Below are 62,855 nucleotides of genomic sequence, written 5' to 3' on the forward strand. Positions count from 1 at the left end.
ATATTGTACACGGAGGCGGATCAACCCCGTGGTCATGGTGGATGAGGCGGATTGGCACACGGTTGAAGTGGCTGACAAGAACAACATCGAAGGCACAATGATGGTGCCGACAACAATTCTGGACCCTCCGGAAGCAGGGGGAGTCAAAGTGGAGCCGGAAACCGGCAAGACAAGACCGTAGCATAGGGTTCCATTCCCCAACGAGAAGAATTGGAGCCGGAATCTTCTTGATCTCATCCACTCGGATGTGTGAGGACCGGCACAAAACGTGAGCATCGGTGGGAGTCGGTATTTCATGTCCTTCATCGATGATTTCACCCGACACACTTGGATCTATCTAATCGAGAAGAAAAGTGAAGTCTTCTCGTGTTTTTGGGATTTGAAGAACCTTGTGGAACGTGAGACTAGAAAAAGATCAAGTGTTTGAGATCGGATGGTGGAAAAGAATACTTTTCCGGCCAGTTCACGAGCTATTTGTAGACGAAGGGAATGTGACGGGAATTCTCTTGCCGATATACACCGGAGCAGAACGACGCGGCCGAGCGTCGTAACAGGACGCTCGTAGAAGCGGCAAGGGTGATGCTTGAGGAGAAAAGTATGCCCAAATTTTATTAGGCCGAAGCAATTCGGACAACCGTCTACATCCAGAATTGGATATCGGCCTCAAGGACAAAGGTGTCGCCGCACGAGTTGTACTTTGAGCGAAAGCCGAATTTGGCACACCTTCAGGTGTTCGGTAGCCTTGCATATGTGCATGTACCAATAGAGAAATGGAAGAAGTTAAACGCGAAGGCCGAAAAGTGCATTCTCGTCGGCTACTCGGATGAACAGAAGGGTTATAAGTGTTCGAACCCCCGATCGAAAGCAGTCCAAGTTAGCCGAGATGTGGATTTTGATGAATCAACATCTTGGTACTTCTCTCCACCCGAGCTGATTGTTGTTGATGATCCAGTGGAATCCAGAACAAAGAGAAGTGTCGTGGAATCCGAATAGCTGGATAGTCCGACTTCTCTTTGGATGAGTGGACCGAATCCGGACTGGTTGAGGCAGAGTGGTCAACCGGATGACGAGCCGACCAATAGTGGAGACTCCGTCGCACTCTCCCCGCATAAGGAACCAAGGAGATGGTTCACGCGCAAAGAGAAGGGTAAGAAGAAGATGCTGGAGTACGACACCAACAGAGCTGAGTTGGATCGGAGCAGTTCTGACTCCGGCTCGATTGACACGGAACCTCTGAGGAAGAGGTCGAAGTTGGTTGAGAAGGCCGCAAAATCGGCGAATTGGAAATTGTGTCGATCCACCCACCAGAAGAACCCCGTGAAGAGGTACGAGTATAATGAGTGTATGGCACATCATTATGTGTACATGACGAAAGTGGCGGTAGTGCGTGACTTGGAGAGCTACCGAGAAGCGGCTAAGGATCTGAACTGGCAGAAAGCCATAGAGGAAGAGATGCATGCACTCACGAGAAACGAGATGTGGGATTTAGTGGACGTACCGAAAGGAGTAAAGTCGATCGGTTGCTGGTGGGGATACAAAGTCAAATACAACACCGATAGCTCCATCAACCGGTACAAGGCCTGATTAGGGGTAAAGGTCTACGTGCAGTAGCACGTCGACTACGATGAGACATTCGCGTTGGTCGCAAAGATGACGACCATCCGTGTCTTGCTTGCGGTGGTAGTGGCGAAGGGGAGGCATCTACCTCAAATGGATGTAAAAAACGCGTTCCTGCAAGATGATCTTGAGGAACACGTGTTTATGGTTCAGCACCCCGGATTTCAGTCTGGAGTGAACACATCGGTTGTATGTCGATTGAAGAAGTCCCTCTACAGACTCAAGTAAGCCCCGCACACCTGGAATACGAAGATCACGGAGCGAATGCGTCAGATGGGATTTGCTCCGTCGAAATCAGACTCTTCGCTTTTCATCCGTGTCAAAGATTATGTGCGGAAGCGTCAGACAAAGCGGCCTTGCCAGATAGCAACAGAGAGAGAGAGAGAGAGAGAGAGAGAGAGATTAACACACATAGTGTACATAGGAGAGACAGAGAGAGAGCAGAACGTTTTAATCTATTACAAAACAATAATAGTTCTCTGTACATAAAACGTGCTCAGCAGCACCATTTATACAAGTCCTAAGAGGACTGACATAAGTACTATGTACTTCAATGCTCACACGAGCGTATGTGACTAACTACAAGACTATTAACTACCTAGTAGTCTAGGCTACTACTAGGCTTCGAGTTACTATTTGATTCAGCTAACCGGCTCCCCAGCTCACCGGCTCACTTGCTCACCGTCTCACCGATCCGGCTCATCTTTCTGGATGCTGATCCGGATCCGGTTGATCTTGCCACTCAACACTCCCCCTCAAGCTCAACTTGAGGTCGGATCGTAGTGTCAGTCTCCATGGCAACCGGTCCTTCCACCTGGCTCCTTCTGGCGTCACTCCGCCTCGCTCGCGCTCCTCGTCTGGTTCGGTCCTGTTTGTCGCGACCCTTCTGTTCATGCACACCTCGACCTCCTCGGTCAGCTTATCTACTCAATAGGCCCAATTCGGCTCCATCGTTGCTATGACTTTGGCGCTTGCCGATTCGCCGATTCCTTCGTGTTGGCGTCAACTTTCACTGCCTTCTCGTCCTCTTGGCCTTGAATTGATCCGGTTCTTCCGAATCTGTCTGTTGAACCGAATCGGTTGTCTCTGATTCGTTCTAGCTCTTGTCTGAATCGGTCACTCCCGATTCGTCTTCCGTTTCCAAGCCCTTCACTACATCGGGCCATTTCCAGGTCTTGGCCTTCTTCTTCCAGTCAGCTCTGTCCTTCTTGACTCTACTGCCGCTACCGCTGTCGTAGTGTAGGTTGCACACTATGTGGAAATTATATTTTTGTCCCTCCGGATAGAGAATGGAGTGCTCGGTGAGAACCGGAAGAAAACGGCATACCGGCAAGGAAGAGCCGGATAAAGAGACATAAATGTAAAAGAAAAGAAATACTCACTACTACGCAGGGCGTGATTCGAACTCTGCACCTCCACGTTGACAAACCCCAACCTTACCATTACATTAACTTATCTTAAGTGTTTTAAATATAGATTTAATACGTATAAGACCTTTATTTATGCATACCTTTATTAAAAGGTAAATCGTGTATTTTTTTAATATATGAAAAAGAAAACACGAGACACTAAAAATAACTCATGCACATCTAGCGTGCATGAGCCCTATACTTAGGAAATAAAAAAGCATCACATGCACATTTAGTGGACATGAACACTTTTTGTATAAAAAAAAAAGCATGAAGCCATGCTTAGCTCTTCCTTCCTTATATAAGGAGGAGAGAAATATATAAAGGGTTGTTGATTATTTGGATTATGTATTAATCAATACAAAAATTATTCGTGGGATTCACGATTTATACATCTACTTCTCTCTTAACACCCTAAGTACCAATTAATATAGTATACTCGTGTGATTCACGAGTTTCTTATCTTTCTCTTTGCTATTTACTCATAATTAATCTCTATCTCACGAACTTCTTTCTCCTAGTCCAAGACCTCTGTGGTTCCCACCCGACTCATGCAACGATCCGGAGCCGAAAGGCACGACACAGTTGGTGAACCCGACGTGAAGACGGGTGGCAAGGAGATGGAGGCTCAACAAGCTAACAATATGATGGCGATGTTCGAACGGATGCTTCAAGAACAACGCACGATGTCGGAGATTTCGGCATCAGTAGAGTGGCTCGTGCAACGCAACGGGCAATTTAATGGTAAGGATGTGTCGCGATATTTGCAGGACTACAAGGCGGAGATGCTCCGGTGTCGGGCTTCGGAAGGACTGCAAGTGACATCCTTTAACCGGGTGGCGACCGACGGGCTTCAAGGGAGTATCCACGGGTTGCAACAACAAAATCCGACGTGGGAAGCATTCGAAGAGGCGTTAAAGACCACGTTTGCCATCGAGGACTCCTCCAAGGCAACGCGGAGGGGATTCGAGGATTGGGTGGAAACGTCAGGTAAGGGGCTGAAGGTCCTCGAAGTGTTTTCGACATTCGAAAGTCGGTTCGGGAGGTTGTCCGCGAGAGATCAAACTATTCTTGCACCGGACAAAGTCATCATGTTTTTGCGAGCTGTGGATGTCCGGGACCGGAGAGATCTCGGAGTGCTTCTTGAGGACACGACCACCGAAAGCGGCCTCACCGAAACATGGGAAAGCGTGCGGGATATCGTCGCGCGGTACACGAAGAGGGGGCAATGGCTTGCCAACGAAGAAAAGAGGGTTTCGGAACCGATTCCGAAACCGAGAACGGGACTGGAAGACCATCAACCGAGGGCTCGGGAGATTACGGCCGAGAAGGGAGTCGACGCGTCTACGGTGGAGCAGCTGCTGAAGGAGATGGAGAATCTAAAGATCGCGATGGTGAAGAAGTCGGATGACCGCCCCACAAGCTCCAAATATACGGATCGACGGTGCATATGGTGCGATAGCGCCGAACACGATCGGAGGGATTGCGACGACCATAAGGAGGCGCTACGACGGGATCTCATCTACTACGAGGGAAACCGGATTCATTCGATGGACTCTCGGAAGCCACTCCGACCGAACTTCTGGAAAGGCGGCATGAAGAAGGTGCTCGAGGAGGAGTTAGCGGCAAGAAGCAACTATGCGACAACCGCGGGAATATGTGTCGGGGAGTCAACGGGAGCGAAGGCGTCTTTCTGGCCGGAGGTGCTAGGAAACACCGAGAAAACCGACTCCAACAATATCCGAAACACCGGGGAAGGCGTCCGGGAAGCTACGGGATGGGAGTGCCCTGTCGACAAGAATAGCATATACGCCCTGTGTCAATTACATGAGGTGTATGTGGACGAGAAACGACGGCGCACGGAGGATGCGGCCGGACCATCGAAGATACCGGAAAGCTGGAACTCCGGAGGTAAGGGAAAAGAAAAGGCGACTCCGGCATTCAAGCTCGCCTCGGACATAGAACAACAAACCGACTTGAAAAGAGTGTTCGAGGAAAGAATCTTGGATAGCCGGGTAGATTTTTCGCTGCGGGAACTACTCGGAATAGCGAAGAAGGAGTTTCACGATCTTCTCGTGGATCTCGTGAAAAGGAAGAGACAAAGTACGGAGGAAAATGCTCCAAGGGTGAATGCAAATACCGTTTCAATGAACGACACCGAAGTGGAAGGCGAAATTCCGAACTCCCACTATACAAGGCCACACTGGGCACGTGCGACTACGGAGACTCCGGTCCGAATCGGCAATATCAAAGAACCCGTGCTAGCATTGATTGATCACGGATCGGAGATCAACTTGATGTCCAAGGAGTTCTACCGAAAGGGGAAGTGGCCTATAAACACCAACCATGGATGGAAGATTCGGGCAGCCACGAAAACGACAGAAGACCTATTTGCGGCTTGTCCGGATGTGACGGTAAAGATCGGGGATGTCGAAATTGACCAAAATTTCTTTGTGCAGGATGAGGTTTCACATTCTGTCATCCTCGGCCAACCCTTTATCACGGCTTCACGGATGGAGACGAAGGTGCTCGATAGTGGTGCGGCTTTTGCGCGAATTCGGAGCCAAAACGGAGGGAAATCCGTCCAATTCCTAACTGTGCCGGCAAATCACGAAAGGAACAAGAGGGAACTCTTGTCCCAAGTGAGAATGGATTTTTAAAGCGGACTATTGCGGAGTGGGGAAGTGATAGTCCAAGAAACCCTGATACCCCACACAGGAAGAAAACTCTCGGAGCAAAACAAGTACGAATCGGCCCGGATGGGGCATCTACGTACACGGCCGTAACCGGAGGAATGAAGAAACAATACCGACAAGTGGAGGATAAGTTACGGTCGGCATCAATAATAAAAGAAGACGAAGAAATCGTGGGAGTGATCGAGGAAGTGTTCTATGGGAATACACTACAACGGCTTGAAGAGCTTGCGGAAGATAAAAGCCAAGGGAACCGGGTAGTCCCGGTGGAATCGGTCGAGATGTACGAGATCGTTGCGAAAATGGGGCCGGATGCGCTCCGCAAAGAAGAAGCAATGGTAAGTACGAAATACAAGACCGTGGAGAAGAAGGTGAAACCGGCCGCGGGACCACTACCCGCCGATAGCGAACAAAAGAAGAAAGAAGTCTCGGGAGATCCGACACTTCGGAAGTCCGTGGATATCGGACATGCCTTCACAGATGAGACCCGGAAGAAACTTCGGATCGGTGGAGGTGGGTTCCTCTTACAAGAAGAAGAAAAACGGTTTCGAGAGATGTTGGAGCAACATGGCAAAGCATTCGCGTTCACATCGAGGGAGATCGGATGCATTGATCCAAAGATAGTGGAGCCGATGGTGATTTTCACGATTGATCATGTACCGTGGAACCTGAAGCCGATTCCGGTGCCACGGGCGCATATTCCGAAAGTCATCGACTTGCTCAAGGAGAAGGTGGCGATGGGGATTCTAGAGCCATCAAATGCTCCGTACTCAAATCGATGGTTTACGGTTCCGAAGAAGAATGGGTCACTCCGATTCATCCAAGACTTGCAACCGGTGAACAAGGTCACGATCCGGAACTCGGGAGTCGGTCCGATAGTGGACGAATTCGCGGAAGCTTTTGCCGGACGTGCGATATACTCCATCGGGGACCTACACTCGGGGTATGACCAATTCCAACTAGCCGTGGAGAGCCGAGACATCACTACCATGCGGACACCGATAGGACTAGTTCGAATGTGCACACTACCACAAGGAGCGACAAACTCGGTTGCACATATGATGAACGCGATGAACAAGGTGCTTCGAGATTGCATCCCGGAGATAACGATGCCGTTTCTAGATGACATTCCGATGAAAGGATGCGCGGTGGAAGAAAAAGATGAGACTATGGATGATCGGGGATGCCGAAAGTTCGTGGCCGACCATATTCATGATTGCGAGAAAGTGTTGCGAAAGCTAGAAGATGTGCACCTAACACTTTCCGGGGAGAAATCAGCATTCGGGCAAGAAGAAATATTGGTGGTCGGACATCTATATGGACCCTACGGCCGAAGACCGTCACCAACAAAGATCGATGCGATTCAAGCTATGAAGGAAGTATGTGAGTCAACATCGGAAGTCCGAAGGTTTCTGGGTGCGTGTGCATTCTATCACATATGGATTCCGCACTATGCACATATAGCGGACCCGCTCTATCACTTGTTGCGGAAAGGTAAGAAATTCGAGTGGAAACCGGAACACACTAAAGCCATGAGGAAGCTCAAGAAGACACTATGGAGGGCGGAATCACTTAAGAAGCCAAGCTACGAGCGGCCAATCATAGTAACGGTTGATACAAGTCCAACCGGTATCGGGTGGGTCATCAATCAAGCCGACTCGGATGGTTCGCGGTATCCGATCCGATTTGGAGCAAAGGTCCTCAACGAAAGGCAACGCGGATATGCACAAGTCAAAAGAGAATTGTGGGGAGTCGTGTCGGCGATAAAATCGGATCGGGATTATTTGATCGGAGCTGAAGTGGTGATCGAGACGGATTGTCTTCCGATACTCGGGATGATGCGGTGTTGTACGATACCGGATGTGGCTATGCTAAGGTGGATTGCATATGTCAAGTCACTTAATCCGGAGGTTCGACACATCTCGGGGAAGGACAACGCGGTAGCGGACATGTTATCGAGGGCGCAGTTTGAAGACGACATAACCGAATCAGATAATGAAGAAGTTTCCGAAGACTACTTCACGTCAGAACACATATGCCGAGTGAACGTGATCCGAGAATTCCGGGAAGAAGAATACGAGGGGGAAACCTTGATGATCGGGAAGATGCTACAAGAGGTCGAGGATTCAACCAATGATAAAGAAAGGAGAGCCGAGATCCGAAGGAAGAAGAGGCAAGTCCAAAAGTTCTTCTTGGAAAACGGTTTAATATGGAGGACGCCGAAAAGACCGGATGGGATACCACTTCGAGTAGTCGGGACAAAAGATCAACGAAACCGGATAATGTCCGAGTTCCACGAATCCGATTGGGCTGGACATCGAGGAACATGGGCAACTTTTGTGAAAATCAAGCAAAGATATTGGTGGAAGAACATGTATAAAGATGTCGCGGAGTTCACAGAAAGCTGCGAGAAATGTCAAGTCTACTCCGGGGTCCGACACCGAGATGAGCTGCATCCGACATTCTCACCGACAATCAACTTCAAGTGGATGGTCGACATTGTAGCTATGCCGATCGGGATTGGACAAAAGAAATACTTGGTGTTAGCTCGAGAAGATCTCACAAACCAAGTTGAAGGTCGAGCGCTTCGGAGGAAAACGTGTGCCGCGGTGTGCCAATTTCTTTTGGAAGAAGTGTTTTGTAGGTACGGCTGCGTAGGACAAGTGATTGCGGACCGGGGAGAACTCGACTCGGACAAAGCTAGGGGATTCTTCGCCAAACATGGAGTTCGGTTAACGTTGACAACGGCCTACAATCCGGAGGCCAACGGGAAGATCGAACGAGGACATAGTCCGATCGTGAAAGCACTTGCGAAGGCATGCGACGGAAGGGTGAAGGATTGGCCACAAATGCTTCCGTATGCACTATGGGCGGATCGGACGACGCATAGCTCCGTGACCGGTTACATGCCGGCAGAACTCATGACCGGACAAGCACCGGTAATGCCAACGGAAACCGCAATCGCGACATGGACAATACTACCGTGGAAGGAAGAGATGAGCCGGGAAGAACTACTAGCGGTCCGGATACGACAACTGGAGGGAAGACCAAAAGATGTAGCGGAAGCGTCACGCTGACAACAAGAAGCACGGTTCCGGAACAAAAGCCGGTTCGACACAAAGCACCGACTACGACCGAGGAGGATTGAAGAAGGAGATTGGGTGATCGTCTATGATAGTAGCTTGGACCATCAACATACAACGATGCGGAAATTCGCGAAAAGGTGGTTCGGGCCGTACGAGGTTCGGAAGGTCTTCGACAACGGGACGTACCGACTGTCCGAGTTGGATGGAACAATACTACGAGTGCATATAGCTGGGAAGCGGGTGAAGATTTTCAAGAAGCGGACCGACGACAAACCTTATGTGATCCAAGTCGAGGCCGACAACGAGGAGCAATTGGACGAAGACCACAATGATGCGGGAAGCGAAGAAAGTGGATTACAACTCATAGTCGACATAAGGGGAGAATCGGAGGAAGCTTCGGATGAAGACGGATACGAAGAATCAAGAACTTCGGCACATACCGGAGGATGTGCGGGTTTGGGGGGGGCGAGTGTCGTAGTGTAGGTTGCACACTATGTGGAAATTATATTTTTGTCCCTCCGGATAGAGAATGGAGTGCTCGGTGAGAACCGGAAGAAAACGGCATACCGGCAAGGAAGAGCCGGATAAAGAGACATAAATGTAAAAGAAAGGAAATACTCACTACTACGCAAGGCGTGATTCGAACTCTACACCTCCACGTTGACAAACCCCAACCTTACCATTACATTAACTTATCTTAAGTGTTTTAAATATAGATTTAATACGTATAAGACCTTTATTTATGCATACCTTTATTAAAAGGTAAATCGTGTATTTTTTTAATATATGAAAAAGAAAACACGAGACACTAAAAATAACTCATGCACATCTAGCATGCATGAGCCCTATACTTAGGAAATAAAAAAGCATCACATGCACATTTAGTGGACATGAACACTTTTTGTATAAAAAAAAAAGCATGAAGCCATGCTTAGCTCTTCCTTCCTTATATAAGGAGGAGAGAAATATATAAAGGGTTGTTGATTATTTGGATTATGTATTAATCAATACAAAAATTATTCGTGGGATTCACGATTTATACATCTACTTCTCTCTTAACACCCTAAGTACCAATTAATATAGTATACTCGTGTGATTCACGAGTTTCTTATCTTTCTCTTTGCTATTTACTCATAATTAATCTCTATCTCACGAACTTCTTTCTCCTAGTCCAAGACCTCTGTGGTTCCCACCCGACTCACGCAACGATCCGGAGCCGAAAGGCACGACACCGCTTGTTCCGACTTGTTCGATGTGTCAACTTCCTTTGTCGACTCGGCTCCTTTATTCTTCTTGTTTCTCCCATTGTCAGTTCTTCCCTCACCGGCACAATCGACAGTTTCTTTGCCTTTGCCTGTTTCGGTGTCTTTGCCTGTTCTCCCCCTCAAGTGTGGCACGTTGTCGTGAAGAATGTGCTTCACGATATAAAAATGAGCTTAAATGTTGTATTTAATAATATTTGAGAGACTTGAACCCACATCCTTATATACGATGTACAATGTACATACCACTAGGCTAGGCTATTTATTTGTAAAAGTGTGTAATAAATGTGCTTCATGATATAAGAATGAAGCTATATATTGTATTAAGTAAAATTGAGGGACTTGAACCCTCAACCTTGTATACCAAGCACCAAGCATACACCACTAAGCAAGGTTAGTTATTTTAGAATGCATTTTCATCATTATAATTATCTCATATCTATTTTCATACATAGCCATCATTCATCACATGCAATGCATGTGCGCCAAATGGCGATCATGCATTACATGTAACTCATGCATTGCATGCATGCCATGCTCCCATACATTACCATATGCATGGCAACACTTATATAAAGAGGGGAAAGGGAAAACAAGGAGGAAAATCAAGAGAAAGTTAGAGAAATAAGATAATCAAAAAAACAAACAAGTTAGCTTGTTGGTGAAGAGGCTCGTGTTTCCAAGTTGGAGTCAAGAGTTCAAATCAAGGGTCGGTAGAGAAAGGGTTCATCTTGCTACCAAACATTGTAAAGTTGGTAAAATCTTGTATTCGTAATACACATCATGTTCATATCATATACTTTTTTGTCTTAAATCATACTTTGTCTCTATCTTGCGTCTTGAATCATACATTGCCTCTATCTTTTATCTATACTAGTCTCTCTCTCACACATATTACTTTAAACTATTATTCTTCATATCCTTTATCTTCCTAACATTTGAGCGCAAGCCTTATAAAAGTTCCTTGAACTCCCCTTAACCTTAGTCCCTGCGACTTCGCCGCACAAACCACAACTACCCCGACAACGTCGAGATGCTGAACACCAAGCATTTCAGTGAAGTGCTACAACTTGTCCGATTTGAGCGGTTTGGTGAAGATGTCGGCAACTTGCCAATCCGTATGAACATACCGAAGTTCAACTTCACTACTCAAGACACGCTCACGCACGAAGTGGTAGTGCACTTCTATGTGCTTTGTGCGAGCATGGAATACAAGGTTCTTGGTGAGCTGCATGCTGCTTATGTTGTCTTAGTAGATCAGGATCGGGGTCAACACCTCGATCCGCAGGTCTTGCGGTAGTCACCGAAGCCAAATGGCTTCAAAGGTGGCAACGGTAGCGCCCCGGTATTCAGCCTCAGTGCTCAAAAGGGCCACTGTTGGCTGCTTTTTGCTGCTCCACGCAACAGTCACGCTACCTAGGGAAAATATATAGCCGGAGGTGGGTCGGCGATCCGATGCATCGCCGGCCCAGTAGGCATCGGTGTAGCCGACTAGCTCTTCGGTTATACCATGCCGGTATAACAGTCCCTATTCCTTTGTGCCACTCACATATCGCAAAATTCGATGCGCGCATAGAAGGTGCTCCATGGTTGGCTTCTACATATATTGGCTGATCACGCCGGATAACTCATGTCGGGTCGGGTGACAATTTGTCGGAACCACTTCTCATCATAGGCCAGTCCGGAGTCAGGACAGAGCTTCTGGTTCTGGTTCAGGGGTGTGGAGATTGGTCGGCATTCTGTCATGCCGAACTTGTACAACATATTCAACATATAGGGTCTTTGTGAGAGCAATATGCCGTCGGGGGTTCGGATCACCTCGATCCCAAGGAAATAGTGAAGGTCCCCCAGGTCCTTCATCTCAAATGCGTCCAACAGCTGGGACTTGACTTGGTTGATTTCATCGAGTCCGGGTTCGGTGATGACTAGGTCATCAACATACATCAAGATGCAAACCGAACCATCCGGACCTTGCCGGATGAACAACGAAGAGTCGGACTTGGAGACCACAAATCCCATCTTACACAACCGGTGCGTGATCTTTGCATTCCAAGATCGGGGGGCTTGCTTCAGGCCATAAAGTGACTTCTTCAGGCGGCATACCGCCGACTTGTTCATCTCTGACTGGAAACCAGGGGGTTGGGTCATAAAGACCTCTTCTTCAAGATTACCTTGAAGAAATGCATTCTTCATGTCCATCTGGTGAAGATGCCACCCCCTTACCGCAGCAACCGCGAGCACCACACGAACCATCGTCATCTTTGCTACTGGAGCGAAGGTCTCGTTGTAGTCGATCCCGTGGGTCTGCCCATATCCCTTCGCCACTAACCGGGCCTTGTACCAGTTAACCGGGCCTTTACCTTGTACACCCACTTACATCCGATTGGTTTACAGTGTCGGGGAGGGTCAACTAGGTCCCGTGTGTCGTTGGCATCAAGTGCCCGCATTTCTTCCTCCATAGCGGCACACCAATTTGCGTCCTTTGCCGCTTTTGCGTAACGCTCCGGCTCACGCACTTCTGCCACCTTGGTCATGTACGCATAGTGATGCGCCATGTACTCATTGTACCCATACCACTTTACAGGGTTCTTCTGACGGGAAGACCGGCGTAACTTATCGTTACCCGGTTTGAGGCCCTTCTTGGCCGGTGCGGTCTTTGTTGTCGAAGATCCGCCTTCATCCTTTCCGGAGTCGGAGTCGCCTCGATCCGACTCAACGTTGCTGGTTTCGTATTCCAACATCTTCTTCTTCCCCTTCTCTTTGTGCGTGAACTGTCTCCTTGGTTCCTTGCGCGGGGAGAGCACGACAGAGTCTCCATTACTCGCTGGTTCCTCATCTGACTGGTCATCCCGATTCAGCCACTCATTCGGTCCACTTAACCAAAATGAGATCGGACTCTCGTCTAGAGTGCCGAGGTCTTCATCTTCTATCTCGACCGGTTCAGGCTCACTAGCCTCATCAAGTCGGAGCCGGTAAGGCATACCATGATGCCGTCTCATCAAACTCAACATCTTGGCTAACTCGGACCTGCTTCGTCCGGGAGTTATAACACTTATACCCTTTTTGCTCATGTGAGTAACCGACTAGGATGCATTTCTCCGACTTTGCATCCAACTTCCTCCGCTTCGCATCTGACACATGCACATATGCAATGCTACCGAATATCCGAAGGTGTCGCAAATTCGGCTTGTGCCTGAAATATAGCTCATGCGCGGACACCTTGTCACCGATCCGGTTTTGGATGTAGACGGTCGTCCGGACCACCTCCGCCCAGTAGAAATGGGGCATGCTCTTCTCATCCAACATTGCCCTTGTGGCGTCGATAAGCGACCGGTTCTTCCTTTTGGCCACACCGTTTTGCTCTGGTGTGTATCTGCGACTGAACTCTCTCCGAATTCCTTTTTGTTGCAGATAACTGTTGAATTGGCCGGATAAACATTCTTTTCAGCCATCCGACCGCAGGCACTTGATCTTCCTCTCTGTTTCCTGTTCAACCAGGCTTTGCAGGTTCCGAAAACACTTGAAGACTTCACTCTTCCGCTCAATGAGGTAGATCCATGTCTACCAGTTGTAGTCGTTGATGAAGGAGACGAAATACCGACTCCTGCCAAGACTAATGTTCTGTGTCGGTCCCCATACATCCGAATGAATAAGGTCGAGCTTGGTACGGCTACGATTTCTTTCAGTGGGGAATGGAAGCCGGTGTTGCTTCCCAAGTTGGCAGGCTTCACATATTTGGGCCTTTCGGTCACTGAACTTCGGCAAACCGAAAACAACTTGTTTCGTTTGCAGGTCTTTAAGCCTCTGGTAATTGACGTGGCCGATCCGCTTGTGTTAGAGATCGATGTCCTATTCAATCTTCTGTCCTTTGGCGAACAAGGCAGTGCCGACGTCATTGGTGTCGAGGATGAACATCCTCCCGTCTCTGTGCCTTTGCGCAATAATCTGGCCCTCTTCCTCGATGAAGCACCCAAGGTGCGTAAACCACACCTGCATTCCTTGGTCAACAATCTGACCGATTAACACCAGGTTCTTTGTGATAGTCGGAACGTGTAATACGTTCATCAGCTTCCCCCTCTATCCGATGTGGCTCAAAGGGACTTCTCTGACATGCACGATTGGGTGAGGAGTGTCGTCTCCGGTTTCGACGACTCTTGGTTGTTCTGGTTGTTCCAAGAAGGAGAACCACTCTTTGTGGCTCGTCATGTGATTCGACACACCGGAATCAACGTACCACACTTCCTCCGATTTGGAAGTGGTCTTCTTCATCGAGTTAGCCTCGTGTTTCATCACCAAGGTTGGCCTTTTACCGGCTTTTCCGGTTTTGGATCCTCCCGATCCTTCTGCGTAGTGCGAGTATTGCCAGTTCCCTCTGCCGGCCTTGCCGGATTCGGATCTATCCGAATCAACGTGCTTCTTCTTGCACTCGCTTTCTCTGTGGCCCTTTTTACCACAGTACTAGCATTCCGTGTTGGCCTTTGCTTGTCGGTCTCCGGCGCCGGCTTGACTCCCCTTGCTTGTGGAGGGTCCGGAACTGCTGTCGGCACTTTCTCTGTGCCTTCGGTCGTGCTCTTGCCGGCCGCTACCATTGCGAGCTGACCCGCCTCGTCCACCACGCCCACGGGGCCGATCTGCCTCCGTATACAACATCCGGTTGTCAGTGGCTGCACTTGTTGACGCACCAGTGTGGTTCTCCTCTACAAGGAGCATCGATTGTAAATCGAAAAATGACAGGCGTATTCTCCCTCGTACAGACCGCCGTTCGGAAACGTTCCGAACTTAGACACTAACCCGCCAAGACAAACCTACACCATCTTGTCCTCCTCGACATTCACGTTGACAGAGGCGAGTGAGTCGCAGATTTCTTTAATCTTGCTAGTGTAGTCAGCCACCGACATATCTCGTTGTCATACATTGCTCAACTCTTGCCTGAGTTGAAGCTCCCTAGTTGTAGTGCTTGCGACGAAGACCTTTTTCAGATTTCCCCAAGCTTCTTTGGGCGTCTTGGCGTCTCTAATATGGCTTAGCAGCTGGTCTCCGACATTGGACGCAAAGCAGTACATCACTCTGTTTGCCGCTTGTTCCCACACAGGGAAGTCCTTGTGTATCGCATTAGGTCTTGTGTCGTTAGCTCCATCAACATAGCTCCAGTAACCATGCCCAAGCAGGTACTGGTGCATCTTTTATGACCAAGATGCGTAGTTGCATCTGTCGAGTTTCTCCACCGGGAGCGAGCTAACCATTCGTCTGTCCATTACTTCTCTTTCTGTTCTTAGGGTTTGTCTTCAGATGTTGATGTCGGCTGTAGAGGTTCTCAACCCTCGCGCTCTGATACCATGTCAAAGATTATGTGCAGAAGCGTCAAACAAAGCGGCCTTGCCAGATAGCAACAGAGAGAGAGAGAGATTAACACACAGAGTGTATGCAGGAGAGACAGAGAGAGAGCAGAACATTTAAATCTATTACAAAACAATAATAGTTCTCTGTACATAAAACGTGCTCAACAACACCATTTATACAAGTCCTAAGAGGACTAACAGAAGTACTATGTACTTCAATGCTCATACGAGCGTCTATCACTAACTACAAGACTATTAACTACCTAGTAGTCTAGTCTACTACTAGGCTTCTGGTTACTGTTTGATTCAGCTAACCGGCTCCCCAGCTCACTGGCTCACTTGCTCACTGTCTCACCGATCCGGCTCAGGCTTATTCAACTGATCCGGATCCGGTTGAGCTTGTCGCTCAACAATCCGGCAAGGTCGAAACAGACTAGTGAGCAGATTGCTCTATGTGGATGATCTTGTCATCGCCGGCGCCGACTTGGACGAAATTGACCGCGTCAAATACAAGCTTGCGGCATCATTTGAAATGAAGGATCTCGGCGACCTTGATTACTTCCTTGGGATCGAAGTGATCCGAACCCCTAAAGGCATATTGATCAATCAACGCCACTATGTGTTGGGTATGCTCTTCAAATTCGGTATGACGAATGCAAATCCGTCTCGACTCCTATGGACCGGAATGTGAAGCTTCGCCCCGACTCCGGAATGGCATGTGACCCGAAAAAGTTTTGACAGATAGGAGGAAGCCTTATCTATCTGACCATCACCTGACCAGACCTCAGTTGTCTGGTCGGATTGATTAATCAATTTATGGCGCATCAAACCATGGAGCACCTTCAGTGCGCGCACCGAATACTGAGGTACGTCAACATCACTAAAGATAGGGGGTTGATGTATCCTACGGGGTGTAGTCGGATAGCATGTCGGCTACACAGATGCCGATTGGGCCGGAAATACCGGTGATCGCAGGTCTACATCCGGATATGCATTTTCACTAGAAGCGTCGTAGTCGCCTTGAGCAGTAAAAAGCAGCCGACAGTTGCACTGTTGAGCACTGAGGCCAAGTACCAAGGAGCGGTTGTCGCAACGTGCGAAGCCATATGCCTCAAGTGGCTCCTTAATGATTTGTGAGTGGAGGTGTCTGATCCGACGACAATATATTGCAACAACCTTAGCAATATCCAATTGGCAAAGAACCCTGTCTTTCATGCCCGGACTAAGTACATCGAGGTGCACTATCATTTTGTCTGAGAGCGCGTTCTCTCTGGTGAAGTGGAACTACTACATGTTCCCACGGATCAGCAAGTGGCCGACATCTTCACCAAACCCTCGGCTTAGACAAGTTGCGACAATTTTCCGAACTTGAGGGGGAGAAATGAGAAAGACGGCCAAAAAGCCGAGTCGGAAACCGATTTTGATTTCGGCCCAACTGAAGAAGTTGGACTGCACGAGCCGGCTGAAGAAGCCGAGATAGGACACAGGGGCAGTCACCAGAAAGGAAAGCCCAAGCTGGAGCCAACCGAAAAAGAGGGAGGCAAAGCCGGAAAGACTGAGACATGACATGGGCCGATGTCGTGAAAGGTCTGGAAATCGAAGGCAAGTTGGAGATAGCCAACTCTGTTAATGAAGAAGACAAATCGGAGATAACCGATTCAATCGAGGGAAGAAATGAATCGGATGTACCCGATTCAATCGAAATGATCGATTCGGAGGAGCCGAATCCACGATGGGCCAAGCGGACAAAAAGGCAACTGAAGCCGATGCTGAGACGGATGAACCAATCGGTCGAGGGGCACCAACACCGCGACAACAAGGGAGCTTATAAGGACCAAGGGAGCAAACAAGCCTATTGAGAAGGTCGAGGTGCGCGGAATTGGACGTGTCGAGGAAAGCAGGACTGGACTGGACGAGGAGCGTGAGCTAGGCGGGAGGATGCCACGTGGAGCTGGAGGAAAGGACCAGCAGACACAAACACTGACACTACGATCTGACCTCAAGTTGAGCTTGAGGGGGAGTGTTGAGCGGACAAGCTCAACCGGATCCGGATCGGCTGAACAAGCCAAAGCCGGATCGGAGTCTAGAATGAAGAATCAGATCGGTTTCTGGATGGTATCCATAACCAGGAGCCGGATCGGATTGTAACCGGTAGACCGTTAGAGGCCTATGAATCTAGCCTAGTACGTAGGCATATTTTTGAGAGTTAGTGTCAATCGCTCGTATGAGCATTGAAATACATGTCAGTACTTTTGTCAGTCCTTCGTGGACTTGTATAAAAGTGCTCAGTGAGCACATTGTGTATACACGAGAGTTTTTAGTGTTTTGGAATACACTCATTTCTGTGTTCTGCTCTAATTCTGTCTCTCCCGTGTAAGGTTTCCATTAAACCTGTGTCTGTATTCTTTTGCTATCCGAACGAGCTAGTTTTGTCTTAGCTTTCGCAATCGTATTCTTTTTCAATCATTTCCTCAAATGCATTATAGGACGTCCCTCTCCCTACATAGGCGTAGGATGATAGATAAGTAGAGGAGGCTAAGAAGTGTTGTAACTAAGTGGATTTTACATAGAATTAACAGAATTGTGTGCTTTCTTTTAGAGAGAGAGAGAGAGAGGAACCAAGGGCATCGTTTGAAATAAAGAAAAACCTTGGGGCCTCCACGGAGCTCACAGTTCGTCCTCCGACAATGGTCGTGGTGGTTCGTAACAAAGCAACCTTTCGATTTCTGCAATCACGCTACCTCAACATCTTCTCGGTAAGTTAGTTAATACCTTAAACATAGCTGAATCTAGTCCTCAGAAAGAGATGGTTACAGAGATCAGAGGGGATTCTACTATAAATTGTTAGTGTGGTATTAGAGACAAAGCGAGAGACAGAGAGAGAATGAGATGCTTCTTGCTCTCTCTAATCTCTTTTAACCCTCAATCAAGTGTGCATCACAATTGAGAGAGAAGTGAATGGAAATGAGAAGAAACAATAGCTAAACCTCTTTTGGACGTGATAAACTGGAACTCAAGGATACGGTTTTAAAGCAGATGAAAACTAGAGTTAATAGAAAATTACAATAACGTATCTTGATAACCAAGCTGGAGCCAGTTTTCCAAGGAAACTGGAATTATGAACATTTCTCCGATCATCTCTGATCTCAAAAGACACTCTGGATGCAAGAGAAGTATTATCTATCTATATATATATATATGAGAGAGAGAGAGAGAGAAAGAAAGTCGGCTTATGAAACAAAATTACAAATTTGGGTGAATTTGTGTCTTCAAACTAAAAACAAGCAAAAAAGAGATCTAGGTTTCCTAAAGCTCCATGATAATGATCTTAATGCATGTGGTGGAATGATTTTAAGATGGGTTGGGAGCATGAAATGCATAGCTAATACGGATGAGAATAGTTGTGATTGGACATCATATCCAAGGTTGGTCAGTGCAGTGAAATGTGGGTTGCGAGCATGAAGTGCATAGCTAATATGTATGACGATAGTTGCGATTAAACTTCATATGCAAGGTTGGTTGGTGTGGTGAAATGGCTCTATGACGAAGTTTAAACGACTGCATCTGGGTGTCCTTGTGCAGATTGGACATGACGAGCTATTGTGCTCCATGATTTGGTAATAATATAGCCCATGTGCCCTATATGCTAGTACTCGCATTCTCCACTGTCGGCATTCCTGTGCTCAGCTCTATACTGACTTCTCATCACGTTAGTGGATATAAAGAGCCATGTACGAAATCAGTGATGTGTGATTGCAACTGCATCCATGTGCCTTACATCCTAGTACTCGCAGACTCAGTTGTTGTTGGAATTTCTCTGTGCTCTCCATGGCGACTCCTCTGACATGTTAGTGAAGGTAAGGAGCTATGGATGAAATCAGTAATGTGCGATTGTCATTACATTACACATGTTAATGTAAGGGTTTATTCCCTATTGCTTTGAAGCTTCAGAGAGATTTGGCCAAATTGTCAGTTCTCAAACTTCTCCATCATTTGTCAAATAGTGACAGTCTATAGAGAGGATGGCATACTTCTCTCTAAGGGTTTAGGGTATACACAAAGTGTTCGTCGCGTTTGATCTCTCCTTCACATAATTTGCAAAAATTTTCGGGTGTAGGTACCTTAAAATTTTTATGAAGTCATCCTCTGAAAATTTCATGAAATGGTCTTTGTAATAGGCCATCTTTGAGGGAAGGGACCCCCTTGTTGTGAGCCATGTCTTTTGGGTATAGAACTGCAATAGATCTTGTTGCCACACATTGTTCCTGTCATTGCTATTGTAACTCCTCTAACATGTTGTTAATGAAGATAAAGGAGCTATGGAGGAAATCAGTAATATGTGATTGTCATTACATCACGCATATTAATGTAAGGGTTGATTTTCAATGCTTTTGAAGCTTGAGAAAGTTTTGGCCAAATTGTTTGTCAAAATTCTCCATCATTTGTCAAATAGTAGAGTCTATAGAGAGGGTGGCATACTTCTCTCTAATGTAGTTGAAAGATGGGCATCTACACACAAAGTGTTCCTCACTTTTGATCTCTTCCTCACATAATTTGCAAAATCTCACAGGTCTAGGTACCTCAGAATTTTTATGAAGTCATCGTTAGAAAATTTCATGAAATGGTATTTGTAGTTGGCCATCTTTTTAGGGAAGAGGTTCCCATGGTGTGAGCCATGTCTTTTGGGTATAGAACTGCTATAGATCTTGCTGCAACATCTTGTTCCTGTCATCATTTTCAAGAGATGTGCAAAATTGAAAGGTAGCAGGTTCTTGATGTGGAGTCCATTGGTAATGCACTTCATCACCTACAAGGACCATGATCCTGCTTCATATTCTGTTGTCAGTCACCATTTGCTTCAATGTTTCTAACGACTTAAGTCTAATTCTTTGAAGTGTCATGGTTCGAATCCGGGTTATGAGGTTCACTGTCTGGAATACTGCTTCTACCATAGTGGGGTTGTTGCTAATTTCGCACAGATGACCTTGTGTAGGCTGGATTCTATTTCTACATATCATCCATGGTAACATCATGGCTGGTGGACGTTCTATTTGTATCCACATGTACATGGAGAGGCCTAAAACCCATATGGCTGCACCATGCATGAGGGCAAGGCTGATCCTAGTGTTAAATCATACTTTGATACAAGACCCTTGGAAGTGTCTAACATGGGTAAAGTTGCATATTTCAAGTAAGTTGATCTTTGGAAGCTTGGGCCATAGAGAAGTGTCCACTCATGCTTGTAAATGTGACTCTTAGGTTCAACTTGCTTCCTGACAAGTGAAGATAACTAGTTGGCGAGTGTGTCCAGATTTGTGGAAAATCAAGGTTTTAGTATTTCCTAAGTTTATCGTGAGCCTTTTTCTTATTTAGTAGTTATTGAATGAGAGTTAATCATGACTTTATTAATATTGTTGATTTTCACGCTTTGATTCTACAATCTTACCGATTTTTCTCTAATTCATGTCTTGAGTTATAATGCCAATGTTTGGAGGGTCTCTTGTACTCATTTTCAGGGACCAAAATTTATAGCCAACTTTCGTATTTGCGGAACACTCTCGTAACAATGTTGATCATTAACTTACATTTTTTAATGCTGGATACAGATTTTTGTTAGTTTTTTCTTCATAATTTAAAATTATGGCAAGTATAATCATTTCTTTATATGACACTGCAGATCTTCAACAAGGAAGCTGTTGAAAAGGAGCGCCTAAGACTGTAATAGATTTGATGCCCATATATACAGATTATCAATATTATTCTATAGCATTTTCATTCATTGGTGTTTTAATCATGCATATTTTAGGGGAGATGAACTCAACCGAGGATATTTTGATGATTACCGCGACTTGAAAAAGCATGGGGGCAAGGTTAGCTTACATGTATTCTATTTATTTTGAAGGCTGTAAACATGTCTTCAAGATTACAAACTATGACAAAAAGTTTATAGGCTGCCTATGTGTGTTGATATTCTTAGCTGGCAACAGCAAGTCAATCTTTACTTCCAATAGCTGCATCCTTGAAATTTCCTACACTTACGGTGAATACAGCAATGGGGGAAGGTTTTACATTGCCCGAAGGGAAAAATGATTCTGATGAAAAATCTGAAATTTCATGTTCAACAAACCCACTTGTTACAATGATTTGCCTTGCCTTTCGAGGAAATGGGCAGGTAAGTATCTATATGCAATAACATATAATATAGGAGTGGATGATTGGCAGCAATTGGTTCCAGTCTTATTTTTTTAATAGGTTCTTGTGAAGCCATGGATATTGCCATTTATAAACTCCTTCAAGATGGTCAAAGAAGTAAAGATCTATGAGGTAAAAATACTATTGTTTTGCCAGCATCATACCACTTAGAATATAGATTAAGAGGCACATAATATGTTCGAAATGCTGTGTATTGAGGGGCACTTTTTAATTCATGCAGGTATCTTATATTGATTCATGGTTTCTTTCTCTGCCACCAGTGCGCTATTTACTCCTTCGATCCATGCAGCCGAAACCAGTTGAGGAACAAAAAAATAAAATGGAGCAATTAGTCTATGCCTTCGGAGATTCCTATTATTTTCGAAAATCTCTTCATATTACGAATCTACTCACTGGGTAAGAATTGTCATCCTCCCAAAAAGTAAAATTCTGCTTATTTATTTAGGTCTTCTCATCCTGATTTTCTGTCTTATAGGTCCTTGATTGTGAACTCTGGATTTTTGACATGGTATCAGAGCATTTCTTGATTTCCTAATATCTGCTGAATTTTAGGGTTTCCAAAGCTGTAAGCATTTTCAGCCTGCTCATTCTCTAAGGTTGCCCCTATTCCCTTCTGATTTGGCTGTAGTATGTGTTTCCTACCCAAATTTTATTTAGGTCTTCTCATCCTGATTTTCTGTCTTATAGGCCCTTGATTGTGAACTCTGGATTTTTGACATGGTATCAGAGCATTTCTTGATTTCCTAATATCTGCTGAATTTTAGGGTTTCCAAAGCTGTAAGCATTTTCAGCCTGCTCATTCTCTAAGGTTGCCCCTATTCCCTTCTGATTTGGCTGTAGTATGTGTTTCCTACCCAAATTTTATTTAGGCTGTCTTTAGCTTCCATGACAACTTCCATTTTCTTCTTACATCTGAAATCCTTTCCAGTTCAATCTCTTCTTGAGAAATTCTTGTAAGTAGACTTAAAGTTGAGCCATGTTCATGACAAGGTATGGTGGTTACTGGATGTGAAAACATTGCTGGTTCTCAGGTGTTTCAGTGCAATAGATTGGTGCGGGATACATATGTGGTCCTGCTGGTGCAGTTTGGTTGGGATATGTAGTGGTGTTGCTGATCATTCATGAATATGGGTTTTCTTCTTCTGTTTAGACATGCCATGAGAACATGACTTTTCTTACGTGGTGATGAGAGTTTTTACGAGAGCTTTTATAATTCAATATTACGATTTGTAAAATGAAGGTAAAATGCATGTGTGTGGAATTAATACTTGGAGTTTACTTCTCGATATCTAGCCTTCCTCAGTTTTATCAGTATCTAGAATCCTTAATGTTGCCAACGCCAATGATCAGGCTCCTGCAAACCTCGAGGTTAAATCATCTGTCTACAGTTATTGCCTCAGTATCCTATCAATAGCTTTTGGTAGGTCTAGGCTAAGCGCGCAATTGCCTTTCACAGCTAATTATTACTGTGCTGGGTGGCCTCTGGTTATTGGTAGAGAATGAATTTCATCTCTGGGCGGAGATCATGAGAGGTTAGGCCATTCACAGGCTTGTGGTGGAGCAAACATTTCTGTTCTTAGTTCCTTGGAGATAGGCACCTCAAATGGGTACACATCTCCCCTGCTTGCTCCTCTCGCAGTTTCCTACTAGATATCCTTGATGTGTCCCATCAGTTTTTTCTAGGCTCATCCTTATTTATGTTCCAAGTGTAGGCACCTCAAATGGATATATATCCAGCTTCCGGCTTCTCTCACAGTTTCCTACTTATGGTGTTTTGAAGCTCATCCTTATTTTTTGGCTCTCCTTTTTATCAATCATGTGTTTTGTTATGAAATCTGTGCTTTTGGCAAAAGTTTCTGCATTCAATCTGTCTTGTTTAAACTTGAGAACTTCCTTTTGGCATCTCTTCCCCTTTGTTTTTTAATTGAAATCGTGGTCACAAACACTTGAAGATTTTTTGCTTGTAACCCTTCTCACTCATTTTTATACCACATCAATATGATCATTTTCTGAGCTCCTGCTCTCAAGGCAGTTCAGTCCTACATGAAAAGTCCAAATAATATGTATTTTGGCATAAACTGCAGTGTAGAAGTGAGTGGAAGTTTGTGAATATTAGAAAAAACAGCTTGTATGGGTAAATTGTAGAAAGAGGGAAAAAGAAAACTGTGTTAATTTGAAATGGAGGAGACCCAATATCATCATGTCTCTTCTTGTGTCAGGTACATCTTTCTACTTGACAAAGAAGGCAGAGTAAGATGGCGAGCCTATGGGAAATCTACTGAGGAAGAGGTGTCATCGATGATCGCTTGCACACACAGGCTTCTGGATGAACAAAAGCAGGTTTCTGGATGAAAGGTCAAGTTGCTGATTTTGGTTGTTTGAATAAAGCTCATTTCTGAGCATTCTGGAACTTAGGAGTGTTATACCATTGATCCCTTGCATACTTATGATACCGAAATTGATTTCGAGGTAACATGTGAGGTTGAAGTCAGTAGCAATTCACAGTTCATGACATTTTTCAAGATAATACGTGAGGATGAAGTCAGTAGCAATTCACAGTTGACATTTTATGGGTTGACAAGATTGATGACTACGGAATATATCTGCAAGTGTAATAAAATTATGGAGGTCAATCTTGAATATGTAATTGGTTTTAGATAATCGTAAAATCTAGCTATATTCATGCATGCCGAGTAATACCATCCATGAATTTCTTTTGTTTTTCATATATTTCTTTGTGATGGAATATGATTCTCTACCAATAATACTACCAGATGTAGTTTTGAAATAATGTTGGACACCCTAAAACTGGCATATCTATGAAAGGACTCTCATTTTTCTGCCATTGAATGGGATTCTCTTTGTTTGTCATGCAATCCCTCTAGTCTCACCTCACTTTTTCTTATAATGGTTCTCAAAATGATAAAGGTGCAAAACATGAAAGAGAAATCTACAATCTGTGGAATATCCAAACGTGAGGATGCTGATTTCAAACTTCTATATCTTCTGGTTTGCGTGAATGGCAAATCAAGGTTGTAAGTTAATAGGTATACGATCTGTGGAGCATCTAAACCGGAGGATGTTGATTGCAAAATTCTATATCTTCTGGTTTGCGTGTAGGCCAAATAAAGACTGTATGTTAGTAGGTAATTGCTAAGGGGTTTGAGAATGATTTAACTTTGAACCTCCCTGCTACTTTTGGCCTAATTGTCTTAGAAGTGGCTGACTTCTATTGGCTATTTTAGAAGATACAATACTCTCCATCAGCACCATTTTAGGAGCCGCTTATTTGGTTCTTTGTAATTAGCTATGGGCCTGGTTCGGTTCGGTTTCTTTGCCTTGAAACTGAACCGAACCATTTATAGAGAGTTAATCCAAACTAAATTTGCTTATAAAATCTCAAGCAATTTGAACCAAACCATTTAAGGAAAAGGTAAACCAAACCATTTGGGGAAAAGTTGACACCAAGCTGAACCATTTAATAAAAATTTAAACCTAAACATTTGAGTCAAATTAATTAAAAACTTAAATAAACAAAAATACATTAAATTAAATAAATAAATGACATTAATTAAATTATTAAATTAAGCAAACATTAAATTAAATTAGCATTTAAGTTAAAGTAATTAAATGTAAATCTTCCTCACATGCTCTTAGAGATAGGGAAGATGTAGGGAAAAGGCAATCACTATGATGGAATAAAAAATGAACTTTGCGATGCGCCTCGTGAATGCACATGTATAGAGAGATGTATAGACAAACAGGGAGATCATGCATAGAACGATGAAATGGAAAGATGTTATAGTAATGGAAAATGGAATATGCTCACAGACATCTGAATAAACAATGAAAATAATGCTTATGAGCTCGATGTGGGAATGCACAAAGGACATGCAAGCTATGCACATTCAAAGCAAGTGGAGATGTCATTAGATGTTACAAGGTGTTTGTCAAAATCTAGAGAGGAGTATGCCAATGTTATGTATATACATGATGTAATAATACAAGGAACTCAACAGAATGTTGGAGCAGATTGTAATAATGCAACTAGTAAAGATGTAGAAATAAATGATATCGAGAGTAGCAATGGGCCCGATTCGGTTTGTTGGCCTTGAAACCAAACCAAACCATTTATTAATAATAAAAACCAAACCAAACTATTTTAAAATTTATGAAGCCATTTAAATCGAATCGTTAAACCAAACCGTTTAAAGAATAGGAGAAACCAAACCGTTTACGAAAAATTTAAAACCAAACCAAACCAAACCATTTTTTATTGATATCAATCATCATACTTATTATAAATTTGTGTGAGAAAATCATCATAAATTTATTCATTATACTCATCATAAAATTTGTCATCATACTATCATAAATTTGGTCATCATACTGATCATAAATTTGATCATTATACTTAACATAAATTTAATAATCATACTTATCATAATTGATCATCATAAATTAAAAGGAGACTCTACATATAATATATGTAAAATTTAATAAGTTAAAACAAGAATTTAAAATTAAAAGTTGAAAGTTAAAGCCTATAAAAGATATTTTTGAGTATTTTTTAACCTATAAACCTTTAAACCGAACCACATAAAGAGAAACCGATAAGCCGGTAATTCAAAACCGAACCGAACTTGAATAATAACATTTAGAACCAAACCAAACCGTTTATTTATCTTTGAACCTATAAACCGTTAAGCCACGGTTTTTTGGTTCGATTCGGTTTGAGCCGAAACTGGGCCCATCGCTAATCGAGAGTAAGTTGCACCCAATGAAAGGGACTCAGGAAGATGTAGTAGATGAGATTAGCATAAACATAGTAGTGTCTTAATCTCATCTACATAGTAGACTCTGTAAACTTTGTGAATGAAGGAACTCTCAAGGTAAGAAAAAATGTGCTTAGGTTGGAGATGCCAAAAAATACAATATGTAGTCCAAGTGAAATTAGGGAAGATGGCAGCAAGAGTGCGACAAATGCTATAGATTTAATCTTCATGCAGGAGGAAATGATCTAGTAAATGCAGAGATGGCACGGGTCAAACCTTCCTCTTTTGTATGCAAAATATTAGGAGGCCGCCCAAATAGGGGTATGGTAAGAGAACTTCTACAAGCTGCTCTACAAGACATTATGAAATGGGTTTTTTTCACATAGAATTGCAAGTGAATGCAAACATCAAGGAAATGGTGGATGTTAGTTCCCTCGATCTAAAATATGGAAAAGGCATCCTAATGGAATGGTCGATCTCCTTCAACTTGACTAAGGTGAATGCTAAACTAGGAAATCCGAAACTTATCTCCATAGCCTTCCCTAACATAGAAACTCATTTGAAGCCTCTAATACCAGCTATTTGTGCCAAATTGGGCACTATGTGTTCCCCCCAAGAAACAATAGTAGAACTTATCCATGAAATGCCTAAAGTAAGGATTCTAGTAAACAAGATTGAGATCTATCATCTAAGGACAATGGATGGTTCAAGATAGACATTGAATATTATTGGAAACCAGGGCATTGTTAGGTGTGCAAAGAAACCAGGCATTTAGCAAAATATTGCATGAAAAGAAAATTACCAAACACTGATAAGTTTGGGGGAATGCACAATGCAAATACAATTGGTAATGTAGGGGGAATGCAAAATGCAAACACCAACTAGTCTAAAGTAAATGGCTCATGGAATCACAAGTATTCAAACCCCATGTTAAGAAGAAGGTGGTAGAAAATAGATGGAATAGAGAAGGAATTTCTGATGCAACTTTGCAATTTGAGACTAGTAACCGATTCACATCCTTGAAATCCATGATGCTTGAGGAAGAGGAAGTAGATAGAGTACCTTCCACCCCATGTGAATTGGTGAATAATGGAAAGAAATTCGATAGTTCCCTTGATGGTAACAATGTAAACAACCTCGGGACAACAAAAGCATGGATGAGAAACAATATAGATATCAAGGACCTTGAAGAACTACCTTCAATATGTGATAGAGGGCAATGAATCGTTGATTGAATCTACCTTCAATATGTGGACGTACATAAAGGAAAGAACAATCAAAGAAGTAGATAACGAAGTTGGAATGGTATGGAGCAAGTGCTCTCAATACTAGAAAGTTAAAGTTGCGTTTGAAATTGTAAATAAAGAGTTGATGATATTATTAGTGGAAATGCAAGCAAGATTGTTGGAAATGCAAGAGTGCCTTCACTTCCATGTGGAGAACTCGCTTTTTGGAACCCTACAGGAATTACAAGAAGTATGGAACTACGTAGTGTAAAACACCCATTGGCCGATAGATGGAAAACTAAGTCAATTGTTCTGGACCATTTCCCCCATTATTCTACAATGAAAGTGATAACATGGAATATTCAAGGAGTGGGAGGTGTAGATTGCCTAAAAGAGGGAGGACAAATCTAGAGGAAATTGAATGCATTAATGGGTGGCATGAAACCGGATTTTGTGCTTATCCAAGAACATCACCTCAACAAAATGCGATTAACAAGATTTGAGGAAATGCTACGAAATGAATGGTTTGGTTATGGCTTGGGAGCCTATGGTGAAAATGGAATTAAAGGAAGGGTTTCAATACTAAAATGAAAAAATTAAATGAGAGGTAAAATTGTGCGAGAAAGAGTGGTCAATGTTGTAATACAGATAGGTGAAATATGTGTGGGTTATTGAATATCTATGCTCCAAATAGGCACGCTGACAGAAAAGATCTCTAGATTGCTTTGATGCATAGTATACCATAGGCTGAGGATTGGCTAGTGACATGAGATTTCAATATGCTAGAATCACAGTTGGGCACATTTGGGAATTCAAATGCATCGGTAATCAAAGGGCAAGAGCCACACGCTTGGTGCGACCTCACATGGAAAATGCAAATAGCAGATATGTGGTAGTCGAGTTGATCTTGTGGAAGTACTAACTCTTTAAAGTACCCAAGAGACGGTAGAGGCACGTTGGAACATTCCCACGCAAGACTGGATAGAATATATGCAAACCCAAACCTAAAAATGCGTGGAGGGAATTTAGGAATTATCTTGGGCTTAGTTTTCTCAAATCACAAACTTGTCCAAATTGTCTTCTCCTTTTGCATCATGTATCTAAATGAGGTAGTTTAAGAATTGCCAATAAAAACTTGAAAAATGAGGCTATTGAGAAGTTAATTATTAACATCTGATTAGAAAAAAGGAGGCAATCGGCCACCATGCAGCCATCCAACAAAATAGGCGACTTGTCGATTGCAATAAAAGAAGCTTGTCAAAGAGAACTATCTGCCTTGAAAATAAAAGAGAATAGGTTGCGGAGAAGCATTGCTGAAGCGCACAAACTACAAACAGGTAATATGTCGTGTTCTCTTTTTTACGTCTTGGGGAGATGTTAAAAATGACTTATTTCAGCACAATTTCTCAATGGTATGACGCATGCATACATGATTTCTTAAAACATACCAAAAATTTCAACTAATTATTTTCATGACAAGAAAATCAATAGTGTCATATTCCATCTATCATGTTTTTTATCCAATTTTGAGATAAGGAATGGAATTCCATGCAAGCTTAATTATATTAACCCTGATTTTGCAAAATATGAAAATACTACCCCATTCTTCAAAGGCTCTTAATAGTTACATGTGGAACGGGTTACATGGAAAGTGTTGAGAATCAAGCTCAACCTAGTCTAGTGTGTGAACACACCTTTTGAGAATCTATGAGCACTCAAAGGTCAAATGTCACCACTACATTCTACACATTAACTGTGTCATAGAATCATATTTTATGACACATAACTAATGAGTTTCCACATTCCCCAAGGTTCTAGAGAGAGAGTGGGCGTTTTAGTGAGAGCTTATAGAGAGAGGGTGACCTTAAATAAAGCACCCTCCTACTTTGTAATGTGTCGGTAATGTTGGCATAACGAGCCGACTCCTTCCACTTTGTATCCTAGTGTGAACACATCCAAATAGTTAGGGCTTAAGATATAATCTATGACATAACGTTGTAAATATAATGTGACTTGATCATTCTTTGAGAGTGAAAGAGCAGAAATAGAGAAAGCTTCCATTTGAGCTCGAATTGTGTCTACGGTTCAATCATATCCTTGGTCACATTCTCTGTGTTGTTTGATGTGCACATTCACCAATAGCTTCTCACTTGCTTTCGTGCATTATTTCCCACAAGTGGTATCAGAGCGACTTGTTGTTCGGCGACAACAAAAGAAGTAGAGAAAGCTGCAAAAGAAGGCAAGGTCAACAAAAATCTCACTTTCAAAAAAGAATATGGCCTCAACATCCGGAACAGGAGTTGAAATCTGAAAGTTTGATGGGAAAATTTTTGCCTTGTGGAAGGAGATGATGCAAGATGTGTTGATCATTAGGAAACAAGTTGAAGATATTCGACATAGCGAAAAATCTGCCACGATGTCAGCCAAAGAGTGGAGATCACTAGAAGAAATCGTGCGCTCCACCATCCGAATGCATTTGGACAAGAATGTCTATTTGAGCATGGCGAAGGAGACAACTACTTTCTCGTTACGGAAGAAGTTGCAAGCAGTGTACGAAAAGAAGTCATCCTCGTCGAAACTCATATTGATTTGACAACTGTTCAATATGAAGATGAGAGAGTCAAATCTTGCAACTTTCGATAGCCGTCCGATCCAAAATCTAGATGAGACGATCGGCCAATTCCTTACCGAGGACATTTGACAAAAATCGATGGGACTCACCATCAACGAATCGGCCGAAGCCCACCACTCGACTGAGATGATCGACCAACTGATTCAATTGAGAGAACAAGCTGACAAAACTGGTCGAAATCATAGTCAATCGAAAACGAGGGGAGATTGAAAACGATTGAAGTCGAGAACGAGTCGATCAGGCGAATTCTTCACCCGTTGTAGAAAAGCCGGTCACAATGTTTTCGACTGTTGGTCGATCAAGAGGAAAGACAGTGGTCGGAGATCCGAACGGAATCGAGGACGATCTAACTCAAATCACTCTCCAGTCGGCAACCACCTCAATGTTGTTGACACCCGATTGGGAGAAATCCTCTCCTAAGAGGACTCGATGATCGAAGAAGTCCTCTACAGTGCGCAAGACACGCACACGTGGTTGCTGGATTCCAACGCCACATTCCACGTGACCCCGAACATCGAATGGTTTTCAAACTATTCAGCCGAAGCCAGCGGCACAATCCGACTCTGAACGGGCAGGAATGCATAATCATAGGGATCGGAGACGTCCCCATCCCATTGCCAAATGACAACATGATTACCTTGCACCAAGTTCGGCAAGTACCCGATCTGAAAGGAGTTTGGTCTCCATCAGCATGTTAGTTAAAGAAGAGTACCGAACGACTCTAAATGAGTCGGCATGGATGATCAGTCGAGGAAATCTGAGAATCAGAAGCAGGCACAATTACAACTTGTACCCAATGATGGTGATCAATCTAGAAGGGGTTGTGAATGTAGCCGAAAAGACCGACCCAAACTTATGGCATGGCCGACTCCGCCATATGTCTCAAGCCGGACTCGATCGACTAATGGCAGTTGGTTACATCCCGAAACTTCAAGCAAAGACAGACTTCTGCGAGCATTATCGATATGGGAAACAGACCCGCAGTCCGCACTCTCTTCATTATGAAAGGGCATGTCAGCCCCTAGAGCTTGTGCACACAGAATATGTGGGCCGATGCCCAAAATATCTCTAGGTGGCTCCCGATACTTCATCATGTTCGTCGATGATTGTACACAGAAGGTCTAGGCCTATTCGATTAGGTCGAAAGACGAAGCACTCGAGATCTTCGCTCGATGGTTAATTGAAACGGAAAACCGTTCTGGACACATAGTGAAGACACTCTGTTCCGACAATAGAGGCGAATATACCTCTTGAGCCTTCAAACAATACCTATTCGACAAAGGGATATGGAATCAAAAGACCGTTCCTTACACACCCATGCAAAATGGAGTGGTAGAACGGATCAACAGAACGATCCAAGAGAGGATGACGACAATGCTCCAACGAGCCGGAATAAACCTGGACTTCTGGGCCGAATCATTGCAGATGATAGTTTACCTGATAAATCTATCGCTGTTGAAAGCAATCAGGCTCGAAGTTCCATAGGAACTATGGTTAGGCAAACAACCAACCTACGAAAGGCTTCGAATTTTCGGTTGCGAAGCTTACACATTCATTCCCTGGGAGAAGAGGACCAAGTTGGCACCCCATGCAACAAAATCCATATTTCTCGATTATGGAACCGATAATGGGGATTTCGGCTATCACCTATGGGACCCGGAGAATCGGAAATTGATCTAAAGCAGTGACGTTATCTTCAATAAAGACTCTATCCTATCTGAGCTGAACCAACAAAATATAGTGGGCAAAAAGGTCTCGTTTGAAATCGATAGAGAAGTCATAGAAAGACCGACTAACCGGGCTGAATCAGAGATTTGACAAACAATCAAACTCGACCAAGCCGACAATACACATGCCGACTCTGAATCGGTAGGAGGTTCACTAGTTGAACTCAAAGACAAAACTGAATCGACAAGAGTCGAAAAAGGCAATGTCGACAAGATGTGAGTCGGAAACAGAGTCGACTTGGCTGAGCCAACCAAGGCCAAAGTGGAAAACAGATCTGAGTCGGCTAAGTCTCTCCATCCTGAAGAAGGGGAGAATGCAGTGAAATCACCGAAATACTATCATAGGGGCGAGTCATCGGAAATGACTCCTGACATAAGTGGTTCAACAAATGTTGGTTGGCCGATACTGATGATCGAAGGATCCGAACTGATCATTAAGATAGTCAGGAGATTTGGACGAAATTGAAGGCTGACAAAGTTGTATCAACCGGGCCTTGATTAAGTCAACTACATGGATGTAGGTGAACCAAGCACATACGGAGAAGCTATAGCTGCAACCGATGCCGAAACATGGCTGCAAGCCATGAGATCCGAGATGGACTAGATCAAAGAGAACAATAGATGGGAGTTGGTCGAACTACCAGCACGAAGAAAGCCGCTACCTTGCAAATGGGTATTCTGATACAAATATGTATCAGACTCAGAGAAGCCCAAGTACAAATCTCAGCTCGTTGCGAAGGGATTCAAACAGGAACATGGGGACGACTACGACGAGATATTCTCTCCAGTAGTCAAGATGACCACCCTTTGGCTCCTACTCGGGGTCATGGCGATAGAGGACCTAGAGCTTGAGCAACTCAACGTAAAGACGACATTCCTACCCGGAGACTTGGAAGAGGACATTTACATTTACCGGAAATGGGGGAGGAAAGTAATCTCATATGTTGATTGAAGAAAAGCCTTTACGGCTTAAACAAGCGCCGAGGATGTGGTACTAGAAGTTCGACTCACATCCAACAACTCGGCTACAACCAGTTTGAATCTGACCCATGTTTATACACTCAGCAATTGACCGACAAGTCCCAGATTTATCTAATACTATATGTCGAAGACATGTTGATTGTAGGGAACAATCAAGCCGAAATTGGAAAGCTAAAGCGGAGCCTTCACGACAAGTTCACGATGAAGGAACTCGGACAAGCCCTACACATAGTGGGCATGGGAAGACGAAGACTCTCTAACTCTCCTAGTTTGACTACATCTGAAAGGTGGTGATGCACTTCAATATGGAGAACGTGAAGCCAACACCAACTCCGCTTCCAACGTCGATATGACTATTGGACAGAGACTCTCCTTTGACTGATAAGGAGAGAAAGCTTAGTGGAAAGATACCCTACGCATCAGTAGTAGAAAGTATCATTTATGCGATGGTGATCTTTCATATGCCGTGGGGGTCATTAGCTGGTACATGTCGAATCCAGGACGGAAGCATTGGGAGGCCTTCAAACACATTTTCAAGTACCTAAAAGGAACCGACGATGCACAATTGACTTTTGGATCGACAAACTCGACTGAAATCAAAGGCTACACTGACTCCAATTACGCCGGGAATTTAGATAATCGGAAGTCGACATCAGGCTACATTTTCACCTATGGTGGTGACGTTGTATCGTAGAGGTCAAAGCTCCTAGAGTGCGTGACCCTTTTTACCATAGAGGCCGAGTACATAGCAACGTCGGAGGCAGCGAAGGAAGCGATTTGGCTGCATTGACTAACTACCAACTTTTCGGCTACAAGCCGAATTGATCGACAAGTGCTAACAATCTATTGTGACTCATAGACTGCAATACACCTTATTAACAACCCTATCTATCACGCGAAGACAAAGCATATTGAAGTGCGGTATCATCACATTCGGGAGCTGATAACCGAAAAGAAGTTCGAAGTCCGGAAGATCAACACCGAGGTGAACATCGCCGATTGCCTGATGAAGCCACTGCCATATCAACGCTTTGGAACATTGAGGACAAAGATGGGACTACGACAAGCGACCGAGGAAAAAAAAGCCGAACGAGGACCAGAAGGGAAGTTGAAAAACCAACCCGAATAGACTCAAGAAAAGAACGAAATCGACACGTTCGGAAACACAAGAGGCGGAAGAAGACGTATTGAGCACGGATAATGATGGGAAAGGAGACAATCGAGAGGTGAACTAACTCGGATATAGATCAAGGATCCAGCGATGAGCACATGAGTAGAAACGAGCTAGCTACGAAAAATCGACACAAGGCCGAAATTGAGAATCGCACATAAGCCGATTTTAACAATCAGACAGATTCGAATGAAGGACGATTTGAACACGTTCATTCAACCAACTCAAACCAGCCAAACCTTGAGGTTAGTCGAATCAGGCTACACATCGACTTCACCTTCGCCAACTCGACTTTATGCGGATTGACGTGTAATATAAATTTAGATTAATTTTGTGATCTAGGTTTACGAGGGAGTAGACCCGTTATGGGGGAGTTTGTTGGCATAACGAGCCAACTCCTTCCACTTTGTATCCTAGTGTGAACACGCCCAAAGAGTTAGGGCTTAATATATAAGCTACGACCTAACATTGTTAATATAGCTTGACTTGATCATTCTTGGATACATTGAGTCTCTGAGAGTGAAAGAGTGGAAATAGGGAAAGCTTCCATTTGAGCTTGAACTATGTGTATGGTTCAATCATATCCTTTGTCACATTCTCTATGTTGTTTGCTGTGCACATTCACCGACAGGTTCTCACTTGCTTTCACGCATTATTTCCCACATGTTAATCTGCTTTGTAATTCTCATATCATTGTAATTATTCTCCACTTCTTGGTAATATATACATCCATCTTGAGAACTTCAATTTCCTATCTATACCTATCTTGTGTCTCTCTTCTATCCTCTTTCACACACACACACACACACACACACACACACACATCCTTAATCTATTCCATTGCATAGAATCACACTTAATTCCTTACATGGTATCAGAATGATTTGGTAGCTTGATCTAGCCCATCCTCGTGTGTTGTGTCTACGTCGATGACTCAAAGAAATCCAGCTCATTGCTATCGTAGTGTTGCTACATAGCTCATGTCCAAGAGAGAAGAAGAAGGAAGAAATCTACATCGATCACCATGACTACTCAAATGGGTAGCTCTCTTCCCACCCAGAAGTTGGACCGAAACAACTTTGCATCTTGGGAGTACAAGATTCAGCAATACATTATCAGTCAAGTTTATTGGAGCTACATCAATGGATCACAAGAAAATAAACCCGACCCAAAGGACGTCGACTAAAAATGGGAGCAAGCGGCAAGCTGAGTAATGTATTGCTTGGCAACACATGTCCATGACCACATGCTTGGCTACATTCAAGAAGCCAAGACGCCGAAAGAATCTTGGGAGAATCTCAAGAAGATATTTTCCGCCAATACGACGACATGAAAGCTTCAACTTGGCCAAGAATTGAACAATATCCAACAAAGGGATATATGTCCATCACAAGCTACATCTTGAAGATGAAGGACCATTGTGACTCACTCGGCTCAATAAGAGTCAATGTGGAGGATGATGAGATGGTGCAAATATGCCTAGGTGGGCTCACACCACGGTTCGACGTCATGAGAACCGTCACTCTAGCTATCAGGGCCAAAGTTAGGAACGAGTTTTAAAATGAAGAAGAGAATGAGAAGCGAAAGATATGAGAGAGATAAGAAGAATTTGATAATGTATTAACAACGAGAGCAATGTTTACAAGAATATGCCGAAGACTGGCGTTGAACCAGAATGGTTCATCAATAATCAAATACATGTTTATATAGCATGGTTTGGATACATGCATGCTCGCCACCTCATAGGCACGCATGATCGCCACTTGGCATTCATGCAAGCATGCCCCTTGGCAATCATGCGTTATCCTATGCAAGGTGGCGACATTTCAATAATATTATTATATGATGTATCCTAATGGGTGGGGTTGTATGATTCCTTTGAGGAGGTCATGGTTCGAATCACCGTAAAGCTTATTGGGTTTTGTATACACATGACACCATCCCCCTCCTTTGACGAAGAGTTCCACGAGTCGTAATGCATGAATTCGAACTTGGCTTATCTGGATATTGGCGATGAAATTCAGCCACCAAGTCAGAGGCATTATCAAGGTTCTCAGTTGGTTCCTATGTACGATCATTTGGTGTATATCATAACCAATCCACGAGATAATAAAGCTTTTTACGTATTATCGTGGAGTCCAAAATAGCTTTGACTTCAAATTCTGGGCCATCAACAAGTTGAACTGGAGGTGGGGGTAGAACAACCCGATTTGGAATGGAACTACCAATGTAGGGTTCCAACAATGAGACATGAAACGCCGGATGTAGATGCATCTGTGGAGGTAGATCAAGGCGGAATGCAACATTATTAATCTGATTGGAGATAATAAATGGACCAAGTTGTTGATAACCCAACTTGTCACAAGGTCTAGTAGTCTTCACATTACGTCGTAGTAACCATACACAATCCCCAATTCGAAACTTTGGTTCCTTTGGTGAAGAGTCGAGACAGTGACGATCTGCAGCTTTTTTGTGTGTGGCTTGAGCAGTTTGCAAATGTTGAGAAAGTGCAACATGCACGTCTTGGAGTTGACGCAGACGATCTTCAATAGCAGGATTTTTCGAGAGTTTTGGATGTGCCATCATTGTCCAACGAGGATGATATCCTATATTTGTAGAAAATGGAGTATACCCTGTTGAGGAATGAACTGAATTATTGTATGCAAACTCTGAAAAGTGCAAAAAATCCACCCAATCATCCTGTTGGTAATTGATGAAACACCGAATATATTGCTCTAATGTTTGATTCGTCCGCTCGGTTTGACCGTCATTTTGTGGATGATAGTTTGACGAAAGTTTACAAGAGATTTTGAGCATCTCAAGCAAGTGTTTCCAAAATTTTGAGATGAATTGTGGGCAACGATCACTAATGATGTCATTTGGAAGACCGTGAAGCCGAAATACTTCTTTCATAATGATGTCTACAGTTTCTTTATTGTTGATGGTTTTCGTGCATGGAAGAAAATGTGCCATCTTTGTGAATCGATTTACTATAGTGAGAATAGCATCGAAACTCTTCGAAATTGGAAGATCTGTAATAAAATCCATCGAGATGGATTTCCATGGACCAATTGGAACTGGCAATGGTTGTAATAACCCATATGGTCGATGTCGTGGAATCTTTTACCTACAACACACGTCACAACTACAAACATAATCTTCAACAAAATCTCGAAGGTGAGGCCACCAATAGTTTCGAGAAACTAGCTCCAAAGTTTTGTGGATTCCAAAGTGCTCGGCCATTGGGTTGTCGCGACAATATTGCATTACTTGAAGTTGAGACGAACCATTTGGGACATACAAAAGAGTGTTGCGAAAATGTAAACCATTATCCCATTTAAACTGGTTATAATCTTTATGAGGATTCTTGGAGCTTGAAGAAGAAGCACGATCTGAAATTATATGATTCAATATATCTTGAGCAAATTCATCAGAAATGGTATCTATTCGTATTGAATCAAGAAGGCTTGAATCTTCAAATGCTTGAGAGGCATTAATAGTTAATAGTCGTAACCGATTAGGCCCCAACATGATTTGTTTTTGATGATCAAATGTGGGCTCTCCTGGTTGTGGAGCCAAAGAAGATCGCCATGAGAGAGCATCTATCTACCTTTCCTTGTTGTACTCCTGGGCGATATGTGATGACGAAGTCAAAACGTGTTAGAAACTGTGCCCAACAAGCTTGGTGGCGACTCAAGACTCTAGCACTTTGAAAGTATGTGAGGTTTTTATGATCATTGTAAATAATAATTTGGTGGGGAGAACCTTCTAAGAAATGTCTCCATTGTTCAAACGAGTCTATAATGGATAGAAGCTCTTTGTCATGAATCTCGTAATTGATCTCTGCGGTTTCGAATTTGCGTGAATGGAAAGCAATTGGATGTAGCTTCCCATCATCTCCTATCTGTGACAAGATACTTCCTAGTGCAAAATCAAACGCATCCGCCTCGATGATAAATGGTTTTTCTAGGTCAGCATGAAGTAGAATTGGAGCAGACGTGAATGCTCTCTTTAGGCTTTCAAAAGCTTTGGTTGCACTAGAACTCCATGTGAATGACTTGTTCTTTCGTGTAAGCTCTGTGAGAGGCATCACAATGTTTGAATAATTCTTGATAAATTTGCAGTAAAAATTCACAAATCCTAAGAAACATTGAACATCACGCACTGAACAAAGTGGTTGCTAGTTTAGAACTGTCTGAACCTTAGATGGATCCATATATATACCTTGTTGTGAAACCACATACCCCAAAAACTCCATGTGGTTTTGATCAAAGCTACATTTCTCAAGTTTGGCATAGAGCCCATATTCTCGTAAGTGTTGGAAGACTTGGCAGATATGTATGTCCTGCTCTTCTTGAGTTTTCGAGTAGATCAAGATGTCATCAAGATATAATATGGTGAATGAATCCAAAAAATCGCGGAAAATATCATTCACCATGTGTTGAAAAACCGTAGGCGCATTCGTGAGACCAAAAGGCATAACCGTGTACTCGAAATGTCCGTATCGAGTACGGAATGTTGTCTTCCATTCATCTCTTGGACGTATCCAAACAAGGTTATATGCACCTCGAAGATCTAGATTCGTGAAAACTTTCGCTCCACTAAGACGCTCTAGTAAACTCGAAATCAAGGGTAGAGCATATCTATTTCGAACTGTGATTTTGTTTAGACCTCGATAGTCCACGACCAGTCGTAGAGATCCATCTTTCTTCTTGACAAAGAAGATGGGTGCACCAACAGGGCTTTTAGAATGTCGAATGAATCCATTTGCTAAGTGCTCGTCTATATATTCTCGAAGGGCCTTGAGTTCGGAAGGTGATAGATTATATATTGGGCCCCATGGTGGCTCTTTCCTAGGTTGTAGATCGATAGGACAATCCAAAGGACGATGGTCTGGGAGAGAACTAGCTTTAGCTTTGTTGAAGATGTCTTCAAAATCCAAGTACTTGGTAGGGAGGGGAGTACCTGCCCCTTGTGAGCTAGAGGATGGGTTTGCTATTACTGCAAAGACCATTTCATTTGTTTGCCCGTCTTCTTGTAATTTTTGTAGAGAGATAAGCGAGATTTGGTGAGGTTTTGAATCTTGGTTGGTAGAAACAAGGCAGCTGGATTCAGGTTTCTGCTAGAAATCATTGATTGTTCGATTTCTCTAGTCAATTTCAGGATTATGAAGTTCAAACCAAGGATAACTGGATGCTTAGGGCTACTAATTATATTGAAGGAAATCATACAAGCAAAGCTACCAAGAACTACTCGAATTGGCTTAGATTCTTCAACTATATTCCCGGATGAAATAGGGCAACCATCAATGACTACAACAAATGCAGGGCAAGGGAGGTTTTTCAATAGGATTTTCTCGAATAAAGCAAATTCTTTGTCCATAAAACAAGAGTTTGCTCCTAAATCTAAGAGAGCAAAGACAAGAACTCGATGACACCTAGAAGTGCTAAGCTCAACTTGTGTTGAAAAAACTCTGCTAACATGATTCGATGAAATGGAATCACTACTTGGGGTTGACTTTACGTATTCAGGATTGTCCAACCAAATGGCTCCGATTTTGGTTGGACTTATTCGTTTAATATCTCACCAAGTTGACACAAGACTTCAAAACTATTGGACTGACCATGGCATGTGGGACTACTAGGGCTAGACGATCTAACTAGAGAATTGAAATGAAGATTCTTGCTAATACTTACTTGATTTACTTATCGTTTTGGCCTATGTGGGCATGTGATCGCGATGTGTCCTGGACCACCACAATACAAACATAGACGGTTTGCTCGACGTCTTTATTCTTAGCTTTAGGTAAAGGCCCTCAACGACATGTTACATCGATCTCCATTGGACTTCGACCACCTGATGGAATCATGTGTGAAGTTTGGGTAGTGCTCGTAGGTGTTGAGGCTACTACCGAAGCATATGTTTGATCCGTTCTTGGTTGTGACATTAATTGACGCTCTGAACGTAGCTCGAATAAGCGGTTGTCACATCGCACTGCATGACTTATCGCTTCTGTTAGTGATCTTGGATCTTCATGAAAAGTTAATAGCAAATCCTTTACATCATTTCTTAGTCCATAGCTAAATTGATCCATTAAGGCTTCTTCATCCCACAGAATATCACAAGCTAGGAGGCGGAAATTTGTGGCATAGGCAGAGGTAGGATGGTCCCCTTGACGCAATCTTCGAATCTTGTTAATCGTTGTTCTAACACTATCAGTGTCTCCAAAGTTTTCTTGAAATTCTCTAATAAAACCTTCGAAGTCTTGGAGAAGAGGAGACTTCTTTTCTAGCAGTGGTGCAAACCACGCTAATGTAGTTCCTGTTAAGAGTGTCCCAACTAGTCCAACTTGAGTTGCATCAGTCGGATACCTATTAGGGTGCATATGAATTACTAGTCGTACTTGGTTTAGAAACCCTCGAAACTATGATCGATTACCATCGAATTTCCCAGGAAAACAAATCTTTGGTTCTTTGGGAGAGGTTTGTTGCATTGAAGCTTGTTGATGAAGAGACCGCAATGTTGTTTCGAGTTGCAATACATGTGTCGATAACTCATCATATTGTTGTGCCTTTTTTATGCTTACTTGTTGCAAATCTCCAAGCAATCGTTGATTCTCTTGTTCTAATGCCACAAACTTATTTGTGAGATGCTCTAGTTCAGAGATGACGCGAACATACTCTTGCTTGCTAACTGACTCCATGGAGAGGATAACGTTTGGCAAGATTCTCAAGGAGTAGGAAGGAAGGAAAAGAGAGAGAAAGAGACAGAGAGTGAAAGAGACAAAGAAAGAGAGAAGGGAGGAAGATTCTGGTTCAAACTGTTAGGGCCAAAGTTCGGAACGAGTTTTAAAATGAAGAAGAGAATGAGAAGCGAAAGATATGAGAGAGATAAGAAGAATTTGATAATGTATTAACAACGAGAGCAATGTATACAAGAATATGCTGAAGATTGGCGTTGAACCAGAATGGTTCATCAATAGTCAAATACATGTTTATATAGCATGGTTTGGATACATGCATGCTCGCTACCTCATAGGCATGCATGATCGCCACTTGGCATACATGCAAGCATGCCCCTTGGCAATCATGCGTTATCCTATGCAAGGTGGCGACATTTCAATAATATTATTATATGTATTTCCTATTGATATAATAGAATTTATTATTTAATATGTACAGTATGATGTATCCTAATGGATGGGGTTGTATGCTTCCTAGTCAACCACTTTTTTTTACGATCCGCTTCTTCCCCAAACTACAAGTGATAAAGAGAACATAGATGTCGCCGTCGAAGCAGCCCAAGCTATACTAACTGGATCCGTGATTGTGATTCCTATCTTTCCGACTATCCCAAAAATTACTTTTGATCGATTATCTACGAGTCTACGCATGGATATCCCACATACACATGACACTAGCAAGGGAGAATCCTTCCTCTTTCTTCGATCTTCAATCAATGTTATTGGTTAAAGAAAATCATGTTCAAACCAAGAGCAAGGCCTTGGAAGGTCAAATGTAGATACACACACTCAGACGGAGGACGAGGATGTGGTCGAGCAAGAAGATTCTAATTCGGCCAAGGACAAGGCAGACGAGGTCCAATCTATGAAAACAATTGCCAAAATCAGCAGGAAAATGGAAATAACCGAGGAATATTTGGAAGAAAGGGGTGCTTCCATGCCGGTCCAACCTGGCAAAACAACTCAATCGAATACGTATATTGCGGTAAAATCGGCCACCATGAAGAAGAGTGTCGAAAGAATAAGTGTGAGTCGGCTTCCACGAGCCAACAACTCACCAATTATGCCACCAACTCCGACTATGACGACCATGGCGGAATGTTCGTAATGAGACATAGAGCAAATTCTATGCCGTCCTCTACCTCGACTAGTACTTCCTAATCGGAAGAAATATGGTTTGTCAACTCCAGAACTTCAAACCATATGGCGTCCCGTCAAGAATGGTTTCATGACGTACGAGAGCCAGATCGACCCAGCTATGTGGAGACTGGAGATGATAACACTCACCCCATTTGGCATATAGGCAATGTCCTATTTGTAAGAAGACGGACAAACCTGTATAAAGAACATCTTGCATGTATCGACCATAACAAAGAATTTGGTCTCGGTCGGCCAAATTGTGGAGCAAGGCATGTATGTCCGATTTAACCAAGGTAGTTGCTTCATCGAGAAGGAAGGCCAATTCATCGCTCATGGTCGAATGGAAGACCGAATGTTTACGATTTTTCGGCTTATCTCCGGAAAGAAGGAATTCAGAGAGAGTTTACGTGTTTGACACACACCACAACAAAACAGAGTGACCAAATGAAAAAATTGGGACATCCTCGAAGAAGCACAGCCCATGTTGAATGAAAAGCACATGCTAAAGTCTTATTGGGCTAAAGCAACACACACAACCGTCTATCTAATGAACCGATGTATGACATCCGGCGTGCACAAACTTACTCCTCATGAGAAGTACTATGGAAAGAAGCTGGATCTATCCCATGTAAGGATATTTGGCTCTATTGCATACATACACATCCCCGACGAAAAGTGGCAAAAGCTAGATCCCTAGTTAGAGAAATGTATCCTTGTAGGATACTCACTGGAGCAAAATGGGTACAAATTCTTCAACCAATCTATTCAGAAGGTTCATGTAAGTTGGGACGTCGTCTTTGATGAATCGGCATCATGGTACGAACTTGAACCGACTCCCCCGAACAAATCACGATCAATTTTGAAGACAACCCGGAAAACAACGAACAACTAAGGGAAATAGCCGAGGAGGGTCCGATCTCAACCAGATTGAGTGGACTTGAAGAGCCTCCAAGCGACCGAAGCGCCTCTCGGCCAAGTCTGAACATGGACAAAGGGAATTAAAAAATGCCAGAGTATGAAAACTATTAATTTGATGGTAATGAATCGACTCACTCACTCGACGATGAACTTGATGGTTTTGATGTGCCTATCATGAGGACACCTGGTGTGCAGAAAGCCATTGACATAGAAAATGAAAAACTTTGATGCTCTACCTGTGAGAAGAATCCAGTTAGTTTATTTGGCTAGAACGACTACATGGCATGCCATTATGCCTTTATGATGAAAGTAGCAGCTATTCATGAATGGGAAAGTTTTATCGAAGCCACTAAAGATCCACGATGGGTCGAAGTGATGAATGAGGAGATGCAAGCTCTCTCTAAGAACGAGACATGGGATATCGTCCCTGACTCACCTCACAAGAAGGAACTCAGTTGCAGTTGGATATTCAAGGTGAAGTATAATGCCGAAGACCTTGTCAATTGCTGTAAAGCCCAACTTGTAGCAAAATGCTACGCACAAACGTTGTCATGAAGATTTTCGTCCATAGGCGGAAACCGGGGCGGAATGGGCAAATCGGTGGTGTGCAACATGTGCACGTGTATACTAGGAAATGGTGTGTAGAAAGAAGAGGGGAAATTCTATCCCACATTATAAGGTCCCTCCCTCCTTGGGCTATAAAAGGAAGGGAGGGGTCACTTATGAAGGGGTTGCCTATTTTGAGGGAGAGAGGCATACCACTTAGGTCGAGGGTTTCCTATTCGGTTTTAGGGTTGCGGTTAGGGTTTTCTTCTTGGGTTTTCCTTTAGGGTTTTTCTCATAGTCGTTTGGTGCGGCCATGGCGGCCACCATTGTAAAGCGTTTATGTTTCCTTAAGCTAACTTGTTGAGCATCTTGCCCCGTCTATTCTATGTTATTGTCTTATTCTTTCTCACCTCCTCTTGAGCTAAGCTTCCATTTTGTGTCTTATTCTTTCTCCTCTACTCCCTAGTCCAAGGCCCCCGTGGTCCCGCCCCTTCCACACACACGCGTAACAACGCGACAACGTTGTCTATTGATCAGTGCCAACGTCTTGAAGGTCGATATCTCTGGCAATGATGCACTCCCGAACATAGTGGTAGTGTAGTATACCTCTATATGTTTTGTTCAAGCATGAAACACTGGATTTCAAGCTATTTGTATGCTACTTTGATTATCGTAGGACATACGTATCAGTTCATTGAGGTCCTTGAGTAATTGTTTGAGCCAAATTGCCTCACAAGTGGTACTGGGCACGTCCCTGTATTTGGCTTCGGTGTTGGATAATGCAATTGTGGGTTGCATCTTTCTACTCCAAGAAATTGCTCCACTTCCGAGCGAGAAGATGAAGTCGGATGTTGACCATCGATCGGATACACTTCCGGCCCAATCGGCATCAGTGTATCCTTCCCATTGAATAGCCGCTCCTTTGTAGAAGATGCCCTGATCCATGGTTCCACTAACATATCTTAGTACCTGCTTAGCACAATTCAAATGCGTGTCACATGGTGTTTGCATGAATTTGCTAAGGAGACTGACTAAATAGCTAAGATCTGGTCAGGTGATAGTTAGGTAGGTGAGATTCCTAATGATTTGCCGATATTGAGTTGGCTCACATGGTGTGCAGGAGTTCACATGCAACTTCAAGTTATAATCGAGGGGAGTCGAAATTGGCTTATGGTCTGTCATACCGAACTTGAACAGAAGATTCAAGTTGTAGTGGCGTTAGGAGAGCATGATACCGTTGCCAGTTCAGATGACCTCGATTCCCAAGAAGTAATGAAGTTGGTTCATGTCTTCCATCTCGAACTTCCCAGGGAGGAGCATCTTGACTTTGTTGATGTCGGCTAGGTGTTCACCACCAATCACTAAGTCGTCCACATATATAATGAAGAAGATCAGGCCACTGGAGTTGCTTCGAATAAACAACGAATTGTCAGACTTAGACATTTGAAAGTAGATTCGGTGCAGAGATTGCGTTATCTTTAAATGCCAAGCCCATGGCGCTTAGGTGAGGCCATAGAGGGGCTTCTTGAGTTAACATACGTCATTGAGATGTGATTTCGACTTGTAGCCAGGTGGTTGTACCATGTACACCTCCTCCTCTAGCTCGCCTTGGAGGAACACATTTTTCATGTCCATTTGGTGGAGGTGCCACCCTTTTGCCGCTGCGAGTGCTAGGACCATCCGAATGATGGTCATCTTTGCCACCGGGGCAAAGGTTTCTTCGTAGTCTATGCCGTGGGTTTGACCATAACCCTTACCAACAAGCCGAGCTTTGTATCAGTTGATGGAGCCATCGACATTGTGCTTGATCTTGTATATTCGTCGACAATTGATTTCCTTCCTGTGCGGTGGAGAGGCTTAGTGCAAGACCCCAAGTCTCTTGTCAACTAACACTTGCATCTCTTGGTCCATGGCTTCCACCCATCGAGGGGCACGAGCCACTTCCGTAAAGCTTTTGGGCTCTTGTTTGGATGCTACCTTCATCATGAAAGCAGAGTGATGTGCCATATACTCATTGTAGCCGAATCGAGTTACTAGAGTCTTCTCTCTAGATGGGCGTCAGAGTCTTCTTTACGCCGAGGGTCGACATAATGGGCAGTCCTAGCAAGTGAGCCGACTCATCCGAATCACTTTCATTGGATGGTCGACTTCGTATTTGGGCATCTTACCTTTACCTTGGTCCGACCTGGTTGATGGTTGCGTTGTGCTTCGGTCGCTTGGCTACTCTAATGGTTTGCTCATCATGGTTGAGTTTGGACTAGTAGGTATAGGTCTTGGCCTAATGTCATCATCTAAGATGATGACCGACTCTTCCTCAGTCGGGCCGGATGGAGTTGAATCAGATTCATACCATGATGCCGATTCGTCGAAGATAACATCCTGACTTAGGCAAACCAAACAATTAGAAGGGTTGAAGTACTTGTATCCATTTTGTTCAGACAAATATCCCATGAGAACGCATTAATCCAACTTCGGGCTAAGCTTCTGTCGTTTTTTGTATAAGATGTGAACATACGCAATGCTTTCGAACACTCTTAGATGTGACACAATCGACTTCTTTCCAACATACACCTCGTGTGGAGTTAGTTCCTGTGCCCCACTAGTTGTGGTGTGTCTCTGTCCAAGGGTGCACATATGCAAGGCACCCGAACACATTCAGATGCCGGTAAGACACGTCTTTACTGGTCCATACTCTCTGTTTATCACATACGTTGTCGTGCCTTTCGGCTGCGGATCGTTGCGTGAGTCGGGTGGGAACCACAGAGGTCTTGGACTAGGAGAAAGAAGTTCGTGAGATAGAGATTAATTAAGAGTAAATAGCAAAGAGAAAGACAAGAAACTCGTGAATCACACGAGTATACTATATTAATTGGTACTTAGGGTGTTAAGAGAGAAGTAGATGTATAAATCGTGAATCCCACGAATAATTTTTGTATTGATTAATACTTAATCCAAATAATCAACAACCCTTTACATATTTCTCTCCTCCTTATATAAGGAAAGAAGAGCTAAGCATGGCTTCATGCTTTTTTTTTTTTTACAAAAAAGTGTTCATGTCTACTAAATGTGCATGTGATGCTTTTTTATTTCCTAAGTATAGGGCTCATGCACGCTAGATGTGCCTGAGTTATTTTTAGTGTCTCGTGTATTTTCTTTTTCATATATTAAAGAAATACACGATTTACCTTTTAATAAAGGTATGCATAAATAAAGGTCTTATACATATTAAATCTATATTTAAAACACTTAAGATAATTTAATGTAATGGTAAGGTTGGGGTTTGTCAACGTGGAGGTGCAGAGTTTGAATCACGCCCTGCGCAGTAGTAAATATTTCCTTTCTTTTTACATTTATGTCTCTTTATCCGGCTCTTCCTTGCCGGTATGCCGTTTTCTTCCTTGCCGGTATGCCGTTTTCCTCCTTGCCGGTATGCCGTTTTTCCTCCTTGCCGGTATGCCGTTTTTCCTCCTTGCCGGTATGCCGTTTTCTTCCTTGCCGGTTGCCGTTTTCTTCCGGTTCTCACCGAGCACTCCATTCTCTATCCGGAGGGACAAAAATATAATTTCCACATAGTGTGCAACCTACACTACGACACTCGCCCCCTCCAAACCCGCACATCCTCCGGTATGTGCCGAAGTTCTTGATTCTTCGTATCCGTCTTCATCCAAAGCTTCCTCCGATTCTCCCCTTATGTCGACTATGAGTTGTAATCCACTTTCTTCGCTTCCCGCATCATTGTGGTCTTCGTCCGATTGCTCCTCGTTGTCGGCCTCGACTTGGATCACATAAGGTTTGTCGTCGGTCCGCTTCTTAAAAATCTTCACCCGCTTCCCGGCTATAGGCACTCGTAGTATTGTTCCATCCAACTCGGACAGTCGGTACGTCCCGTTGTCGAAGACCTTCCGAACCTCGTACGGCCCGAACCACCTTTTCGCGAATTTCCGCATCGTTGTATGTTGATGGTCCAAGCTACTATCATATACGATCACCCAATCTCCTTCTTCAATCCTCCTCGGTCGTAGTCGGTGCTTTGTGTCGAACCGGCTTCAAGGGATCGTGCTTCTTGTTCCGGAATCGTGCTTCTTGTTGTCGGCGTGACGCTTCCGCTACATCTTTCGGTCTTCCCTCCAGTTGTCGTATCCGGACCGCTAGTAGTTCTTCCCGGCTCATCTCTTCCTTCCACGGTAGTATTGTCCATGTTGCGATTGCGGTTTCCGTTGGCATTACCGGTGCTTGTCCGGTCATGAGTTCTGCCGGCATGTAACCGGTCACGGAGCTATGCGTCGTCCGATCCGCCCATAGTGCATACGGAAGCATTTGTGGCCAATCCTTCACCCTTCCGTCGCATGCCTTCGCAAGTGCTTTCACGATCGGACTATGTCCTCGTTCGATCTTCCCGTTGGCCTCCGGATTGTAGGCCGTTGTCAACGTTAACCGAACTCCATGTTTGGCGAAGAATCCCCTAGCTTTGTCCGAGTCGAGTTCTCCCCGGTCCGCAATCACTTGTCCTACGCAGCCATACCTACAAAACACTTCTTCCAAAAGAAATTGGCACACCGCGGCACACGTTTTCCTCCGAAGCGCTCGACCTTCAACTTGGTTTGTGAGATCTTCTCGAGCTAACACCAAGTATTTCTTTTGTCCAATCCCGGTCGGCATAGCTACAATGTCGACCATCCACTTGAAGTTGATTGTCGGTGAGAATGTCGGATGCAGCTCATCTCGGTGTCGGACCCCGGAGTAGACTTGACATTTCTCGCAGCTTTCTGTGAACTCCGCGACATCTTTATACATGTTCTTCCACCAATATCTTTGCTTGATTTTCACAAAAGTTGCCCATGTTCCTCGATGTCCAGCCCAATCGGATTCGTGGAACTCGGACATTATCCGGTTTCGTTGCTCTTTCGTCCCGACTACTCGAAGTGGTATCCCATCCGGTCTTTTCGGCGTCCTCCATATTAAACTGTTTTCCAAGAAGAACTTTTGGACTTGCCTCTTCTTCCTTCGGATCTCGGCTCTCCTTTCTTTATCATTGGTTGAATCCTCGACCTCTTGTAGCATCTTCCCGATCATCAAGGTTTCCCCCTCGTATTCTTCTTCCCGGAATTCTCGGATCACGTTCACTCGGCATATGTGTTCTGACGTGAAGTAGTCTTCGGAAACTTCTTCATTATCTGATTCGGTTATGTCGTCTTCAAACCGCGCCCTCGATAACATGTCCGCTACCGCGTTGTCCTTCCCTGAGATGTGTCGAACCTCCGGATTAAGTGACTTGACATATGCAATCCACCTTAGCATAGCCACATCCGGTATTGTACAACACCGCATCATCCCGAGTATCGGAAGACAATCCGTCTCGATCACCACTTCAGCTCCGATCAAATAATCCCGATCCGTTTTTATCGCCGACACGACTCCCCACAATTCTCTTTTGACTTGTGCATATCCGCGTTGCCTTTCGTTGAGGACCTTTGCTCCAAATCGGATCGGATACCGCGAACCATCCGAGTCGGCTTGATTGATGACCCACCCGATACCGGTTGGACTTGTATCAACCGTTACTATGATTGGCCGCTCGTAGCTTGGCTTCTTAAGTGATTCCGCCCTCCATAGTGTCTTCTTGAGCTTCCTCATGGCTTTAGTGTGTTCCGGTTTCCACTCGAATTTCTTACCTTTCCGCAACAAGTGATAGAGCGGGTCCGCTATATGTGCATAGTGCGGAATCCATATGTGATAGAATGCACACGCACCCAGAAACCTTCGGACTTCCGATGTTGACTCACATACTTCCTTCATAGCTTGAATCGCATCGATCTTTGTTGGCGACGGTCTTCGGCCGTAGGGTCCACATAGATGTCCGACCACCAATATTTCTTCTTGCCCGAATGCCGATTTCTCCCCGGAAAGTGTTAGGTGCACATCTTCTAGCTTTCGCAACACTTTCTCGCAATCATGAATATGGTCGACCACGAACTTTCGGCATCCCCGATCATCCATAGTCTCATCTTTTTCTTCCACCGCGCATCCTTTCATCGGAATGTCATCTAGAAACGGCATCGTTATCTCCGGGATGCAATCTCGAAGCACCTTGTTCATCGCGTTCATCATATGTGCAACCGAGTTTGTCGCTCCTTGTGGTAGTGTGCACATTCGAACTAGTCCTATCGGTGTCCGCATGGTAGTGATGTCTCGGCTCTCCACGGCTAGTTGGAATTGGTCATACCCCGAGTATAGGTCCCCGATGGAGTATATCGCACGTCCGGCAAAAGCTTCCGCGAATTCATCTACTTTCGGACCGACTCCCGAGTTCCGGATCGTGACCTTGTTCACCGGTTGCAAGTCTTGGATGAATCGGAGTGACCCATTCTTCTTCGGAACCGTAAACCATCGATTTGAGTACGGAGCACTTGATGGCTCTAGAATCCCCATCGCCACCTTCTCCTTGAGCAAGTCGATGACTTTCGGAATATGCGCCCGTGGCACCGGAATCGGCTTCAGGTTCCACGGTACATGATCAATTGTGAAAATCACCATCGGCTCCACTATCTTTGGATCAATGCATCCGATCTCCCTCGATGTGAACGCGAATGCTTTGCCGTGTTGCTCCAACATCTCTCGAAACCGTTTTTCTTCTTCTTGTAAGAGGAACCCACCTCCACCGATCCGAAGTTTCTTCCGGGTCTCATCTGTGAAGGCATGTCCGATATCCACGGACTTCCGAAGTGTCGGATCTCCCGAGACTTCTTTCTTCTTTTGTTCGCTATCGGCGGGTAGTGGTCCCGCGGCCGGTTTCACCTTCTTCTCCACGGTCTTGTATTTCGTACTTACCATTGCTTCTTCTTTGCGGAGCGCATCCGGCCCCATTTTCGCAACGATCTCATACATCTCGACCGATTCCACCGGGACTACCCGGTTCCCTTGGCTTTTATCTTCCGCAAGCTCTTCAAGCCGTTGTAGTGTATTCCCATAGAACACTTCCTCGATCACTCCCACGATTTCTTCGTCTTCTTTTATTATTGATGCCGACCGTAACTTATCCTCCACTTGTCGGTATTGTTTCTTCATTCCTCCGGTTACGGCCGTGTACGTAGATGCCCCATCCGGGCCGATTCGTACTTGTTTTGCTCCGAGAGTTTTCTTCCTGTGTGGGGTATCAGGGCTTCTCGGACTATCACTTCCCCACTCCGCAACAGTCCGCTTTAAAAATCCATTCTCACTTGGGACAAGAGTTCCCTCTTGTTCCTTTCGTGATTTGCCGGCACCGTTAGGAATTGGACGGATTTCCCTCCGTTTTGGCTCCGAATTCGCGCAAAAGCCGCACCACTATCGAGCACCTTCGTCTCCATCCGTGAAGCCGTGATAAAGGGTTGGCCGAGGATGACAGAATGTGAAACCTCATCCTGCACAAAGAAATTTTGGTCAATTTCGACATCCCCGATCTTTACCGTCACATCCGGACAAGCCGCAAATAGGTCTTCTGTCGTTTTCGTGGCTGCCCGAATCTTCCATCCATGGTTGGTGTTTATAGGCCACTTCCCCTTTCGGTAGAACTCCTTGGACATCAAGTTGATCTCCGATCCGTGATCAATCAATGCTAGCACGGGTTCTTTGATGTTGCCGATTCGGACCGGAGTCTCCGTAGTCGCACGTGCCCAGTGTGGCCTTGTATAGTGGGAGTTCGGAATTTCGCCTTCCACTTCGGTGTCGTTCATTGAAACGGTATTTGCATTCACCCTTGGAGCATTTTCCTCCGTACTTTGTCTCTTCCTTTTCACAAGATCCACGAGAAGATCGTGAAACTCCTTCTTCGCTATTCCGAGTAGTTCCCGCAGCGAAAAATCGACCCGGCTATCCAAGATTCTTTCCTCGAACACTCTTTTCAAGTCGGTTTGTTGTTCTATGTCCGAGGCGAGCTTGAATGCTGGAGTCGCCTTTTCTTTTCCCTTACCTCCGGAGTTCCAGCTTTCCGGTATCTTCGATGGTCCGGCCGCATCCTCCGTGCGCCGTCGTTTCTCGTCCACATACACCTCATGTAATTGACACAGGGCGTATATGCTATTCTTGTCGACAGGGCACTCCCATCCCGTAGCTTCCCGGACGCCTTCCGCGGTGTTTCGGATATCGTTGGAGTCGGTTTTCTCGGTGTTTCCTAGCACCTCCGGCCAGAAAGACGCCTTCGCTCCCGTTGACTCCCCGACACATATTCCCGCGGTTGTCGCATAGTTGCTTCTTGCCGCTAACTCCTCCTCGAGCACCTTCTTCATGCCGCCTTTCCGGAAGTTCGGTCGGAGTGGCTTCCGAGAGTCCATCGAATGAATCCGGTTTCCCTCGTAGTAGATGAGATCCCGTCGTAGCGCCTCCTTATGGTCGTCGCAATCCCTCCGATCGTGTTCGGCGCTATCGCACCATATGCACCGTCGATCCGTATATTTGGAGCTTGTGGGGCGGTCATCCGACTTCTTCACCATCGCGATCTTTAGATTCTCCATCTCCTTCAGCAGCTGCTCCACCGTAGACGCGTCGACTCCCTTCTCGGCCGTAATCTCCCGAGCCCTCGGTTGATGGTCTTCCAGTCCCGTTCTCGGTTTCGGAATCGGTTCCGAAACCCTCTTTTCTTCGTTGGCAAGCCATTGCCCCCTCTTCGTGTACCGCGCGACGATATCCCGCACGCTTTCCCATGTTTCGGTGAGGCCGCTTTCGGTGGTCGCGTCCTCAAGAAGCACTCCGAGATCTTTCCGGTCCCGGACGTCCACAGCTCGCAAAAACATGATGACTTTGTCCGGCGCAAGAATAGTTTGATCTCTCGCGGACAACCTCCCGAACCGACTTTCGAATGTCGAAAACACTTCGAGGACCTTCAACCCCTTACCTGACGTTTCCACCCAATCCTCGAATCCCCTCCGCGTTGCCTTGGAGGAGTCCTCGATGGCAAACGTGGTCTTTAACGCCTCTTCGAATGCTTCCCACGTCGGATTTTGTTGTTGCAACCCGTGGATACTCCCTTGAAGCCCGTCGGTCGCCACCCGGTTAAAGGATGTCACTTGCAGTCCTTCCGAAGCCCGGCACCGGAGCATCTCCGCCTTGTAGTCCTGCAAATATCGCGACACATCCTTACCATTAAATTGCCCATTGCGTTGCACGAGCCGCTCTACTGATGCCGAAATCTCCGACATCGTGCGTTGTTCTTGAAGCATCCGTTCGAACATCGCCATCATATTGTTAGCTTGTTGAGCCTCCATCTCCTTGCCACCCGTCTTCACGTCGGGTTCACCAACTGTGTCGTGCCTTTCGGCTGCGGATCGTTGCGTGAGTCGGGTGGGAACCACAGAGGTCTTGGACTAGGAGAAAGAAGTTCGTGAGATAGAGATTAATTAAGAGTAAATAGCAAAGAGAAAGACAAGAAACTCGTGAATCACACGAGTATACTATATTAATTGGTACTTAGGGTGTTAAGAGAGAAGTAGATGTATAAATCGTGAATCCCACGAATAATTTTTGTATTGATTAATACTTAATCCAAATAATCAACAACCCTTTACATATTTCTCTCCTCCTTATATAAGGAAAGAAGAGCTAAGCATGGCTTCATGCTTTTTTTTTTTTTTACAAAAAAGTGTTCATGTCTACTAAATGTGCATGTGATGCTTTTTTATTTCCTAAGTATAGGGCTCATGCACGCTAGATGTGCCTGAGTTATTTTTAGTGTCTCGTGTATTTTCTTTTTCATATATTAAAGAAATACACGATTTACCTTTTAATAAAGGTATGCATAAATAAAGGTCTTATACATATTAAATCTATATTTAAAACACTTAAGATAATTTAATGTAATGGTAAGGTTGGGGTTTGTCAACGTGGAGGTGCAGAGTTTGAATCACGCCCTGCGCAGTAGTAAATATTTCCTTTCTTTTTACATTTATGTCTCTTTATCCGGCTCTTCCTTGCCGGTATGCCGTTTTCTTCCTTGCCGGTATGCCGTTTTTCCTCCTTGCCGGTATGCCGTTTTCTTCCTTGCCGGTTGCCGTTTTCTTCCGGTTCTCACCGAGCACTCCATTCTCTATCCGGAGGGACAAAAATATAATTTCCACATAGTGTGCAACCTACACTACGACACTGTCGTCGTCATCAGTGCTCCGAATCCAGTCGATTCTTCGAGAGTCATTCGGCTTCCAGCCGGATGGGACCTCAACTCCTTCAGCTGATCTTTGCCTGTCGACCCAGAATTCATCATCTTTTTCTCCGACTCCCAATCGACAATGGTCTTATCCTCCATGAAGATTAGATCCTGACTCCAAAACACCTTCTTGTCGACCATGTCCCACACTCGATAACCAAACTCATCATCGTTGTATCCAAGGAATATGCATGGCCTAGACTTCGGATCCAGCTTTGCTCTCTTGTCCTTTGCAACATGGACATATGCAAGACACCCGAACACCTTCAGATGCCGGTAAGACACGTCTTTACCAGTCCATACTTTCTATGGTGTGTCTCCGTCCAAGGGTGTTGAGGGTGATCTGTTTATCACATACGTCTCATCATCAGCGCCTCAGCCCAAAACGTCTTGGGTAACTTTGAATGTGCTAGCATGCTTCAGACTCTCTCCATTATGGTCCAGTTCATCCGTTCGGCCAACCCGTTCAATTCCGACATCTTCGGCACGGTGAATTCAAGCCGGATTCCCTTCGATCGGAAACATTCCTCAAACTGCCACCTGGTATTCTCCTCTGTTATCTGCTCGAACCGCCTTCAGCTTCCGGTTGGTTTCTCTTTCCACTCTCGCGTGGAGTTCCTTGAAGACAAACAACACCTGATCCTTTGTCTTCAACGGTGAGACCCACAACTTATGGTTGTGGTCATCTATGAACGTCACGAAGTACTGCGATCCAGCATGTGACTTCATGTCCACTTGACACACATCGGTATGCACCAAATCCAGTGGTGCATTCCATTTCATCAGTGGTCTTGACCAAAAGGAGGTTCGACTTTGCTTGCCGGCCAAGCAATCAGTGCCCTTATCAAGATGCACTTCGTTCACCTCCGGAATAAGGTTATCTTCGGCAAGTCTTCTCATCCCCTTCTGGCTCATATGACACAGTCTCTTTTGCCACAGCTCACCGGCAGTGTCAAATGCTATGTTCACTTCTTCCCGGGATATCCGAGCATGCATCAGGTACAACGTGTTGATCTTCCGGGCTCGAGCCACAATCAAGCTTCCCTTGCTAAACTTCATGACTTCGTTCCGGATGTTACCCGTGTAGCCTTCATCATCTAACCGATCGGTTGATATCAGGTTCAACCGAACCTCCGGAACGTGTCGGACATCCTTCAGCAGCAACTTGCACCTGGTTGATGTCATCAACAACACATCTCCTATGTTGATGATTCGGCAGGTCCCTTCATTCCCCATCCGAAAACAACCGTGATCTTCGGTTGTGTAGGATGAGAAGCACCTCCGGTCCGGTGTCAGGTGGAACGACGCTCCGGAATCGACAACCCATGTTGTCTCGTCACCGACAAGGTTTAACTCATTCTCCTCGGTAATAAGTATCAGTTCTTCTTCACTTGTCGCGATTGCCGATGTTCCCTTCCGATCCGACCCTTTCCGGTCCAAACCGTCTTGGTCCGAACCCTTCTATCGGTTCCTTTCTCTTTCCAGAAATGCCGACAGTTCTTCTGGAAGTGCCCCGGCTTCCCACAATAGAAGCAAGTAGGCCTCCCCCTTGACTTCGACCTCGTCCCCGATTTGTCCCGGTTTTGGGGACTTTGATACCGGCCTCTTCCCCGGTTGTGGTCATCTTCCATAGCCAAGGCCTTCGGATTGGTTCCGGACTCCTGGTCCTTTCGGCAAGCTTCTTCATCTAACAAACTTGATTTTACCCTTGATTGGGACAACTGCTTTCCTTCTGGCCCGGTGTTGCCCAACGTGACAGTAGCCCTTGGAAGGCATTCATGTGCTTCGCCATACTAGAGTCGTCTTGGTACTGGAGCCTCACTAACTTCCGGAATACCGAAACTTGATTAACGGCATTTTTGTTCTAGAACATGATGCCGATCTTCTCCCAGAGTTCATGAGCCTTACTTTCTTCATTGAAGTTGTTGTACAGGCTCATGTCGATGAAGCACAGGATGTACATCGTTGTCTTCATGTGCATCACCTCCCATGTTGCGGCATCGATCTTATCTGGTTTCTTGTCCCCGAACTATACTAGCAACGAGAGATCTTTGACCACGAGCATGTCCCTCATCTTTGACTTCCACACTGAGTAGTTGGAGCCAATGAGCTTGAACATGCCATCGAATGACTCTTCCATTTCCTGTGTTGTTCGCTCTGATACCAGTTTGTCAGGAACTAGCGCGGAAGTATTGCTCCGCCACAACCGAATATCAAATCACTTTATCAAGGACCAAACACAGAAATGGGAAATAGGTAGGATGAATGCACATACACAAAACAATGATAGAGAACACATGATGTTTACGTGGAAAACCCTAATCGGGAAAAACCATAGGAGCCCACGGACTCCGAACTATCACTATATGAGAGGAAATACAAAGTGGGAACACAGAGGCAACGACCTCGTGCTCGCGATCATTGCTAGACGGCGGTTACAACAGAAAGTGCCCATAGCTACTCTCTCGCTCTTGCTCTCTCTCTGTGCAACAATAATAACAACCACACACTGTGATTGCCCTAACTCATATTTATACTCATATGAACTTAGGGCTATTTACAAATATAGCCTCAGTGGGCTTACTCTAACATATTTACAAATGCGTGCCATCCTCTGGTTCTCACCGGGTCCATCCAATCCGGTTTCCGGATGCCTTCTGGATCCAATTCCTTCACCCGGTTCTCAACCGAATCCCATCCGGAGGGACTAAATTCCCAAGAACAACCACAGAGATCGATATATGAAAACAAAACTTCTATTACATATGAGAGTAGCTCACAATGGTAGTTCACCCATGCGCTCACACCTTAGAGCTTAGATGGGATCCGAACCAGCTCACTACAAAATTAGTGGGGATTGATGATCAATCCAACCATTGTGTAAGAAAGTGGATTATATTCTATGTTTGGTCTAAGTATAACATTAAATGTGCAAGTCAGATGATAGTAGTGGAGATATTCCTTTTCTGTCAACTGACTTGTCATTTAATATGACCCAACTCCCTAGATACATGTTGGTGCTAGATAGTACTTATCTTGGAGTCAATGGCACATATTTCAAGACTAAGTACATCGTAACTTGCCCACAAAATATTCTAGTTGACTTTATTAGCCAATCCTACTACCTATTTCGTTCTTTCCTAAACCCATTGTCTCTTACGCATCTACGGTTTCCTAGATTAACACCTTATTGAACCATATGGTCGAGTTGCACACTAGTCGCTCCTCATTTGGGGCGCTATCACAAAATGTGCACTCTAAGAGCACATATGAGGATAGATTTACAACTTGGGGTTGATAATTGATTATATCTAACACGCCCCCTCAATGATCAACCCATTGAGTTCACTTGGAATTGGGCCAACTCCTAGTTGTCGAAGGTGTTGTTGTAATTGTTCTGCTCCAAGCGCCTTTGTGAAGATATCCGCAACATTTTCTAATGTCGGACTGTACTCAAGCTCCACAATCTCATCATTTATTAGCCCCCACACATAGTGATACTGAATCTCTATGTGTTTAGTACGTGCATGAAATACGAGGTTCTTGGCAAAGGCCATGCAACTCTGATTGTCACACCTCAATACCGTTGTCGTCTTTATTGGAACCACTGCATCCATAAGGATTCTTCTTAGCCAAACTACCTCACATGTCGCTATGCATGCTGCTTTGTATTCTACCTCCGTTGAAGATAGTGCCATTGTTGGTTGTTTTTTACTACTCCATGAAACAACTCCAGAGCCTATTTAAAAACAATATCCAGAAACTGAATTTCTAGAATCACTATCTCCAGCCCAGTCGGAGTCGCAATACCCACTAAGTTCGTCAATTGTTGGATTGTAGAAGATTCCGTAATTTAAAGTACCCACAATGTACTTTAATACACGTAGTGTAGCTTTCCAATGAGTCTCATTCGGCTTGTTGCTGAATCAACTCACCACACCGACTGCAAAACAAATATCCGGCCTAGTGTTGCATAGGAAACTTAGACTTCCTAATGTCAACCATTGGTGACGGGTCTTCTTGGGATAGCTTGCAGTTTGACGCCATTGGAGTCGACTTCGACTTGTTGTGCATCATCCCAAAGGTCTTCAAGATTTCTGTTGCATACTTTCTTTGTGACATGAAGATGCCAACCGAGGTTTGCCAAACCTCAATTCCAAGGAAGTAGAGTAGAATCCCCAAGTTTGTCATTTCAAACTCAGTTTTCAAACACTCTTGTGTTTGGCCAATACACTCTTCATGGTCACCAGTAAGTACTAGATCATCCACGTAAATGATGATGATGACTTGCTTCTCGTCCTTCATTTTGACATACATACTTGCATTTGAAGCACATTGCTTAAAGTCAATTGATTGTAAGAAGCTATCTATCCTCTCGTTCCAAGCTTTTGGTGCTTGCTTTAGACCATACAACGTCTTCTTCAGCTTGCAGACTTTGTTTTCTGAATTCAGCATCTCAAACCCTGGTGGTTGTATCATGTATACCTCCTCCTTGAGATGCCCATTCAGAAATGCCGATTTGACATCCATTTGATAAATCGGCCATCCTCTTGAAGCAGCCAACACTATGACCATTCGAATTGTTGCCATGCGAGCTGTCGGGGCAAATGTTTCTTGCACATCGAACCCTTCAATTTGGGAGTATCCTTGCACCATTAGACTGGCAACGGATTGCATGCTAAGATAGTGTTTAATTTATGGTACAATAGTGTGAGTGTTGATGAAGTAACAATACACACGTGTTTGTTTCTCTCAAACACATAGAAATATGAGGAAGGGATGGAGAGGGGAATGGAATGGAATGACAAGCAAAATGAATGGAATAGATGCATATATGCACATGCACATTCCACTCATATTGTGCATTTTATACATGTGTATGTATGTAGATACATATACATACATATGTGTTAATGCAGATACATACTTGTGTTTTGGGAGTGCATATACATACACATACACACAGACACATGTTTTTGTGTGTGGTGTGAGTGTATGTATATGAATCATCATCCATCTATGTACATACATACATAGATACATACATGTGTATGTTTCTCCTCATCACTCTGCCTATTATGTAACATTCTGAAGGCAACCAACCACACACCAGAAGACAGACCCACCACTATGGCTATGACTATGACTATGACTATGACTATGTGATGGTGCCCTCCCTCTCAGAAGAAGAAGAGATCGCTACTGCTACTGTAACCGCTACCATTGCCACTTCTCCAACATCTCAGAAGGAAGAGCCATGGGCAGGAAGCACTGGAGATTCGTCTTAATTGTAACAGCTGGTTTAATCTGGAACCCTTCAACCTCGCCATGCCTAATACGGCTTCTTCTTGATCGTCTCCATGAGGAGGTCATCGTCATCATCATCATCTTCTTCTTCCGCGAGGTCGATATGGCCTCTGAACTCCAGAGGAAGAGAGTTTGCACCAGGTGATGCTCACTCCGTAGCCTGTAGGGATACCCTTTATCACCTTCTTCGGATGTGCAATGAACAGAGGGATGTGGAAGGTGGGATGTACGTGTGCTGCCTTATGTTTCGACATGGTTTTGAATCCGTCACTGTGTTGGCTGATCATCTCATTCGCCTCTTTGCTTCTTGTGGCCGCCTGGCTGACGCAGAATCTATCTTCTCCATGGTATCACAACCCAGCATTTATACGTGGAATGCCATAATTTCTGGACACCAAAATCAGCATTCTCCTGCTGAGGATGTTCTTGACCTGTATGAGGAGATGCAGAAACAGGGTACAATACAACCCAATAGTGTCACCTTTTTGAACATTCTAAAAGCTTGTGGAAGTCTCCCCACTTTGCACAAGGGAAGGCAAATCCATGATCAGATAATAAGATGTGTGTTTAGGTCCGATCTGATCATTAGTAATGCACTCATTCACATGTATGTGCAATTTGGGTCACTAAATGAAGCATATAAGATTTTCAATACATTACCAGAGCGGGATGCGGTGTCATGGGGTACCATCATCTCCGGGTGTGCTGAGACTGGGAATAATGCAGTTTTGTCCATCGAATTGTTGATGAAAATGCAACATGAGGGAATAAAACCTGAACGAGTTACATTCTTGTGTATCTTGAAAGCATGTGGCAGCATAGAATCAGTAGGGCAAGGCAAAATTGCACATCATGAAATCGTCAAAAGTGGTTTTGAATCTGATGTTGCGGTGGGGACTGCCCTTATTGACATGTATGCCAAATGCATGAACTTAGATGAAGCACAAAAAGTGTTCAATGACCTTCCCAATCGTACCATCATAACTTGGGGAGCGTTGCTTGCAGGATTTGTGCAGCATGGGCATGGGCATTATGCATTAGAACTATTCGAGAAAATGAAACTTGAAGTAAATGAGACTGATAAGTCGATATTTTCATGTGTTCTGAAAGCGTGTGGTATCATGCAAATTAAAGGAATTGGAAAGCTAATCCATTGTGACATCATACATTGTGGAGTTGAACAAGATATGGTGGTTGGAAGTATGCTGTTGGATATGTATGTCAAGTGTGGGAGTATAGAAGATGCGAGTGCAGTATTTAATTCGTTGCCACATCGGGATGTTATCACATGGGGTTTGATGATTGAAGGTTATGCACAACATGGAGAGTCCGTTTCTGCTCTTGCACTGTTCGGGAAAATGCAAGTGCAAGGCATAAAGCCTGATAAGGTTGCATTCTTGGGTGTAGCAAAAGCATGTGGTAACCTAGGAGCCATCCAAAAAGGCCATTGGTTACATAGTCAAGTTGTTGAATTTTGCCTTGAATCTGACCTTCTACTTGGAAATACAATTGTTGATATGTATGGTAAATGTGGAAGCATGGGGGATTCAAAGGCAGCATTCAATAGAATTTCGAAACAAGATGTTGCTTCATGGGGTGCACTTATTGGAGGTTTTGCACAGTCTGGCAATCTAAAAGTGGCTGAACAAGGCCTAAAGAACATGCAAAAACAAGGCATAAAGCCAAACATGATGATTTTCAGCAGCATTCTCACTGCTTGCAGCCATGCAGGTCTTTTAAAAGAAGGGTGGATGTACTTCAAATCCATAAAAGAAGAGTATCACATAAATCCTAGCGTAGAACATTACAACTGTATGTTTGACATTCTTGGTCGACTTGGTTATCTACATGCGGCTGAGCACTTACTGAAAACCTTACCAATGCCTCCCAATGTTGTGGGTTGGGTAGCCCTGCTGACTGCATGCAAAACCTACGGAAATATAGAGTTGGGAGCACGATGTTCAAGGAAAATCTTGTCATTAGATCCCAATGAGGCATCTGTATATATGTTGATGGCTGATATTTATGCTAGTAAGCAAATGTGGAAAGATGTTGAAAAGATAAAGAAAGCAAGGAGTCATGTTGGTGCATTGAAGAAGCCGGGCATAGCCTGGATTGAGGTAAATGGAGAAGTGCATGAATTCATTGTTGGAAGCAACCACCACCAACATGGGTCTGAAGGGATGATTCAAGCCTTACGGATGTTAAATAGGAACATGCATGGGGAGGGTTATGTACCGGCATTGTATTTGATCCTTGAATGATGAAAATATATGCCCACCAAATATTCTCTTAAAACTAAATGATTATTTAATTATGAACATAATATAGATTCTTTTGGCATCAAATAAAGTTGATGAACATTGGGTAGTTTGGGAGAACTTTGCATATAAGGAATGAGCACCTTACATTGGTAAAATTACTACCTAAAATAAATGAGAAAAAAGTATGAGCCAAGTGGAAGCTAGGATAGCTGCCATAAACTTTATCTAGTGTAATAATCAACATAATAAAGCATTGGCAACTTGACATCATTGTACATTGATGTCTTAGTAGGTAAACATAAGCTTCATCTTGACATCCATATAAGAATAAACAAAAACATGATACTTATATACGCATGGTAAACACTACATGATAAAATGGTAAGCTTGAAAAAGGAAAGGTACCATTGACATTGCAACAGCTTTGAGGATTTTATAATGGCAACAATGTAGACTTAACAAGGATCCATGAAAATTATTAATTATCGTGAATGAACTTGGGAAAATAATGAATTGTAGATGAAATATAAGGTTTAGCCTTTGTAATTAGTACAACCATAGGGAATTATTCTAGTGCACCTTTTGGTATAAATCCTATTGTTTTGCTCAATGGAATGTGATTAACAAAACTCTCCAACAATACTTATTATTTAGTTCTTTGAAAGAACTTCATTGGTATTCTTCGACCAAGCAAGTAGCTTTTATTGAAGGTAGTTGTCATACCTTCGAGCTATTTCCTTTGCAGTGTATCACATTCTAGTTTTTGACGATGGAAAGGGATCTTTCAGAGTTGATTATTTGAGTTGACTTGTATCGAGTGGTGAAAAGGAAGAGGAAAGTATTGGTTGTAGTTTAAACATAGTGGAAAGCAAATAAAAACAACAAATATGTCATCTAAAAATCATTGATACAGGGAAAACATCCCATTAAGACATTGTAGGAGGGAGAACATAAAACTATGAGTCGAAGTTTGCCCCTTTTAGAGTTTATGCTAGACAAATTCTAGATATTGTGTATTTCGGCATGCCGTTTACATAGTCCACCAAGGGTGAATCCGACCATGATTGTTGAAAGGAAAGTCTCGTAGCTTCCATCGTGTTTGAAGAGCCTTGCAATCTTCATAATGAGCTCGAATATTCATTACCAAATCATACCATAGAGCAATGGTTGTCTCCCTTGGTCGAATTTCTTCTCCTAGGAGACATGCTTTGCATTTGGATTTCCAGATGTTCCATGGCTCGATAGAGGCTATGGTGGGCCATATGACACACAACCTATTCAAACACCAAATTCACATTTCTCTTGCCCGTTGTACAATGCATTTATTTCTTTGCACACAAAACGCCTTCAGTCTACCTAGTCTCCCAATATCCAAGCTTTCTTCTTCAATCTCCACCATAGTGAAAATCCCAAAGGTATGGAGCCTTCCAACCTTCTCTTGATTAGTATTCTCATCACTTTAGACCAAACTTCCTACCCATGTGAGCATTCCCATAAACAATGTTCTTGCACCATGTTATTTTCTTCCATGCAACTTTGGTTGCCACTTTACCTTCCGATTTGCTTGCCCATAGAAATATGCAAATATCATATTTATACCAGCTATACCTTCCTATCAAAGATCCAACATGAC

At 44.0% G+C, this 62,855-nt stretch overlaps 2 protein-coding genes across 3 annotated transcripts; both read left to right on the forward strand.

The window, feature by feature from the left end:
- The first annotated feature begins 18,060 nt into the window (after positions 1-18,060).
- Positions 18,061-24,306, forward strand: LOC147861002 (ATPase complex subunit). 2 transcript variants are annotated; one of them, XM_087323693.1, is made up of 7 exons: positions 18,061-18,162; positions 21,084-21,124; positions 21,213-21,276; positions 21,384-21,578; positions 21,659-21,730; positions 21,840-22,015; positions 23,839-24,306. In XM_087323693.1, exons 1-7 carry the CDS (start codon positions 18,094-18,096, stop codon positions 23,969-23,971), a joined length of 750 nt encoding a protein of 249 aa, XP_087179819.1. In that variant the 5' UTR covers positions 18,061-18,093; the 3' UTR covers positions 23,972-24,306. The 2 variants fall into 2 exon arrangements, with proteins under 2 accessions (XP_087179819.1, XP_087179821.1); XM_087323695.1 differs by lacking the exon at positions 18,061-18,162 and adding an exon at positions 19,053-19,263.
- Positions 24,307-58,872: 34,566 nt separating this feature from the next.
- On the forward strand, positions 58,873-61,646 carry LOC147861003 (pentatricopeptide repeat-containing protein At5g27110-like). The gene has a single exon (XM_087323929.1). It carries the CDS (start codon positions 59,012-59,014, stop codon positions 61,220-61,222), a length of 2,211 nt encoding a protein of 736 aa, XP_087180055.1. The 5' UTR covers positions 58,873-59,011; the 3' UTR covers positions 61,223-61,646.
- Positions 61,647-62,855: the final 1,209 nt, after the last annotated feature.

The sequence above is a fragment of the Azolla caroliniana genome, unplaced genomic scaffold (assembly GCF_043228905.1).
Source record: "Azolla caroliniana isolate FFs.n. ecotype wild unplaced genomic scaffold, voAzoCaro1.0.p SCAF_8, whole genome shotgun sequence".
In the NCBI taxonomy this organism is placed as follows: Eukaryota; Viridiplantae; Streptophyta; class Polypodiopsida; order Salviniales; family Salviniaceae; genus Azolla; species Azolla caroliniana.

Excerpts from the sequence above, each read along its gene's own strand:
- LOC147861002 (XM_087323693.1), top strand. The coding sequence starts at position 18,094 with ATGGTCGTGGTGGTTCGTAACAAAGCAACCTTTCGATTTCTGCAATCA. Across the intron at positions 21,125-21,212 it reads GAAAAGGAGCGCCTAAGACT|GGGAGATGAACTCAACCGAG; the intron begins GTAATAGATTTG and ends TGCATATTTTAG. Across the intron at positions 21,731-21,839 it reads AAGAAGTAAAGATCTATGAG|GTATCTTATATTGATTCATG; the intron begins GTAAAAATACTA and ends TAATTCATGCAG.
- LOC147861003 (XM_087323929.1), top strand. The coding sequence starts at position 59,012 with ATGAGGAGGTCATCGTCATCATCATCATCTTCTTCTTCCGCGAGGTCG.